Source organism: Sciurus vulgaris, assembly GCF_902686455.1.
Source record: "Sciurus vulgaris genome assembly, chromosome: 3".
Lineage (NCBI taxonomy): Eukaryota > Metazoa > Chordata > Mammalia > Rodentia > Sciuridae > Sciurus > Sciurus vulgaris.
In genome coordinates this window covers 104,374,291-104,446,379 of record NC_136463.1, presented here as the reverse complement: position 1 = coordinate 104,446,379, position 72,089 = coordinate 104,374,291, and the positions used below count along the sequence as shown (strand labels likewise).

Genomic DNA, 72,089 nt, shown 5'->3' with positions numbered 1-72,089 from the left:
TATATATATATATACCACAGTTTCTTTATCCATTCATCAATTGAAGGACATCTAGGTTGGTTCCACAGTCTGGCTATTGTGAATTGAGCAGCTATGAACAATGATGTGGCTGTATCTCTGTAGTATGCTGATTTTAAGTCCTTTGGGTATAGGCCAAGGAGTGGGATAGCTGGGTCAAATGGAGGGTCCATTCCAAGTTTTCTAAGGAATCTCCACACTGCTTTCCAGAGTGGCTGCACTAATTTGCAGCCCCACCAGCAATGTATGAGTGTACCTTTCTCCCCACATCCTTGCCAACACCTGTTGTTGCTCGTATTCTTGATAATCGCCATTCTAATTGGGGTGAGATGGAATCTTAGGGTGGTTTTGATTTGCATTTCTCTTATTACTAAAGATGGTGAACATTTTTCCATGTGTTTGTTGATTGCTTGTAGATCTTCTTCTGTGAAGTGTCTATTCATTTCCTTAGCCCATTTGTTGACTGGATTATTTGTATTCTTGGAGTAGAGTTTTTTGAGTTCTTTATAGATTCTGGAGATTAGTGCTCTATCTGAAGTATGATTGGCAAAGATATTCTCCCATTCTGTAGGCTCTTTCTTTGCATTGCTGATAGTTTCCTTTGCTGAGAGAAAGCTTTTTAGTTTGAATCTATCCCAGTTATTGATTCTTGCTTTTATTTCTTGTGCTATGGGAGTCCTGTTGAGGAAGTCTGGTCCTAAGCCGACATGTTGAAGTTCTGGACCTACTTTTTCTTCTATAATCTGCAGGATCTCTGGTCTGATTCCGAGGTCCTTAATCCATTTTGAGTTTAGTTTCGTGCATGGTGAGAGATATGGGTTATTTTCATTCTGTTGCATATGGATTTCCAATTCTCCCAGCACCATTTGTTGAAGAGGCTATCTTTTCTCCATTGCATATTTTTGGCCCCTTTGTCTAGTATGAGAAAATTGTATTTATTTGGGTTTGTGTCCGTGTCCTCTATTCTGTACCATTGATCTACCTTTCCATATCTATTTATATTTATATTTCTGCATTTGCATTTTTTGTGACTTTCATTTCTTTGTATAAATCCTTGTTTCCATAGACTTTCATTTTTCTCAGCCTGAAGCATCTAGCTTTTCTTTTCTTTTCCTTCTTTCCTTTTCTTTTTGGTATATACTTTTTCATTGGCATATATTAATTGTAAATAGTTATAGGGTACAGTGTGACATTTCATTCCATGTCTAAGTGTGTAAAATCAGATTGGGATAACCAGTATATCCATCACTTCAGACATTTATCATTTCTTTGTGTCTTAAACATTCAAAATTCTTTTCAGCTAGTTATTTTGAAACATGCAGTTAATTGTTGTCACTCATAGTTAACCGACTGTGCTATAGAACAGTAGAAATTATTCCGCCAGCCTATAGTGCCCTGTACCAATTAACCATCCATACTCTCTCCATCTCCCTTCCTTCCCAACCCTTCTAAGCCTCTGTAACCACTATTCTATGCTCAACTGCTACGAGATCAACTTCTTAGGAATCTTTTAGCTTTTCTTTTGGTACAGTTTGTTGGCTACAAATTCTCACGTTTAATTAATCTGAAAATATCTTTATTCAACCTGCACTTTTCACTTTAAAATATTTACTTAAAAACATAGCAGCATTGAAATAGATAACTCCTTGCTTTGTAATTGCTTTTCTTTCAGGTTATGTGACATAATTCCCAACTATTTCCCAACTATTTCTCTGCCAGCTCCCTCACACTATGCTTTGAAAATTTCTCCACATTATCAAGACCCCAAACACATGATCATTTCTAGCCACACCTATATATAGAAAACTTAGTAGAGAAGTTTGATATCTCCTCTCTCTCTCTCTCTCTCTCTCTCTCTCTCTCTCTCTCTCTCTCTCTCTCTCTCTCTCTCTCTCTCTCTCTCTCTCTCTCTCTCTCCCTTTCTCTCTCCCTCTCTGTTCCCTGCCCACTGTCCTGATGTTGTTGCATTGTTTTTTGAGCTCTATTTTTTTGGTGTCCAGCCATTTGTATCATTCTCTATGAAATGTCTTGTTTTCTCTGGCTGCTTCCAAGATGATCCCTTAATCCTTGGACTTCAACAGACTGACACCAATGTGCAGGGTTGTGGTTTTCTTTGTGTATTTTCTGCTTGGAGACACTGTGTTTCTTGAATGCCTAAGTTGATGTGACATGCAAAATTTTTTTCTGCCACATGCTCTGTCCTCCTTTTGGGACTCTATTTTCATACACATTGGACCATTTGGTATTTTATATAGGTCTCCAAAGCTCTGTTCATCTTCTTCTACCTTTGATCCCTGTGTTCTCTCCAAATTGAATATCTTTTATTGATCTCTCTTCAATTTCACCAACTCTCTAGTTTGTCATCCCTCATCTGCAATTAAATGCACCCAGTGAATTATTCATTCCAGTTAATGTGCTTTTTAGTTCTAGAGTTTCAAAATTTTTGTAGTATAGAAAGGGAGATGGAAAGTGCAGAAGAGAAGAGAAATGGAATCTAATGAAAACAGGAGAGATTTAGGCTTGGTAAATCTATAATGAAAGAAGAAAAGAAGATGGGTACAGATGTAGATCTATATTTAGATTCTATTGTGGGAGATTTCAGAACTCTGCTCCATAGTATATGATTTCTCTGTGAAATATGAAACATGTTTTCAACTGAAGCTAAGTATGGAAAATAAAGGGAAAATATAAGGAGACAGAAGATGCTAATGAATTGCTATTTTCAAAATAGAGAATTTCTTTATTAGAGAAACGAACGGATATTGTTTGATGTGCTTGTATGAAGTCTATTATCATGATTTTTCTCACAATAGGGTGACATGAACGGAGATAATTGGGAGCTTTTTCAAACAGGTGTGGTGAGGAAGTGGCAGAGCATTTGAGTGAAATTGATATCCAATACATAATGAACTAAAAGACAGGTATGAAGGAAAGTGAAGTCACAAAGGAGGTGACCACCGTGAGGAAGAGTTGGGCTCACTGACACAAAGGTCTTGATGAGTTTGAAGACGTGTGCCAGTGAGGGTAGATGCACCAGTGAGCCTCGTATAGAACTGGGAATCACCTAAGGATATGAGGTTAAAAACTGAGAGTTAAATTTGACAAATTTTCTAGTGAATAAACTAAGATATAAATATGGGAGGACTTGTGGTTGAAATGGTAAAGGAACTGAGATGTTACGGTGTAAATGGATAACAGGACTCAAATGTCTTTGAGTTAAAAGTTAAACAGGATACAGAGGAAGGTCTTGAGAGGAAAGAGGGAAATTAAAAGATATACCAACCAGTATGTAGAAAAGAGTCCAGGTAATTATTAATACCTGCAAAAGGGAGTGGGACTTGAGGAAGAATCTGAAATGAACAATAATGAAACATGATGGAACAAGTTTTGAAGGTCTCCTAGAGGGTGAGAATTCAGTACTAGAGTTATGGACCTGAATATTTAGCTCCTTTCAGCTCAAAGCTTTCTGCCAGGAAAATGATTTGTGAAAACCATGTGCAATTCTTCTGAAGGTCTCTGACATAGGCTTGGGTAGGTGGATGATAAACTCCATCTCAATGGCAATATCTAATTTGCCAAAATATTTTTTTGTGAAACTCAGGTCATATATCTATCCGGGTTTGAGGTTCTCCAACTGTCCCTAAACCAGGTCAACATAATAACTTTAATAAATATAAGGGGGGAGAATTTTTTCTAAAGGAAAAATTAATCTTAGAACTATTTTTGCAATCAGCATGCATTTGAATTTATTCATGAACAAAGCAGAAGTGTGTACCAGGTGTCCTTCTGCAATGGATCATGGCTCCCAAGTGAGGTTCACAAATGTCATATGCATAAACTTTCTGAACTCATCACATTTCGTACCAAATAAAGTCATCTTGAAGAGGGACATATATGTTTGAACTTGAACTCTTTATATCCATCAGAGCTCCTTAAGTAAACATCTCAACCTCCTTCATGTTTGCAAGCTACATGAGCAAACCGTAGCATGATTTTTAAAGAAAAATATCTTCATTATACAAAGGTAACACAGTAAGGTAATTATCTTATATACATTTGCCCATTTGTAGGTGAAGTCAGTCACTCTTATAATATGGTAGGCTCCCTTTCCATGGACTCTAATTTTTTAACAAATATGTATTTCAATATCTATATGCATTTTGGTCTTCCTTGCTTCTCTTATAGTAGGATATGTGGATACAAAGATCAATAAAACATTGTTTATGCCCCTAGTAACAGATGCTCATGAAGGATGTATTGAGTGAATTGATGCAGACAGGTAAAAGAGGACAACCAATGTAGTCTGGCAAAGTACAGAAAGCTGTAACTCCTTGAATCCAGGATCTATATGACAGAATTATAGTTCATCTTTTCCATTCTATTTCTCATAAAAAAGGAAGAGTTAATATAGTGCCACAAGCAATAAAATGGTCAGACTCTTTTTAAACAGAGTTTGGAATAGCACTGCCCTAAAAAAGAGTTTTAATGGTTCCAGGACTGAGAAAATATAGTGAACTCATTGACTGTCAGAATAAGCCAAAGTGTTGACTAGATCAAAAGATTGTAAAAGTTCTCCAAGCACAACAAGAGTGCTTGGAGAAATCCAGGAAGGAGAACATCAGAAAGGGAAGAACATTTTTTTGTGGTGGAGTGGAACTGCATGACATTCGATGTGAATGTGGAAAGTAATGAGTTGTTGCCAGCACTCCTAGAAACATGGAGACATTTGAGAGATGGGCTCTAAGGACACTAACTGAGCATAGTGTGTCAACATATTGCAGAGATTCACTCAACAGCAACAAATGAAACAGGGTTGTCACAGCTGACACTGGCTGCACCATCAGGAGTTTCTGGTCCAGTGTCCTCCTAGCCATTATTTTGCATGGCTGCATATACTCTTCTAGTTACTTCAATTGGGAAAAAAGAAGTAATGGACTCTCTCGGTTTAAGGAGAAGGGGATAATTGGTATGTTTTAGTCAGCTTTCTCATTGCTGTGACTAAAATGCCTGACAAGAACAATTAGAGAAGGATAATTTTATTTTGGTGCTCATGGTTTCAGAGGTCTCAGTCCATAGACAGCTGACTCCATTGCTCTGGGCTTAAGGTGAGGCAGAACATTATGGCAGACGAATATAGTGGAGGAAGGCATCTCAGGACATGACAATCAGAAAACAGAGAGAGACTTTGCTCACCAGGGACAAAACATGCCCCAAAACTGTCCCCTAATGATCTACCTCCTCCAGTCATACCCTACCTACCTACGGTTACCACCCAGTTATTCCATTCAAGTGGATTAATTGACTTATTATATCTAGCTCTTATAACTCAATCACATCACTTCTAAACTTTCTTGCATTGCCTCACATATAAGTTTTTTTTTGGGATACCTCATATCTAACCCACAACGGTATATAAAGATAAACTTTAAAAAGAATAAAAGTTGTGAATTACAATATAATCAATATATAGAAATCACTGTGACATAAATCTTAAAGAGAATCATTTATATTTTGACTCCATAATCGTATTGTTAGTTTGCCAAAATAGTAGCAATGATAAAACACTTTTCTTTGCCCTATCACACCTATGACAACTGGTGGTCCCTGCAGGCTCTCTACAGTCATAAAACTGAGCTTCTCTATGAATTACCTTTGTAGATATTACGATTTTTTTTCACATATATGTGTTCTATTTCTCTCATCATAGTAAAGATTTACAAAAGGATATGATTTCTCCCTTCCTTCTTTATTCTTTCTATGTCTCTGCCTTCCCTTCTGTCTCTCCAGTTTTTGCTCCACTTTTCCCCTTTTAGTCTCTCAAGGGGTTGTCTCAATTCATGTCTCTGTCTTTATTTACTACCACATCCCCTACCTGGAACCCTTGGACTGTCTCATAGTCTTAGAACTTTATTGGGTACAGGGAAAAGCATTCCATACCCAAGGAGCAGTAAGAACTAGTCTTGGAGGGTGGCGAAGTTGGCTTTTGCTTCTCTCTTTTCCAGTGCATCTCTGTGAGACACACAGCCCTGTGGGGAGATGAAGGTTTACCTTGGAAGTGATGCCATTTACCCAGGGCAGGAAAAGAATGGCAGTCCTGGAGACCACGGAGTCAGGGTCTATATCTGTTCTCAGAGGTAGGAGGAGAACTCATTGTACATGAACTAGGCAGCCAAGACTAGATCCACCCTCCGAGCCATGAATCTGCCATAGCAGCAGAGGAAATGCCTTAGGAAAGGTATATGCTTCAGACCTTAAAGAGCTGTAAGCTGTAGGATCCCAACTCTGGGAAGGCTTTGAATGATTTTAAATGAGCAAAATAATTTGAAGATATAAATATTCACATCTGATCCAGGACCACTGATATGGTCAGTGACCCTAGATCACCAAAACTCCCTTCTTTAATGGGTATCTCTCACGCTCCAGCTTCAAGATTACAGGATGTAGTACTATGCACATCCAGCATCACTGCTGAGCTTCCAGCCAAGGGCTGGCGTGGCACCCAGTGGCCTGGTATCAATGTTTCTAAAATGAAGGCAAAAGATATATTAAAAAAAAAAAAAAAAAAAAGACTAGGTTTCCTGGGACTTCTGTCAGTAGAAAATAACCAAATTAGACCTACATCCTACATCCTACTATGGAGCAAACACAACAAGAGTTCTTAGAGAAATTCAGAAAGGAGAACATCAGAAAGGGAAGAACATTTTTTTTGTGATGGAGTGGGACTGCACGACATTTGATGTGAATGTGGAAAGTAATGAGTTGTTGCCACACGTCCAGAGCTAAAGGGATCACTGCCTGGCCTCCAGCCCCTGACCAGCCCAGAAGTCACACACAGAAAATTCCTATGTACACTAAGCTTCCAGTGGCTCTATCTGGAAGGAGTCATGGTGGCATGTCCAGACAGGTGACAAGCAGCCCAGAAGGATCAGGGGTGAACATCTCTGGAGTGGCCCCCAGTCAGTGAGGGTGGGAATTGGTGGATAAGTGTCTCAACTCCCCTGCTCCTTGAGGAGACAATTCTGAAGTATGATTCTCAGTTTCTCAGAAGGTCCCAGGTGGACAGAGCTACACCTGCCCATAGCAAGTAATCTACAATTACTACCTCCCCTCCCTTCTCTGTCTTGCTTCCCACTCCCTAATGACACTTCCTGGGACTAGACTTCTCCTAATAGAGAGGTGGGGGGGAACTACCAACTTGAATCAAAATCCTTGCCTAAGGGTCTTAATTGGGAGAATAAAACTAAAACCAACCTGAGCTGTGAAGAAGTATGCATCTGTTTAATCCCTTGCAAATCTGACTTCCCGCTAGACTCAGCTTTCCAGGGTAAGGGTCTCTGTGGTTATGTACCTACTATATCCTATACTGATCAGTCTTTAAATGTCTGCTGAATATGTGAATGAAGTACCTGAATATGTCCATTTAAGTTTTCATATTTTCCATCTTCTAAGCAACATGGTTGGGTTATTGGATAAAAGCAAACTGGTGAGAATTATTGTGGTTAATGAAAAGTGATACTTCTTCAAGATGTCCATTTAGCTTTTAGCATAATGAGAAGCAAAGATGATCTCACAGTCTAGGTCTACCAAGAGCTCAACTGAGCCAACACACACACATGAACACACACACCCAACTTCTCCCAGTGCTACACAAGGTGACACTGATACTACACACACAGTGAAGGAACACCACACAGCACAGGCAGATTGCCTATTCATTCCACAAAGAAACATTCAGCAAAACCCTCCAGACTGGTTAAACACCCTTAGGGAGAAATGTGACTAGCTTCTGCCCAAGTGGAAAAATGTCTGAGACCCAATGTTGAAAGACAATAATTCTAATCATTTCTATCTCTTATTTCTCCCTCTCATTTTTGTATCTTCCTATCTTTTTCTAACACTCGCCCACATTAACTATATCTCTAATAAGTTAAAGAATGGTTCAATATCACTAATTCTAGTTCAGTGAGTTGGAATTCTAATTCTAATCACTAAGTCAGCCTTACACAATACTAGTTTTCTATAATAATTTTTGAGATAAGGGGAATAAATGTATCATCAGAGTAAGAGGTGGAGCTCCTGAGTGCTGGAGATATTCCCATGCAGTCGTTCTGAGGAGAGGCAGCTTCTGGGATGAGATAAGAGGCCTGGGAAGCAGGCTATACACCAAACAAGGATAAAAGCTTATTACTTTCTCTGTGCCAGGTACAGAGGGATACTCACTTAAAGCATTGGGTTGCATAGTAGACTCCTGGTGGTTGGGGGTATTGGGGTAAAGAATGGGTCAAGGCAATGGGTAAGTCTGTGTAGCACTGGAGTTGGCACAGGGAGGCAGACCAGGGGGTGGCCGGCCCTGTAGAGTGATGCTGTGCAGCCTCTACAAGTATCAGTGGTCACTTCCTCTGTGCTCTACTTCCTCTCCAGGATGACCTAACCTTCAGTGAATTTTCTTTCAAACTTCACCATGTAGTCTTAGCTAGCAGGGATGAACAGAGAGGACTAATGTAGAGCACATCATTCCCTGATCTCCAAGTCCTGAGTCATGTTAAGGGGACAAGCAGAAGAGTCTTATTGAGGTGGAGTGGGGACACAGGGACCAGTTCTTACAGAAAATAGCACATCAGGAAGATTTTTAGAAATAAAATCTTCCCTCTGATCATTGGTTCCCAGGTCCCCTCATTTTATGGATACTTCATAAAACACCTTAATTCCATGCAATGGGGACCTGTTCTGTGGGATGATGAGGCACCATCAGATTCCCTGAAAGGATCCCCAGGAGCAGGCTAGTGAGAACTGTCCTCTCCCTCTCCTCAGTATCCAATGTGAATATTGTCCCATCATTTGTCATGTACCAACTACTTGGCAGGAAGGAACAAATACTGTTTATTGATTATGGTGCTGGCTCATTGCTTTGATGGAGGTTAATAATTTGTTCATTTTAACTACCATGATGTGTTTACATTCATCAGTATGGTCCAGGAGCAAATGTTAAGGAATTTGAATTTTCAAACATTTACTTGAATTCCTTCTGGATCTTAGCATGTGAAAATATAATTCCTCAATCTGCAAATTCTTTTCTACCATTTGGATACCATATTGTTGGGCTTCGTGTTTTAAGATAAATCCGTTAGGCTTAATCAGTGTGTGTTAGTTTCTAAGTCTTCTCCACATTGATTTTTGGAGCCCCCCTCTCCACACCAGCCAACATAACCTGCACATATTATCAAAATGCATCAAAAATGGAATATTGAACAACACTGTTCATGAAATTTTGATCTTGGGGCAGTTTTCTGAAAAAGCTCTTGTATACTGATAGTCCAGGTATCTTGACCTTCAGGGAACATGAGAGACACCCCTGCAGCCAGCCCTTGACCTAATTCAGTTGAATCCCAGAACTGACATTATTTATGGAAAGGTAAGCGGTTGGTTGGACGAATGCCCAGGGGCCTTGGCATTGTAGGTACTTAAATAAATCAAATGATCCAGAAAACTAGCATTATGTGAGACCTCCACTTGAGCTGCCACCTCCCCCATGCCCACTGGCGAATCCAAAGGGGAGGGAAGACCCTCATTCATTACAAGGAGGATCAGGGCCAGGGAGAAGGAGTGAGCCCAGCCAGGCATGCCTGGTGTTCAGTGACATGGGGACCTTGGAATATCACAATGGATGACAGAAAAAGACAATGCACCCCAGAATGAGAAATTCAGCTTAGATCATTTCTAGTGCAAACTTAGCTTCTAGAATCCAAGCTGCTCCTCAGGACATTGCCCTGAAGCTTTATGGAAGCAAACTTACATTCTTAATCAGATTTTGGTTTTACTGTTTCTATCATTTTATTAAACAGCTTTATCCCTGTGGCTTGGTTTTCAAAAATTCGGTTATCCTGCAGTCTCAAACACTTCTCAGAAATTTGCCCTCAGGAAAAATAAATTCTACTTCAACATATCGAAGAAATGCAACCCAGGCATCTAAAAAGTTAGGATAAAGACAAAAAGACCTCACTGAATATTGACTAAATTAAAGCTATCTTTTTATTTCTTACTTGAACATTGTTTCTTAGAGCAAGTTTAAGCAGTTTAGCCACTGTTCCATTAGATTGCCAGCAAGATCAGCAGGAAGTTGGAAATGCTGCATTAGGATATTTGGATCATAAGTCTCCAAAACTAGAACCACATCTGTCTGATGGTTCAATATGAATACTTGGAGAGACCAGTGAATATTATATCAATTATCACAACAGCTGAAGATGTAGAGAGTTACAACTAAAATACATCAGGATGGATTCCACTTCCTCAGGAGTCAATTAGATGCTATACATATTAAAAAAACTCACCCCTTCTAAATCCCTCTTCCGGTCAGGGCAACCCTGGACCTGTAACCTCTCGCTCTGCTTCAGGACCAAATATTGATTGGAAAACTAACAATATGGTGAACATACAGGAAGAGCAAGCCTTCTGGGCTGCCACCTCTCTAACATTTTTGTGTCTGTGTAGATTATGTCCTTGAATGAGTGTAGCCTTCACTGTGCAGAACATCAGAACAAAGAATGTTTCCCACCATACTTTCTTTCACAGTTTCAAGCCACTGAGAACCTGACAGCTGCCATTCATGGCCTTGATGGTTGAAATTTAAATGCTGCTGAAATGAATCTGATGCCAGATAGCTTGAGGTATGAAAGTGAGAAGAGGGACCAGGAAAGAAAAATGTCCCCATCTTGCCACATTTACCAACCAATCACACTACTTAGCCCATTCATGCACACTTTTAAGGGAAAGTTCCCTGCCTAGCTTCTATGTAAAGGGGGAGCACCTGGGACCCATCATGTTCCCTTAGCCATGAACCATGCAACCACCCACCGTGGAACCAGGATTCCCTGGAGCTAGATAGCCAATCTCAAGGCAGCACAGGGACCCAAGGGAGTGAAAATAACTTCCAACAAGAAAGCTCTGAGCGAATCAAATTGTGCAGTAGGAGCGAAAGCAGAATGTTGTAAGATAAAGAAGTGACAGGGCCCAGAGAGGCAGAGTCATGAGGGATTCAAACATCTCAGTAAGCAGAAATTACACCAGGGAGAGAAAGCAACTGGGAGACAGTTCCTAGGAGGAGGGATAAAATAAGAAGATACACACACAAAAATTGAAAACTCATACTGAAGACATTGCAAGCTCTCCCACCTTTAAGGGTTTTGAATCCCAGTGGGTTTTTAGTTCCGGTCTCAGAACTGGCTCCCACTCTGCTGAGAACTCAGCTTGTGGCTGAAAGACATGCTTTCTTTTTCCCACATCCAAAACTCAGATAAGCTGGGTTAATGCTTTTCTGGTGGGCATATTACAGTCTCCTTGTGTGACAAGCATCAAGGACAGTGTAGGAACACTTGAGATGAATTTACTTTTAACTGTCGAGTGTGATAGAACTGGTACCCATCAGCAGCTGAGATGCAGGCAAAAGAAGGATAATTAGACCCAGCCTTTCAAATAAGCGGTGTTGCAAAGGTTGCAGAACTCTGCAGTGTTGCCCAACTTGGTGAAATCAATTTCCATTTTGTTGCAGTGTGTGTCATGCAGAGATTGCTGAAACCAACAAAATGAAAAGCATTAATAATTGGTATTAATAGCTTGTATAAATTAATTTGCTTATTTGCCTAAAAGAAAATTAGCTAAACAATTCATTAAATGGAAGCCCTGTACATCAGATGATATAAAGCAGATCCTATTGTTTTAAAAAATGAGGCATTCAAAGTTAAACAAATCCAACCAGTTAAGGCAAACTAAGTGAGAATCTCCTGGCTAAGAAAATAAGCCAGTTTAGTGAGGTACAGTAGGGGCATCTTAGTGACTTTAAATAACACAGGAAATAGAAAAGGTAGTGCAACAAACATAACCGATTGACTAAAAATAAAATGGGTACAATACAAGTTCATATTTGTTTGCCACACTTGCTGACTACTGAATACTTGAGTCATTGTGTGAGGCTCCCACAAATTCTGAAGAGGCAAAAGAGGAATAAAAACTGAACACACATAGGAAATGCAAGAGCAGTGAGGTCAAGAGTTTTGCATAAAGTATTTCATGAATTCAATTCAACAGGTATTCACTGTTGGGCAAAGCCCTGGTTTTCCTGCTTTTGGTCCTATAGTATGGAAGAGCACAGTGCATGGTGGGAGGCAGAAGGGCCAGGAAGTTAAAGACCCTCTGTGCCCAGTTATGAGTTTATAATCCAGTGTTGTCATATGCCCAAGCCATGTTCAGTTCTTCAAAGACTATGTCACAAATTTGAGAACCATTAGACTCTAGGCTGCATCTTCTATTCTTCATCTCCTCTGCCTGTTCTGTTTTACTAACTAGCTGCTCCCCACAGAGGACAAATGTATCCAAAGTCAGATACAATAATGCAGTCTTAGAGATTTTTCATAAAAAGACAGGCCTCTGGCATTTACATGGGGTCAAAACAGGGAGTGGGGAAGAACCCAATGGGATCATATATGAGGTTACAAAGCCATTTCCTAATGCCACTTTATAAATAATTTACCTTCACACCAACTGCCTACCACAAAGATCTGCGAATGCTCCATTCAACAGAACCACAAGTAGTAAAGGCTGTTCCCACCCACCAACCTGGTCCCCAGAGCCTACTCTGGGCCAAGTGTTTGGTATGTTAAGACATAAGTTATTCAAACCCTGGCTTTTAAAAATCTCAGGACAAAGTTGAACACCTAAAGCTTGCCAGGGTTAACCCATTATGCTCTAACCTTGACACCCCACTTCCACCCCATATTTAGGGTGCTGCTGAACCAGCAGAGATTCCAAGAGAACAAGCATCAGGAAGTCCCTTTCAGCCTGTAGTTTTCCCACCAGGCTGTGCCAATCTCAGATTACACTTCCTCTAATGGCACAGCAGGCTTCTCTGGGTAAAGGAAGTCTAAATGCTTATTAGAATTCTGTTGGTGTGTCCTGGGAACTGCATCCTACATACCATGGTTCTGTCCTTACATCGTTAGCACAAACACTTATCCACATCTGACAAGGGACATCAAACCACTTCAGGTAATTGCATTTCCAGAGCGGTTGATAATGAAACAGGGAAGATTTGGCCTTGCCCCTTACCTTGCTCAAAAAATAGATAAGAAGCGTTATTACTTTTTTCCTTCCCAATAATCAGTCAAGAAAGTTTTGTCTCAACTGATTTTCTCCCTATGAACTCTAAGTATTGACCATGTTCCTTTGCAGGCAGCATGTATGTACTTTGTTATCTTATTTATCACGGATTATCTTTCCACTTAATTAAACTCACTTTTAGCTTTGAAACTTTGCATGAAAAAGAAATATACAGATGTCATGTAGAATTATTCCGCTAATCTATTTTATCAGTCAAATGATTGTTCTCCACCTCCAGGTTGTTAAAGATGAGACATTGTCACAAATATAATAAAATCTTTTTCTTATCTTTCTTCAAATTCCTGAATTTTTGAAGCCAGGTAAGTATAAAAGTACAAGATCTTGCTAAGAAAAGGACTTCCAAAAGCAACGGTAGACACTTGTATTTATAATTAATTACAAGGAAAGAGCCACTGAAGTAATACAGTTATATCGAAATTAGGCAAAATACTGCATTGTTCTGTAGTTTACTTTTCCACTTAGTTATTTCTTCATTTTCCTTTTTGTCTAAGATAAGAAACCCCATCCCTTTGAGGATCTGTCCAGAGCCCTAAGGCATCCTCAGTCCCTTAAATGAATTCTGGTCTAAATTCATAGTTAAAATGAGGATGAATATCTAACAATCAGGACCCATCTCTGGCTCCAGATTAATTTCATATTAAATCTAGAAATATTTAGGGATAACAGATACCAGACTACTTCAGAGGATAGATGGAAGGAGAGGAAACAAGAAAAAATGATCTGGAAGAGAGTACCTTCTTGATTGGTTTACAATGGAGTCCTAAGGAGTGGTGGGCATGAGTTGGATTAAAACAGGGACACTCAATAGTCAACAAACAGAAGAAGGAACTAACAAGGAAAAACCGTTTGAAGCCCCCTACAACTCCTCCCTTTTTTTTTTTCTCTCTCTTCCTATAGTCCTGGAGTTAAACCCAGATCCGAGTGACTAGCTGTACCACCACTGAGTAACCTCCCCAGTCCAAAGCTTTACCCTTTTAAGGCGTTTTCTCCATTTTCTGTCACCCTCCCATGAGAATGACAGCAAGAGGTCTGTGCAGGACAGAGCCTCGGGCCTCAGAGCAGTGTTTCTGAAGATTTAAGGTTCATTCACTCAGCATGTATTTATTAAGTACCTAGACACACGGTGTGTTTCAGGAGTATCTTACCACTTGTTTCAGTGGATCTGAAATACATTTATTTTTGCAGGTTTCTCTTCATATCTCTTAACATTTGTAAGGCAGTGTTGGCTACAGGTATGTTCTGTGGAACCCAGATTCTCCATGGACAGAATGTTCCTTCATGGAATAATTTGGGAGGGGTTGCATACTCTGTCCATCCCTTGAGGATTTACGATGCACATTAATCGAAGGATTGCAGAGTGGAATTGCAGGCAGGGGAACGTCCCTGTTGGGCTCTGCTTCCAGCTGGCTGTGTGCTTAGAGGGCAAGTCTGTACAGCTCTGGAAGGCTCAGCTCTCTTTATCTCTGCTATGACAGTATTGCCTCAGTCACCTTAACAGCTGCCTCCTCACCCAGATTCACACTGGGGAAATATGAAGCTGACATTTCTAACTGCCCACCCAGATCCGTTTTTTCCTGCCTCCTTTCTGATTTCCTGTTTTGTTCCAGTATCTACCCTCCATCATAGACCACACACCCCCTAGGGGACGTTGAGTTACCTTTGCCTGTAGTAAGACAAGGGTGACCACGACATCCTTATTTGCAATTTGCTGGGACCTGGGTGAAGACCTTTTATTCTTGGACAATGCCCAGCAACAGTTCTCCATTTCTCTGGATACTGGGTGGGCAGTGTGGCACAGCTGTGGCCATCTTGCTACCAAAGGACAGGAGGAAGGCAAGAGGCCAAAAAAACAGGCAGAAGCTAGAAGCACTGATTAAGGCCATCTTGAAGCCCAGTCTTCCTCCAGACTTCCTGTTATGTGAGCCAAGAAATTCCTTTACACCAATTTGATTGGGATTCTGTTACTTAAGAGTGAAAGTCATCGGATGGATACAGTATTCAATAAAAGACTGGGGACCCTCAGAAACCTTATCAAAACCTGCCCCCAGGAACTGTGTGCCCCACGTTGCCTAGCCTCTTTTGAAAAATGTTAGTGCTGGCTCTGGTTTTGAAACTGTGCTTGGCCTCCGTGGGCTGGCTCACTTGATAATTTGCTCTGCTTTGCTTCTCACTGCCTCCCTCAGGATGACCTGTGGGGACGTCAACCAATAGTCAAAACCTCAGATGTCCAGCTTGCCTGGGAGGAGCCCCACCTCCCTTCTCAGAGGTCCCACTTGTCCCAGGACTCTCAGAATAATTCCCAGCATGGCACCCTGCCAAGCCACAGTGTCCTCCCATCTCTTCTCAGCCACTTAGCTGGGACTGATTTCCATGAACCAAGAAAGTCCTTGTATAGAAGTGAAGGAGATGACGCTTTTAGCAGAGAACCCATAGTCTATACTGAAGGCCTGGGTTATTGTTTCTAAAAATGATGCCCGAGGCCTACAGGATCAGAATCACTGATCTCAGAATCAGATGCTTGTTTAAAAAATGCAGGTTCCCAGACCTGTTACATAGCATCCCTGGCACTGAACTGTGGAAGCTCTATTTTTCATAGTCCAAACCATGGTTTTCTCATACTCTGGATCACCCCAAAGTCAACTCAGCTTTTAGCCTCAGCATCTGATGAAACAGAAACCAAGGCCATGAGGGAGAGGGTGGAAAGGGGCCAGAATTATGAAGAGGGAGAGAGAGGGGAAGTATGAGAGAAAGATGCTAGACTATTGCAGATGGACAGCAGAGGAACTGTGCCTAAAGGCAGACTCGTTTTATGACCGCCATTTGTTTTGCAGTTCATTTGACACTCACCTTTGTGCATCTACTAGCCTTCTTCTTCTGGGCATGATTTGTATCCAGACAACCAGCACGACAATGTAACCTTCTGCAAATCATACGGTCAACAACAAAGAATGAGGAAAAAACTGCCCAAGATCCGAAGGTCAGAGCCAACTTTTGTTAGCTGGAAATCTACATGCCAGAAGAATGTTGCCTAAGGGTTATTTCACGAATGTGAAATATGTTTCCTAATTCCTTGCCACTCCACAATTGCTCATTTCATGATTTTTAAGTTCTTTCCCACCTTCTTCCCTTTTCTTATGAAATATATTTATCCAATGATAGACATGATAGAATGCAGATTGAAAAGAAATAATGCCTGTAATTTCTGACTCCTAACTTTACTCAGAATTGAATTTAGGAAGAGTTTAGGCATTGCTGGGGGAGAAATAATTATTAGGTAACATTTTTTTCTTTTTCAAAAAATGATTGATGGATTGGAATTCAAAGCTTATTCTATAATGTAGATCTGTTCAAAATGGACCTTCAACAGGCTGTCCTTAGTAACACTCCTTATATTCATAGCCTCTAGCAGAAAATCTATATGTTCCTCTTCTTTCCTGTCCCACCACTCCAACTGTCATTAGACATTTGACAGCAAATTATTTCATTTTTTTGCTCATGAGAGACAAATTTAGTCAGTGTTCTTGGCTACTTGGCCATTCCATGTCCCTGTGCAAAAACAAAACAAAACAAAACAAAACAAAATCCGTGAAATGAACTGCAATGATTAAATTTATTTTTGGGGGTTCTAGTTTTGAAATCACATTGCAGAGACCACCAAGTCAGTTTAATATGTACAGAGATCAGAGGTGGGACCCTGGGCCTTCTGGTAGCCAACATCACCTCCATCTTTTATTCTTTTGTTTGGGAGCTTCCACAGTAGCTGCGTATCAGAATTAGCTGAGAAGTCTTAAAATTACCGATTTGCTAACTCTGCCGGGAAATAAAGAATCTGATTTTCTGGGGTTGGGGCCCAGAAGGGAGCTTTCTTTCTTTCCCTTTCCTCCTTCCTTTCTTTCTTTCCTTCCTCTTTTTTCCCCCTCCTTTCTCTCCTTCTTTCTATCCCTCTTTTTCTCTTTCCTTCCTTTCCTCCTTTTTTTCCCTTTCTATAGGCTCCCAACAGACTCTCATGCAGCCTCCAAAGACCCATTCCCTGAAGGTATCTGGGAAGCATTTTGTCTGGTTTGGTGGTCCATGAACTTGTGCATGTATCAGAAGCACTTGCAGGTCTTAATAATGCAGACTTAACCCTTGGAGTTTCTGATCAATGGGTCCAGAATGAAGCTTGTGAATCTGAAGTCCTAATAAGTTTTCAGATGATGCTGATGATGCTGGTCTCCCCACACTGTGAGGAGTATGCCTCTAACCCAGACTGCTTATGCATAGACTTATCATTCACTAGCATTTCTATTATGTGGCCAAGGACTGTGCTTCTGAAGAAGGAATATTCTCTCAGGTCAGAGATACACATCTGGCTGAGCAATATAATCACTTGGAGTTTTTCTATTTTTTTAATTTATATTCAATTATTGAGGTTAAGCTTGGGCTTCATCTCAGATCTGCTGAATCAACAATTCCAGGATTCCCTGGGAGGTATTTTTTGTTTTGAAGTTACCCAGAAGATTCTGATTTATTGCAAGGTTTGAAGCCATTTCCTCGGATGAGCCAAACTTGTGAGTTCATGAATAACTTATAAGAAAAACTTATTTGTTGTTTATCAGAAACTCAAATTTAATGGGGTCTCCCATATTTTTATTTGTAAATCTGGCACTCCTTGCTCACTCAGCTGTCTTTACCAGGAGTTTCTTTCCTCTGTGTATTCTCTCCTTTCCTCACATACCCCTCTTTTAAATGCTTAAGGGAGTAGAGATGAGTGAAACCCATACAAATATGATATATGGGTGAAGAAGATAAAATTAAGATGTTTCCTCAGGAAAGAAAACACACACACACACACACACACACACACACACACACACACACACACAAATTCATTAATCTAGACAGAAGAAACGAAAACAGAAAAAAAAAAATTTACAGTCTGCTAATGGTTTTTTACCAGACAATTCGTCAATTACACAGTCAAAAGAAACCCTGGGGAACAAAAAGACACCAAAGATACTATTAAAATGTTCCAAGAGAAGCCGTATGTAATTAATTTCAAACAAGTATAAGCTATGAAAACACAAATACTTCAAGGTGCTGAGTGAAAAATGGGATAAATCTAAATCAGCCTCAAAACTGATGCTTCCAGTCTAAGCTTGGGCCATCGACAGAGAGAGAATGTCATCTGCCCCCTCCCTTTTTTATGGGAAGCTGAAAAGTCTCCCAGTATACCAAGGACAAGAAAAGACAGATAAAGACCATCCCTCACATCAGCACTAACTACCAACAGACAGAACTGAATAAATGAAACATCAATCAAAACAGAAAAAAATGCATTCATGCAGAAGACACAGAAAACAAAGGGAGATCTAGTAATTGCCCAGGCTGATTAACCACCTTAGTGCCAGTGTCTCCGCAAAGAAAGCGATTTTCTTCTTAAGTGATCTTAACTTCTCATAGATTAGAGGTAAACAAGCGTTTCCTGAAAAGGGCTACATGGTAAGGCCTTTAGACCCTCCAGACCACACAGTCTCTGCTCTACCTATGCAATGCAATGCTGCTGTTGTAACATGAAAGCAGATACAGATGACACATTAAAAAATGGGTGTGGTTGTGTTCTAATAAAACTTTATTACAAAAAAATAGGTGGTGGGATGGATTTGGCTTATGGGCCACAGTTTGCCAACCTGTGTCACAGGTGAGTCCAAGGATACCATTAATATTGCATTCTACAGAGCATCCAGTATTCAAATGGTGCATGTTTAGTGAGGGACCATAAAACATTCCATTAACTCATCATTACACAGACAAGGGAAGAGTGTTTAAAGGTCACCCCCAAGTGTGACAGTAGGAAATCTGGATATAAAAACAGTGAGAAGATATTCATATGAAATTCTAGGACTGTGTTGTGAAAGGAAAAGGCAATGAGACCAAACATTTCAGCCCATGTTTAGAAGGCTCTATTGCTGGACCTGATATTCTGAGAAGAGGAGGTGATTGAACAGGGGAGAGATCCCTCCTGCCATTCCCTCTGACTAGGACTCTTTAAGCTGCCTCTGCTGAGGGTGAATCCTATATGATAACGTGTCATCTCCCTTGATTAGGATGGTTTTCTGACCATATCAATTCAAAGTTTACATTAATTTCCACAGAAAGAGTCTGAAAAAGAAAAAGAAACTGAGCCACTTTGGCATAGAATTTTATTCTCTAAGCCAGTATATATCACCCATGGTGCATGGAAACACAACTTCAGTGACACTAGTAAGTGTGTTTCATCAGAGGCCTCCAAGTCAGTCAAGAAACACACAGCATGCAATTACATGGTTAAAATTGAACAGCTTTATTCCCCCCTCCCACTTCACAATTGCCAAATGGGTTTCAAATTATTTCAAATGGAGATTTCCTTCCTACAGTTGCCTTTCGCATTGACAACTACTGTTGGTGGCTCCTATAGATTGGATCTTGAGTGTCCTCCGAGGGCCCAAGTGTTAAAGACTTGGTCCCCAGCCTGTGGTGCTATTGGGAGGTGATGTAGCCTTTAGGATGTGGGGCCTATTGGATTAGGCCATTTGGGGTATGTCCTCAAAGAAAACTTTGGGACCCTTGTGTTTACCTCTGTCTTTCATGCCCCACCATGAGGCAAGTGGCTTTTTGCTTTGTCACACACTCCCACCATGATGTGCTGCCTCACCACAAGCCCAAAAGCGACAGGTCCAATCGGCCATGCACCTGAAACCTCCAAAACTGTGAACAAAAATAAACCTTTCCTCTTTATAAGTAGATTATCTCAGGCATTTGTTACAGTACCAGAAAACTGACCAACATGGTAGGAAAACTGCTTTCTTGATAGAAGGGTTAGATTTCATGGAGACACTTAGAGCACTTAGAGCTAATGACAGACACCGGAGGGTCTGACCCAGCAGCCTCTGAGGGTGTCAATGAGGTCAGGAAGACCTTTTAGCTGAAGTCCTGGTCAAACAAACTGGCCAGGCTACCGTAACCCATCAAAGATACTGGCAGGCTCATCCCTGCAGAATTTATAACACACAGCCCCCTTTGACTAGGAAGCCTGAAAGTTATATAGTCTTCTTGGTCCCTAACAAATCCCCATCCTCAGTGCTTGAACCTCATGCAGGAGCATTTTAGCAAAGCAATCCACTGGCTTCTGCTTTGGGCTTCCAGTATGCCCTCTTCACCAGGTATGAGGGTCTTCACTTCAAAGTTCACAGTTCACACTGTTCTTGCCTTGTGATTTAGAAGGCTGGTCTCTGCCTCTCTGAACAATGGTGGCATCATAGCAACGGAAGCACAAAGACCCAAGCGAGTGCTGGAAGGTAGGGTGTGGGGGCACTGCTGCCAGATGTTCTCTGAGCATGCATTACAGCAAAGACTGCATTGGTGTGGTTGGTGGGCAATTCCACATTGCAAATCATTCCTTCACAGCAAGACCTACACTCCTGTTACAAATGAACAAGAAATGGAAAATTGTGAATAATTGGAATGGGGAACATAGAAACATAGAAAAACAAAGCCTTCTTCAGCTCCATCAAAGAGGACCATTAGTTGGTTATTCAGTCTATGCATCACCAAGTCTTTGGGTTCCCTGCCTCTTCGATGGATGAGCAGGGAAGTACCATCTTGAGAATCTTTTCATCTTAACTATGATTTATTTTTAGCAAACCTAATCATAATCAAGGCAAAGAAGTGGAAGGGAAATTGAATAAGATTGCTTGATTGAGTCACCAAATCTAAAGGTTTTAAGAGGAAACACTGAAGCAAAAGTAAAAGCTAGGAACCTTTTGGATTAGTCATTGATTTCCTTTCTCAGTGTTACACCCTTTTCTATGCTCGCATCTGATTCCTATCATTATTGTGGCTCCTGAGTGGTTAAAAAACAAAGGGCTGGTCCCCTAAGAGCACAAGATATTTTCAGGGGATGTAATCTGTCATGATAACAGAGCATGGTTGGCACATGCCTTGACGTGAGATGCCCAGTCATTCATGGAGGCTTCTGCGACAGCAAGGCAACACAAAGGCATAAAGTCTAAGCATTTTGTATTGGTGGTTCTCAACACGGGCTGCACATCAGATTCACTTTGGGGAAATTTTAAAAATATCTGGCATTGGCTCACGACCTCTACCTAAGGTTCTACTTCAATTGGTCTGGGGGTGCTCCCTTACTACCCCACCACAAATCTTGCAGAAGACACCCAGGTGATCTTGGTATAGCCAAAGCCAACAGTCACTGATGTTGGAGCTATTTTCTGTCTTATAGGCTAAATCAAATTCTAAAACCTCATGAAATTAATACATGTTCAAATAATCTTTTCTCAAAGATTTCAGGATTCCAGGAATATAAAAGAGTAAAATGCTCATTTAGAAGAGAAAATTAAAGAAATTAATTAATCCACCATGTGTCTATAGTTCATGGCATTAAACCTCTCAGACTCTCACCTTCTCCTCTGAGCAGAGGCAGTGGGTGAGACAAGATTTCCTGGGTAAAAGGTGTCACTATTTTCTTATTTCTGCCTTCCACTTTCCCTGTGCAACATTCTTGGTGATTCCTAGCCATGAACAAAACAGGTGAGCTGGTCCAGAGCTGGCTTTGGACCATTCACCCAAAGTCTGAGGCCCAGAATTTGGGAATCATCATTCATTGCTAAAGTAACATTATTTCTCATTGGAGGACAAAGTCTTTTGACTTCTCTTTGGCCTCTATTTCATGCTGTAAGAGAGTCTTTCCTCAAAGTATGAACACGTTCAGTACGTTGTTCATCCTTCGTAACCTACCATCACTAGCATGAAATATCAAATTCACACGCCCGCCTGTGCACACATGATCTTACCGTATGTTCAGAATCGTGGCTGTGATGACAGCCAACAAAATGACATTCGTTCTTGGAGGCACACTTTTTGGTGATGGAGGTACTTCTTCCATGGCTAGTGAAGTGATGGACTGTCAAACAATACTGTGTATCTAGGTAAAAGAAAATTAAAAAGCAATGAAAACAAGGCAACTTCATTCTCCACATTGCAAAAGAGACCTCTCAAAAATTACTCCAGAAATGACTAACATTCATGATAAGCCTTAAGTTTTTGGCAAGAAATTTAATAGCAGTGAGCACTATTTTTTTTTTTTTTTTTTTGCAATAACATCAGCTTCTGAAACACGTTGTGTATTTAAAATGAATATAGTCATCCATCCTTTAGTATGAACTAAAGTTGAGAACAAATGTGCAAACTTTTCATCAAAATCAGGGGTCTGCTCATTGAATATACAACTGTTTATGTCTGTGGCCCACCCCACTGCTTCTGAAGCATGTGCTCTAGAACTCTAAGATGAAAATTGCAAGTGTAAAGCGACAAGTCAGAATACTTGTTCTTGCATCGTTCAACATTTGTTTCTTATAGGTGATATGGTGAATGAAAGTTAAAAGATGGGGCTCCTGGGCTAGGGAAGTAGCACTTGCCTCATAAGCATGAGGCCTTGGGTTCAATCCCCAGAACATAAAGGGGGGAAAAAATGGTGTTTCCAATCACATGTTAAGATCATCCTCTCTTCTCATCTAATTCTTATTCAAGTCCTTTTTCTTCCAACGTTTCCTCATCAATGAATTTCCATTTTCTCCTTTTATTTTTTAATTTATTCTAATTAGTTATACATGACAGTAGAATGCATTTTGACACGTTGTACACAAATGGAGCACGGCTTCTCATTCTTCTGGCTGTACATGGTGCTGAGTCACACCAGTAGTATAGTCATACATGTATAAAGGCTAATAATGTCCACCTCATTCCACTGTCCTTCCTACCCCTGAGGCACCTCCCCTCCCCTCACTCCCCTCGGCCCAATCCAAAGGTCCTTCATTCTTCCCAACCCCACCTCCCATTATGGATCAGCATCCGCTTATCAGAGAAACATTTGGCCTTTTGTTTTGGGGGGTTTAGCTTATTTCACTTAGCATGATATTCTCCAGTTCCATCCATTTACCTGCAAATGCCATTATTTCATTTTTCTTTAAGGCTGAGTAATAGTCCATTGTGTATATGTACCACATTTTCTTTATCCATTCCATCTGTTGAAGGGCACCTAGGTTGTTTCCATAATTTAGCTATTGTGAAGAGCTGCTATAAACACTGATGTGGCTGGGTCACTGTAATACGCTGCTTTTAAGTACTTTTGGTATGAGCCAAGGAGTGGGATAGCTGGGTCAAATGGTAGTTCCATTCCAAGTTTTCTGGGGAATCTCCACACTGCTTTCCATAGTGGTTGCACAAATTGCAATCCCACCAGCAATGTTTGAGTGTATCTTTTCCCCTTATCCTTACATCTCTTCCTTTTCAATTAACTCTTCCTTTCTGCTTCCTACTTCTGCAGAACGATTCTGCATAGCATTATCCTTACAGTTTTAACCACAAACATTTTATTATTTAAGGTTCTTCTAAGAAAATGATTTCATTCACTATCCCAAGACATTTTGCTCTGATTCTGTGTCTCTTCTATAGCTACCTCAGGCCAAGGAAACTCTTCTTAGTTTATTGATCAAGGACCACAACAGCAACATCACTGAATCCGGGGGGGGCGGGGGTTGTGCTGGACTGGAGTTGAGAAGACTGGGTTTATGGAATGGCTACTTTAGATCCTTTGAGCTCATTTTCTTTTTAGAGAAACGATGATAGCTAAGTGCACTAGCATTCTGATAGGCTTGTTGCAAGCTTTAAATAACATTAACAATAGTAAACACATACTGGGTGTGAACCATCAGCCAGGTATCCTTCTAATTTGTATTCACGTATCAGTGCTCACCACAAGCCTGGAGGTAAGCCCACTTAACAGCCTCATTTTACAGATGAAGAAAATCAGGCACAGTTTCTTGCCCAAAGTAACACAGGTAGAAAAGTCACATAGATGGAAAGCCACATTGGTAGAAAGGTCACATACATGGAAGGTCACATAAGCGGAAAATTCACACAGGTGGAAGGTCACACAAATGGAGGGTAGGCTTCTAATGCAGCAGTGTCCTAGGATGTGCGCTCTTAATATTAAGCTAGATGCTGCTGCAAACTAGAGCTACCTGCAGAGTGCCCTGCAACTGTGGCTGACTTCTGGATTCAGAAAGAAGAGGAGAACTAAGTGTTTTAGAGAAGGAATTTCAATTTATAGTCCAAACAAGGTGGAATTGAAAACTGGTAGCTGCATACATTCATACAGAAAATCGAACATGCAAAAGCAGCCCGACAAGTCAGCACTGAAACCAGGGCAAATAAACTAGAAATGCCATTCTTGTTGAATCCTGTTACATAGGAAACCTTCTAACGGCAACGAAAGACTACAGAAGTGAGGCTGCAAGGAAAAAAAGAAACGTGAGATGACAAAGAGCAATAGCTGCAGGCCAGCTGGCTCCCCAAAATGGTTGACTATCACTCCTGTAAATAGTGGCAAAGTAAAAAGTAAGGAACTGTGCTCTCTGTTATAATTCCAAGTGGTTACTATCTCTGGGACTTGACTGACATACCATCAAGAGTGAGCGGCCATGCCATGCTGGAATGGAGGATCACTCCATGCTGATCTCCAGGAGCCAGCTTCTGGACATGGCGGAACCAACTCTTCCACTCTCCCCTTTTCTGAATTGTCTTGGTGGTCTCTGCAGCTTCCTGCTTTTTGTTTGTCCATGTTTCAACAGAGATGAAATTCTAAAACCTAGAAACAGTCACACGTGTTCCTGGCTTGTATGCTAAAATGGCTTCAGTGAATGAATAACAAATAGGATATGGCCAGACCTAGGAGGACAGAGTTTGGGGTACAAATCAAAAGAATAGCACAGTCCATGAAGAGAAGGCCTGAGAGGCGTGGCACCAAGGCCCTCATGGACAACTACTCTAACCCTTCTACTTGGCTTTCAAGGAGATGAAAAGCAAATTGTTAAAGAATGATACCCACTCTCTGAAAGAAGGTAGGAGATATATCAGTCAATCTTTAAGAGTTTAAAATAACTAAGGAATTTCCATCGAAATGTAGACACAAAGGCACACAATCACACTCATGCACTCACAAGTATGTGAGTTAAGGGCACTCACTCCACAGAAATGTCAAAGAACCTCAAGAAAAAATGTTCATGATTAATTATTCTTGAAAAGGAATAATGATGGAACCAACCCAGATGCCCTTCAACAAATGAAAGGATAAAGAAATGTGGTATGTATGCACAATGGAATATTACTCAGCCTTAAAGAAGAACAAAATTATGGCATTTGCAGGTAAATGGATGGAACTAGAAAAGATCATACTAAGTGAAATAAGCCAATCTCAAATAACCAAAGGCCAAATGTTTTCTCTGATAAGTGGATGCTGATCCACGGTGGGGAGTGAGTAGGGAAGAATGAAGGACCTTTGGATTGTACAGAGGGGAGTGAGGGGAAGAGAGGGGCGGGGTGGGTGGAGATGGGAAGGATGGTAGATTGAGTCAAACATTATTTCTATATATATATGTGTGTGTATATATATATATATATATATGTGAAAAAAAATTTTAAATGTCTATTACTGTCAAAAAAGTCAATACAATTTTTTTTTTTAAAAAAGAAATAATGAAACATATAGTCATATAGATGTCACAGTTACGTGTATTAATTTATATCATAAGATGCTCAGACCCTGTAGAGGTCTCCAGGGTATAATATTTGTTGGTTCTAGACATTATCTTTATCCAGGAGAGGAAAAGCTATTCCATTGCTATAAATAATAATGGTATAGAAATGCCATATATAGAAATTCCCAAAGATTTAAGGTAATAGTAGACCCAAGCTAGTAAACTCCAATTCTAGAAAAGTTTGGTTTCTAGTACACCCTAAAGTCTGAATCACCTGATATCCTTACAGCTCTCCATAGAGGTTTTTAAATTCCGTATCTTCCACCAGACATTCTATTTGGTTTATTTTCAAGTTTGCGTGTTTTAAATCACTCAACTCCCCACCTCCTCTATTCCTACCAACCTGGTCCAAGCCCCCATTTTCTGCCTGAAGACAACCATAGTCCCCACTTGGTGTCCCCTTCTACTCTGGTTCCCAACCATTCATTCCCAACCACACAGCAGCCAGAGCAATATTTTAAATACAACCAGTATCATTACACCCTAGCTTAAGACTCTACTGTCTACCTATCCTTGTCACAATGAAGCCCATATTCTAGCAGAGAAAGAAGAACCTGCATGTCCCTGTCTGTGTCTCCTTTTCAGGTCCTTTCTCTATTTTCTACTACAACACACTGGCCAGTCTCCTTTCTATTCATTGAAGAGGCTTCCTGGAAGCCTTTGGATTGCCATTCCCTTTTCATGACATGCTCTTCCAACAGACTGTATCTGTCTGATTTGGTTCCATCATTCAGGTCTTAGTTCTAATGCACACTCATTCATGTATTCTGTCCACAGATATTACTGAGTGCCTAATATGAGTCAGGCACTGGATTAGGCACTGCGGCTGCATCAGTGAACTAAATAAACTAAAAGGATAACAAAATATTTGTTAAATAAATGAACACAGTTTCCCAAGCATCCATGTATCTCAGGAGTACAGAAACTTTCCTTTCAGTTAAGTATGGCTTTTCTAGGGTATCATCAAGCATTTCTGAAATTGTTAGAATGCCTCAGTCAGCCCTGTGGTCTATTCTCCCTGGTAAATACTATTTATGAAATTCTTCCTCAAGGTAGACACAACTGCAAATTGAGGCTATGCTGCCCCTTTCCGAGTTCTCTCAGGATACTCTGGTGTCTGTGTAAGCCGTTAGAGGAAATCTCTGACTCCTATAGAACATCACCAGCCTGTTGCTGTGCTGCTCCATCACACAGGACATCTCTGCTCCAGGCAAGTGGGAAGAGACCTAAAGGAAGTAACATCACAAGAGGGTCTTACAAACTCAGTGCACTTACTTTGTGGACACCATTTGTCTTCTGCCCATCGATTGCAGTTATAATTATCCCCTGCATTTTCACAGGTAAAACACTTGAAGCTATTTGGAAATGGTGTCGCTTTAAAAGAAAAAAATGCAAAGTGAAACAATACGGTTAAAAATGGCAAAATTTCAAACATCAAATATGATACAAAAATCAGCAACTTTTATTGGATGAAACAAAATTTATACAATGTCATCTTTACAATTTCTATTTCTAGAGAGTTGGATTTACCCATCAGGCTTTGGACCATTTTTTAAATTTCTTTTTGAAAAATACTTCCATGAATTTCCATTAGTAATGAATATGATTCCACAAGTCACTTGGAAAGATCCATATCATTCTATTATGATGTATAATTTGGGATAAGTAGGAATTGAGAGAATGGTGAGGGCTGTAGTAGTATTGGAACCAATAATGTGATCCACTTATATCATCCCTGAAAAGAACTAGAGTCCAGATTAACCTGAGTTTGAATTCTGTCCTTCCACCTAATTAGTGTATGATTTTTAACTTCTAAGGCATGATATTATTTACAATAATAAAAATAAAGATCCCCATGACTTGCAGAGGTATAGGGAGAATTAAGTGGAACATTGCAAGGAAAATCCCTTGTGGGGTCCCTGGCACATGAAATTTTGCTAGTTTCCATTCGTATGCATTTCATTACAGTTACAGTTAACCTTGACCAAGTCATCTCATTTAACGTATGTCAACTGTCACCGCATTAGACCTTGAGCAGGAAAGTAATATTTAATGTAAGAGTGATAGTCGTTCTTAAACCCTTACACTCAGGCCAAGGCATTGTGGAAAGGGGACAGACTGAGTTGCTGACAGTGTAAACTGAGCAAAATTAGTATGTTCCTTTGCTTTTAAAGCCTTTTTTAAAAGTTTGTCTTTTATCTTATTTTAATAGCAAAGGGAAGATAAAATAATTCAACATTTCTGCATAGACCAGGGCATAGGGTCTGTGTACAATTTTAATTCTCCTAGTTTTGCAGAATGAAGCAAACAAAAGTAAAGGTGAACCCCAAACCACACTCGTAATATAACCAGAAGTCAGGGTGGAAAGTAGAAACAGCGAGTACTTCAGGTACAGGGGAGGATGTGCATTGCTGTGTAAAACACAAACAAAATATCAAAGTTTCAGAAGACATGAAATTAAATACTGCCGATACATTTCTGTTTGGCCTATGTAAAAGTATGTTATGTAGGTATATAAAAATAATGACAACCATTTTCACCTGCATGGTTTTAAAAATATTGATATTCAATCTAGCCCATGAATGATTAAAGTATAAATTGGCACGACCCTTTATATTTAGTAATTCTAATTCTGATAAAATCTATTCTGTCATAAGCAAATTGAAAAATGCATTTAAAAATATCTTCAATGGAAATTTCAATGAATTTAACTTGCTTGTCATATTTTATGACAAGGGAAATGGTTAAATAAAGTACAGATACTGAAAGAAAATATTTCAAAATGTAAAGAAGAGCTCTTTTGAATTGTGGAATCATGAATAAATTTACTTTCTTCTGTATGTTTCCTGTCTCTTTGGGATTTTCTATAATGAACATATATTTTTCTAAATTTTTTTCTCATCAAAAAATTATACCAGAATTTAAAATTTGGAAACATGTAGATAATCTAAAGTTAGAAAAACCATGTGTCATGTATTTCATCTATTAATAAACAGGGATTAACAATTCAGGGATGTATAATGAATGATACTTCAAGATGTATGAATAGTACACGAGTATGTATATATTCGTGTAGCATATATGTGTATACAGAGAGAAAGATAGCAAGATGACTGAATGTCCTAAAATAATAAAGAAAACACAGAGTAAAGAACAGTAATGATATAGATGTCACTTAGGAGCAGTATAAAGATAGTGGTTCTCACAGCTGACTGTGTAGCAACAGTACCAGGAGAGCTTTTCAAAAGAGAAAAGAAAAAAAATTCCACATCTCACCCTTTTGCCTATCAAATCTCTTGAGAAGTGACCTGGAGATAGATGATTTCAAACCTTCCATCAAGATTCTGATTGTCCTCCAAGTGGGGAAACTATGAACATTTACATGTATACAAATAATGTTTTATAAATATTTCTCTCTAATAAAATCTGTATCAGAGAAGTTTTATTTGTCTGAAGAGAAAAAGAGGGGGTGATGGTATATACTCATACAGACACATATACACGTGTATAAAAAATATATTAACATAAATTATCCTATAGATGATATGTACTATTTGCCTATTTTAAAACTCTTAGTGGAAAAGTTGAGTTTTATGTAATTCTTGCTAACAGTGATTATGCATAATGAAAATCCAGGTTATGTCTTCAAGTTTCAAATATTCCAATCTTTTTAAAATTGTTAGTGACCATTTGAAAGAATAAATATATCATTTATGCAGAAACTTCCTGCAGCCAATATACTTCCCCAATGAAGAGATCAACAAAGAACCCTGAATTTCCTTTGCTAAGCCATGATTAGGGACAATATTCAAAAGTTTTTTAAACAAGAAGGCTTTTAAGACTTTAATAGGAAGCCAATCCATTTTAAAGAAATGAAGAATATTTCTGTTACCATACCCTTACCCACAGAGGTGATGACACCTTTCTGTTTTATGCTAGGCATGAATCAAGCATTCCAGAAAAAGGTCAAGGGGACAGTAGATGGAAATGGGGCTTCAAAGGACATTTGATTCCCTCCCCAGTCATGAACTAGGATGCAACCACTACTTACGGTCAAGGGGAGGCCTCACATTGTAGAAGTTGATGTTCTTGGCAGATACCCAGTTTCCTGAGAAGATAAAGATGTGGACAACAGCCACTGCTACAGCATGACAGAGGAGCAGCATCCTGACCTCAGGGGCTGAACAGGCCAGACTCATAAGTCTATGATGAAAAGACAGATGGGTTCAGTTTATTTATATTTTACACATTAAAAGAGCATGTTTGCTTCTGTTTGAGAAACCCAATTATTCAATATATTTGAATATAATAATTTCAACTTGAATTCGAACATAATTCAACCATCTATGTATTGTGTCGGGCCAACTAAACATTATTCTTTTGATCAGATGAGAGGTAAGTTATTACTGCCTTCTACTGGTCAGGCCTCTGCACTCGCCAGTTGCACTTCAGCAGGATGCCCAGTGGCCTTTCAGATTTAGGAAGACCAAGCAGCCTCTACTGATCAGGCTATACCTATTTCATCACCTGAGGCTAGCTTGTCACCTTTGTCAACCATGGTTCCAGGCATGTTTCAACGACTGGATTATCTGTCAAATCCTTCCCTGAGTAATCACTTATGCTTGATAAATTCTGCAACCTTTAGAAACCATAAAAGTGGCAGCAGTGAGAAGGATAGTGAGTAGAGGGACAATCAGTCTGCAAAATAAAAGCCCTGCTGGATCCCAGAGCACACATATGTGGAGAACAATAAGGGTCACTGTGAAATATCAGCCCCACCTGCTTCTGTCACATGGAGTGCAAACGGAAGCAGCCAGGAGGTTCTTGAGGAAACAGAATAAAAGTTGTCTGAAATGCTGAAGATCATTAGTTCTGGTCCACAGATACAACTCACTGTTTCCATAGGCTTTAAGTAGGCAGGGCTGAAATCCGATGTAATGACAGATGTGCACATAGCCTGAATAAAAGACAAGGCATCCTAGGCTCTGGGGGGCTCTAACTCCAGAAAAGACGTAGTAGTAAGAAAATCTTCAATATCACCACTGAGAGGTTCTCTTTAACAAGGAAGATGTGTAGGCAGCAGGAAAAGATATAACTTGGAGTCCAAACACTTTGATTGGTTGACTCTGCTGTTTATTAACAGCCTGACCTTAGACAAGCTCTTTACACTCTATTAACCTCAATTTCCTCATCTGTAAAGTGGCTTAATAATACCTGCACTGCCCACACATTTGGGTAATTGTCAGCATCAAATACAGGTTCAGATAGGATCATATGGAATTGTGAAAATAAAAGCTCTCATAATAAGAGTTCTGTGAAAATGTTGAAATATTAGAGTTCAATAATATTGGTTGAAATCCCTTTCTTCTTGCAGAATCAACTATTCTCAGTGGATTTAGGGAAATTTTCAAAGAAAAAAGGTTTAATCTCTGCCTATATGTGTACAATTCTTCACAAGAACATTATGTTTGAAGTTAGGAATAATAATGCCTGGATTCTAAGGATTTTACTTCCCCCTCTTGTGAATCTATTGGTTTTGCACATGATCAACAATGCATAACCATGGAGATGGAATTGAATATTAGACAAAATGTAAACACAACACCGTATTATCCCTATAGATGATTTTTGCTGTGATAGAACTGAGTCACTAAGGATGAATTCAATATTGAAAAAAGAAAAAAAGAAAGGAGAAAATAACCCTGGTGAGTAAATTTCAAAAAATAATACAATACTGCTAAACTTCATACACTGCATTTCAGATCAGTACATAATCAGATCTAGATATATAAAAATGTATACAATTTTTCTAGTTCATTTTAAAATCCAAGCCCGACCTTTCATAGTTATTAGATTTCTAAATTCTATTCTTATGTTCTTTCTGAAGAATTAGACATTGGACCAACTATATTATCCCCACAGTCAAGTGGTTACACTGATCCAAATTCTACTTCACCTGTATATTTCTCTGAGTTGGTCTGCTCTGTAGTCATCTGAATCTGTAGCTGAGTAATGGATACATGCCCCTTCTTTACACCAGTGGAGACCTTTGGGGGTGGGGGGAGACTGATCTGTCTTTCACAAACCTCAGGAAGACTGTGCTCCAACAGCAATCCACACGTGTTCTTGTCACATGGAGAGGGGACTAAGATCATGGATTTCAGAGTCATGTCTCACACTCAACTCCCTGTTTCAGCAATAAGCAGCTATGGGACCTGAGACTAGTTTCTGAAGCTTTCCAAGCCTGTTTCCCCATCTGCAGGACAAACATAAGAACAGTACTTATCTCTTAGTCTTGAAATATGGGCTGAATGTCCCAATACATAGGAAGCACTCAGCAAGTGCTGAGCACATGTTTAGAGTTGCCCTTACTTAAGCACTTTCTATTCAGTAGTAAAGCACTGGCTCAGATACCTGCTTGCCACACACTATTTGAAGCCTGGTACAAGTTCTTTAATGTCCCCGATACCACAATCTTTGTATCTATAAAATGGGAGTAATACTAGTACATAAAATTCTGGAGAATTTTAGGAATTAAAGTAGTTAAAGCATAAGTTTGAATTATCTAATTAGCTCTGTGTCTACAATTTTGCTAATTCTTAGGTAAGCATTTACTATTATGAACACATTCCCAATTTGGAATCCTAAGTCAAAATCCCTGGTTTGCCTCATGTAATCTGTGTGAAATGAAAGCCCTTCATTCATTCATTGAACGTGTCATTGTTGATAATGGTATGCAACATTGTTGTCACCAAACCCCTAATAAGGCCTTTCCCTCATGCAAACTACATTTTAGAGGGAGAAAACAGGAAAGACACATGGGAAAACCTAGTTTCAGATAGTCATAAATTTCCTGAAGGCAACACAATAAGATGATATGTTAGTAAATAGGAGAGTTGCTTTACATATATGGTGGTCCCAGAACATTTCTCCAGTAGGTGGCATCTGAGCAGGGAGGAAGTGATGAGACGGAATCAGCCAAGCAAAGAATCAAGAGAGCAACCCTGTCCTCAGTGTTTGTCCTGTGAGGGTAACATTAAAACCAGATGGTAAGGCTGGAACCAGCTGAGAGGGAAGAATAGGCAAAGTCAGGGAGTCAATGAGGCCTGATCACAGGGCACTTACTGCAAGGATTTTGGATCTAGAAAAAGCAGGTGATTGTTTAATTTTAGATTACCTAATTTAGAAAAAACACCAAGAACGCTGTGTCTCTGTGGAATAATTGGTCCTAAACCCCTAACCTTATTTCTAACTCCTTGAATAAAAGAATACAAATAATAGTGAATGTAGAGGAAGATGGGAATCAGATACACCAAAGCTTTCTCTGGCTGAATTTTTAAAAACTTTAAAACAACTGAATGGACAATAAGTCCAAGAATGAAACCATATTTTTTTTATCACTCAAAACAGCACCACAAGGACAGAGTATTATGACCACTGCACAATTGAGGAAATGTAGTTTAGGGGCAGAGGATGTAAAGTTCCTAGCATCCTGCCTGCAACATGGGATCCCTCAAAAAACCTTCCCAATTGCTCATCCAGGCTAAGAATCTTGAAAGCCAGTGAGAAGTAAACCAAAGGAGTATTGCTTCGGGTGGACAAAATGTTTTTGGTTCCACTTTAAACTGAAAAGCAAATAGCCTTATTCTATCAAAATTATCCAAAACTGCAAGGTCTTACCTGTCAAATGAGAAAAGCACTAAATGAAAGTGTCTCAGATTTCCAGAGCAGGTTGTATAATCTATTACCACACTGCTTCTCCCCACACTCCTCATCTATCTCCATCGATGCTTCAGTGTACAGGTTTGTGGGAACACACTGTTTTATTTTTCACAACCAAAAGACATTAGAATAATGAAAAAGTAAATGACTAAATATAGTATCTGAGGGTTGTTTTACATTCAGAATCATTTCACAGAGACTCCGAGATAAAAATTGTCTGCCGAGACTGCTGAGTAGGCTGCTCCCACTGCAGTCTTTGTTGCAGAACAAGGTTACAGGAGAGCTTGGATTTGCTCGAGAGGGAAGAAAATCTTTAATACAAGTTAAACTAAAGCATTCAGGTTATTTTCTCTGAGGCCATCACCCAAGAGCAGTGTTACTTCTTCGCGAGGGGGGTTGGGTGATCTGTGAACTTCCTAAGGTAATTTGCAAAATGGTGTGTCTAGACACATTTCCCCCCTGGGTGGAGTAGCTCAATGGAATCTGAGAGCCACACAATGCCTAAGAACACCTGCTTGCTGTTTCCCAACACGGCTGCCCCAGGTGAGCTCCCTGTGACTTAGACATTTTCATACTGTGACATTAAGACAAAAAGTTCCTCATATGCCTTAGATATCTGACCCACACTCCTCAAACTCAAAGACAGCTCAAAACATCCCCTGACCCTAAGCAAAGCTCATCACCTTTACCCATCTTTCCCAGACAATAAGCCTAGGCAAAACCCCTCACCTATGGTGCTGCTCTTCCCTGTGGTTTATGAGTCCCCTGTTTGAAAGAAGAATAAATCCACTCCAGAATGCAGAGTGCTTCTTTGCCAGAAGAAGGAAGACATTTCTGTAAAACGTATTTGTAGGGATTCAGCAGGGATGGGCAATTCCCAGGCATTCTAGTGAATGGCAGGTAGCCAGATTTGGAAATTAAGAAAACCCCTCCTGAGACTTTGGACCATTACTGCCCAGAAAAAGGGACTTTTTTCATGGTACTTGATGCAGAAGCATGACAAGTTCCCAAGCTTAGGCCCTGGCAATCATCTCATCCTCCACACGGCATTTTATACTTTCAAGGGCAATATGTAAACTGATGGGGCCTTGAGACGTCACAAACTTTTGAAGTAGGAAGTGAAAAAGCATTATTTTTTCACATTTCACAGAACCATGTTCAGTGCATGGTGGATATTGAGTGAACACTTTTTGGAATAGAACCAACATCATTAGCTATGACCTCTGAGGAGTCCCTTTCTTAGTGAATAACACAAAAGGTGTGGGCACTAAGGGATTGGTATGGTGTCCAAAAATGACAAAGAAATAATGGACTCAAACAGAGATTTGAAAAGAAGACACCAAACCAATGTCATAAAAACTGGCATTTCTTATGCAATTGCTAAAAATGAGTCAGCATGCACAAAACCAACTCCAACTGCCAGTGAAACAAATGAAAGAGATAATTTAAGGGAAACAGCTCTGCAAAGTCCAGCAGCCTATCCGCACTCAATCCACACCTTCCTGCAAGCACCACTTATCCCACAGTCAGACACTTTAATGACAGTCCTTAATAGGCCTGGATTCCCTTGTAAAAAGGAATAGAAGGCAAGGTGAAAATTCAGAACAAGTGCTGAAATTTACTCAGAGAGAATGGAATAGATGAAAACACTCCTCTCAAAATGGGAAATTCACCAGAAAACTTTATCATCCACAACAAGAGTTGCACTACTTGCTTCTGGCTGTTAAGTCAGGTTGGCAAATGGAGATATTCTAGTTCCTATTACATTTGGGAAGCATGTTTGTGGGATTTATGTCAAAACTGGATTCTAATTCCCTCCCTGGAAGGGCAACTGAGGGTTCAGTTTCTCACCTCCCCAGGACTCTGAGGGCTGGTTCAAAGAGTTCAATTTTTACCTTCTCTGTTGGGTTTCACTCTCCATTTGTGGTACATGGAGGGTTTCATCTTGTCCAAACCTTGAAAGTAGCATGATTATAAGTCATGCATTTGTACCAAATATTGAATTGAACACTTAATATATAACAAGGAATAAGAAAGACCCTATTGCTGCACTCTCATTAATTATTTGGGCCAAAAAGTCAAAAGAGACACTACCAAGATCTAATAAAATCATCTTTGAGAGGAGGAAAAACAATGGGCTTTAGACTTGGAAAGACCTAGAATAAAATTCTGGTTCTATGTTTACTAATTTGGTGACTATAGAGTTAAGAGTTATTATGGCTATTTGCAGTAAGAAAAAGGAGCTTAGATAACTTAAGTTGTTGTGGGGACTGAGTGCAATTATATAAGTAAAACATCTTTTATTTAGATGGCATTTAAGAAATCTTCAGTATCCAATTTCTCCTCTTCTCTGTCCCTTCTCCCTTCTTCAGATATCATTCACAGAAGAAGAGAGATCAGATCAAGGGATAACATTGTGCAACTTTATTTTGTATTAGCTAGAACGAATCTAGTAAACAGTAGATTCATTTCTAAAAAAGACTCAGAAATTGTCCATATTGCAACCAAATGGGAAGTTGAAATAAATGTCAATGTTCCTTCCATTTCTAACAGTCTTTGATTTTTATGGAAAGAGATTAAGGAAGAATTCCAGTTATGCCATAAAGGGTCCTAAATGTGATACAGTATTTCCATAATAATGCAGATTCTGATTACAGTGCTTTAAAGAATTACAAACAACAAAAAAAATCTCATCAAGCCAAGGATGAAAAACTCATAGAAATGAGTATCTCATTTCTAAGCATAAAGCTGAACATTTTGCAATGTCAAAGACATACTTTTTTTTCTATTACATGCAACTTGATCAAAGATAATGTCTAAAGCAGCACTGATGTTAAAATAATTTCATTATGCAAATCAATTTTAAATCTAATCATGAATTAATAATGGGTGATGAGTATAATATGAGTACAGAAATGGTCTAATCAATTTTAAGATCATCTTTCTAAATATGATACAAATTTTAAGATAAAGCTAAAAGATGATTCCAAAGTAATAGCTTTTCAGATGTATTTTTGTCAAAGATACAATTTTACATCTTTCTTGGGAAGGTTTTCATGATAATGGAGGGCTAAGATGGTAAGAACTCCACATGGACAAAATTGAGGAGCTTAGATGTTTAAAAATTAGAAACTGAGTTGCATTTTTAAAGAATCCAGATTGGTTTTTCATGTTTTATTTAACTATTGAACAAATGTAGGAACCTATGTTAGTTGACTTTCTGTCACTATAACTGAGATAGCTAACTTGAAAAGAGAAAAAGTTTATTTCACAATTTGAAGGTTTCAGTCCATGGTCAATCAGTTGCATTGTTTCTGGGCTTATAGCAAGGCAGCACAATGGCAAAGAGGCACGGCAGAGCCAAGCTGCACAGCTCACCACAAGGAAACAAGAATGAGGAAAAGCAAGAGGTCAAGATCCCACTATCTCCTTGAAGACATGCCCCCAAAGACCTAAAGACCTCCCATTAAGCCTCACCTGTTAAAGGTTCTAGCATCTCCCAATAGCACCAACCTGGAGAATGAAGCCTTTAGGAGATCCAACCTATAGCAGACCTAATAAAAAATAAAATAAACCTATAGCATACCTAATAAAGGTATGAATGATCTTTCAGAGGCTTATGCCAAGTAACTTATGCATTAAGCCTCTTAAGATACTGAGTAAAACCTATTTTGGATGAGAGAATGGTGAAGATTCTAATTCCTTCCATGAATGGCGCCCTGTGCTGTGAATTACCTTTGATCTGAACTTCTCAGAAGCCAAGAAAAACATGGTAGAATGCATTAATTCTCACTCTGTCAGAAAATGGAGTTCTTTCTGATACTTAATTCTCAAACTAATGAATCCTTTGACTCATCCTATAGAGGGCACCAATTGACATGGATCATGCCTGAAATTTGTTTTTTGAAGAGTTCCAGATGCATCTGTCATTTGGTCATTTCTTTAAAAAAAAAAAAATACACACACACACACACACACACACACAAAATAAAAACAAGCCAGGGGCATACTATTAAAAGATATTTTAATAGAAATACTTACGTTATCAGGTAAGTAAATGGGAGATTTTTTTTTCTTTTCTGTGAGATAGGTGTGTTTAAACTTGAGAACAGTTTAAACTTGAACAACAGTTCTGCTAGAGAGTTGCAGGCACACAGGCATTGGTACTAATAATGAGTGACTCCTCTGTAGAGCCACATGGATATAAATTGAGTGGCAACACTGGTTGCGCACAGAAGGCATTGCTTTTATATTCCATATCCTTGCTTGCTTTACTGAACTCATTTCTTTTAATAACCAATCAAAGCTCTCATAATAGAATTCAAGGCTGAAATGTCCAACAGCTGGCTAAGGATCCATTATTCTACATTCATTGAGTGAAGGAGTGTATGGTGCCAAGGATGCACTCGCTAATTCATGGACTTCAGAACTCAACTGAAGACATTCATCATTGGGGTCACTCTGTGTGTAAGGTGATGGCTAGCATTTTTTGTTTTGTTTCCTCTCAGCTGACACAGAAAAATGACCATAAAAATAAAGTGTTCATATGGATATGTGTCCCATTTTAACCTCTCTGAATATATTCTGATATGATAGAATGCACCAAAGCATAAACAGGTGATAAGTTCATTTGAATACATATGTGTGTATGTATATATGTATACCTGCACCATATATGTGTACATCTACATACACACAAATATATATATATAGATAGATAGATAGATAGATACACACACACACACACACACATACTTTATTATATGAAGTAATTACTTAAATGTTAGCCTAAACCAGGTTGTAAAATCATCCCAGGTCTCTTTCGAAGAGACTGGATTGCCAATCATCTCAGCTGCTTTCATCACCCACACAGTTATCTGTCAACTGGGAGATCTTTAGGAGTAAAATTGTTACCCTGCATTTGTCCTGTCTTCTTTGCTCTGTCCTAGAGTTTTATGTCACTGACCATTATTTACAGAGCCCCCACTAGCTCAATTTTATTCTTGCTTCTCCTTCTAAAAATATATTACACAAGTAGAGAACATGCTTGTAGATATCATTTTGAAACAGGAGGGCATTTAAAAACCAACAATAAACTGCATGCTATGGCAAAAGAATATTGTGCTGACTTTTGCATAGTCACAAAACCCAGAACAGATTATTCAAAGAACTCTCTGGAAGCTGACAAGCTTATAAAAGCAGTCCTAAGGAAAAAAATTTCTGCATCCTGCATATATAACAAAGTTACAGTGTGTCACTTGCTCTATAAATTGTCACTATTACCACTTGGAGCAGAAGGAAACATACATATATAAAGATATATATGTGCATAATTTCATATTCCCAGAGGAAACTGAAAAATTATGTGCATTAACTAGTGTTTTAATTGCAACATGAAAATAGACATTTAATGGCTCATGATGTAGTTCACAGTCCCACCAGGGTGAAGTCAAGTGAAAGTGCTGCCTTGTGTAATGGGGAAAAATTGGCCTTTGGAGGCGCCCAGGCATAGGAACAAATTCTGACTCTGTCACTTCCTGGATTATTGCCACTACCTGATTACCCAATTGCTCTAAGACTCAGTTTCCCTATCAGTAAAAAAAAGAGATATTACATATTTATTTTGCAGAGTTATAGGAATTAAAGGAAAATAAATGATAAGTTTCTACCTGTCGCCACTTTTGTCAAAATATCAAATCAATTAGAAACCTAAATGTACAGGTCTATTGTTCCTCTATGGTTTACTATACTGGCCAATGTCATTAAGGTCTTTGAATATCTGACAACTTTTAAGACCAAAATTCAATATGCATTATTTTCAGTTCTCAAATTTTATGGTTATCTGAGCATATACGAAAACAGGATGTAAAATTCCTCTGAAGACCAATTTTCAGAAAACTACTCTTAAGAATATATGTGAGAACAATATTTAGGCCTCACTAGAGCATTTCCATTTACTGATTTTCTGATAAATCTCTGTTTTTTGCCCACACTCAGAAATAACATGCAGTAGTTTGTATAGCATCTGCTTTAAGAAGCAACATGCTCTGTGCTTTCATATGTATCATTATTTCACTGCTTCAAGATGCGTCACACTTCCCATTTTGTTTGGAAGGCCCAGTTCGAGTATTTCTTACTCACAAAACTTTTCATGTCTACTCCAGGTTCTGGGTTGTACAGCTTAAGAAAAGCTTGGAACTTGTTTGTGGACACAAGACTGTCCTTCCTTGCTTAGCACTGGGCTGAGCCAAGAAAGTTCCAGTCCATGCATAGAAACAGGCTAAAGGTCTCTCTCTAAGAGATCAGAGACCTTTTAGACATTGTCAATTAAAAAAAAAAAATGTTTGTTGTTGTTTCCTACCAGCAGAATTTCCATTTCCATTTTGATTGTTATTTAAGTGAGAGCAATCTTTTAACAGTTTTCTATCACTCTGCTAAGTTACTCACATGGAGACTCAGATTGTCTTTATCAACCCACTGGAAGCCCAACAAGGGCCTTGTGCATTCACGGGTGGTCCTACACACTCTGTGCTGGGCCTTAAACACACCATCTCCATGGGCTGTCCCAGTTCAAAGGAAGTGACTTTGTCAGGCTCTTTCTTTTGCATCCCAGGCCCATCCTTCATGCTGGGAAGGTGGCTATCACATTCATTCACAAAGTTCCCTTTCTAATGGCTTCCAGTTTGTTTTGGCCAATAGTGGGTGCTCACAGATGGCACATGGGAAGACAGTGAGAATGGGTATTTTTACTCCTGTGGAGCTCCATGTCAGGTTGTCAACATGGCAAGTGACACACCACAGCAGCCACATCCTGGATGCTGGTAACCATTCTCATCCTTTAGGCACAGGTTATGGCTCTTCTGCTGCTAACTCCAGAGTCTAGTACTATCTGTTGTTGATTTCCTTAAATCTAGCCCATGCATTGTAATCAACATGGGCTACATGCTTGTTTGATTATGCCATCTGGTTCTTGCCAAAGCCCCAACTGAGCTTCGAATCCAGTCTCTAAACATCAGGAAAAGAGCCACCCTGGACCAGGGCGTCATGGCTTGTTGTTATAGCAGAGCCATTACAGGAACAGCTGCAGTGAATAAAGAGTAACCTCTTTACTAGTGAAGTGTAAGAGTCACATTTACAACCTCGTAGGTGATAGAAAACCCACAACAAACTGATGCAACAAATCAATCAGAGAAGAAGGAAGATGACAGTAAGGAAACGAGGATACTATTGAGCACTGTATCCGAAGATAAACCTGGTGAATATTTCATAATCTCCTGCAGATATCACATCCTCCCAAAAGCTAGGTGTTTCTCCTGCCATCACTGAAGCGCATCATTAAATAAGCAGAGAGAGAGATGGGAAAGATTCTTGAACTTCAATAAAAGAACTGAGAAAAATGAACACATATTACTACAAACATAGCTCTGAAACTCATGAAGCCCTAGTATATTCAGGGCAGTACTGTCTTATGGTACTAGAGTGCCTATAAATATATCTGCACAGAGATGTAGGTTGATTTGAATATAATATAAATTCAGTGAATATTGATATCTACTATTAATGTAATGGTGCTTTGCGCTACAGTTTCCTTCCTGAGATCTTGCCTGTCAAGGAACACCACTATATTTTCACTTGGCAGTGGACTTCTCACTTAAATTAAGAAACTTCTCTTAAAATACTGTGTGGTTATTTTTCTGGTGACCACTCATTTCCTCTAGGGCAATTTTCTCAGGTGTTTCATTCGCCCAGGGAAGCCCTTTACTTTACCTTCCAAATTTACTCATACTCACCTTTCTTAATCACGTTTCTTCCTTCCTCTGCTTCCTCCTCTTCTACTCTCTGCTTCTCTCATTCAAGACACCTCAAAAGAAAAAAATTTAAAAAAGAAAAAAAATTTCAGCTTAAAATGCACATTGACGTCTCATCCCTATTTTGTACCAATTTCCGGATCATAAAATTCGTTATTGGCAAAGGGTTCTTTAATAATGCCTAAAATAGTCCCTTTTACCTTGTGCTTAAAACAAAGCACACCTTGAAGATACTTTTAAAAATAGTGGCATGTAACTACAGAGAACAAAAAAATGGATTCTTCTCCTTTTATTCTGTGTGTGTGTGTGTGTGTGTGTGTGTGTGTGTGTGTGTGTGTGAATAGATGCAAAGATTCTTCTCACTATCAAGGGGTCATAGAAAATTTAAACAGATCCATTTCAAGCAATGAAATTGAAGATGCCATCAGAAGCCTACCAACAAAGAAAAGCCCAGGACCAGATGGATCCTCAGTTGAGTTCTACAAGACCTCAAAGAAGAACTTACACCAATACTCCTTTAATTAGTCCATGAAATTGAAAGGGAGGGAACCCTTCCAAACTCATTCTGTAAAGCTAGTATCTCCCTGATACCAAAACCAGACAAAGATTCATCAAGGAAAGAAAACTTCAGACCAATATCTCTAATGAGCAACTGACACAAAAATTCTCAATAAAATACTGGCAAATTGCAAACAAAAACATATTAAAAAAGATAGTGCACCATGACCAAGTGGGGTTAATCTCAGGGATGCCAGTTTGGTTTAACATACAGAAATCAACAAGCGTAATTCACCACATCAAAATAGACAAGACAAGAATCACATGATTATCTTGATAGACGCAGAAAAAACATTTGACAAAATTCAGCATCCATTTATGCTCAAAACACTGGAAAAACTAGGAACATACCTCAACATTGTAAAAGCCATATACACTAAACCCAAGGCTAACATCATTCTAAATGCAGAAAAACTCAAAGCATTCCCTCTAAAAACTGGAACAAGACAGGGATATCTTCTTTCACCACTTCTATTCAACATAGTCCCTGAAACACTAGCCAGAGCAATTAGACAAAAGAAAGAAATTAAAAGAATATGAATAGGAAAAGAAGAACTCAAACTGTCCTTATTTGCTGAGGACATGGTTCTATATTTAGAAGACCCACAAAACTCTACTAGAAAACTCCTAGAACTCATAAATGAATTTGGCAAAACAGCAGGGTTTAAAATCAATACCAATAAATCAACTGCATTTCTATATACCAATGATATATCAGCTGAAAGACAAATCAGGAAAACTATCCCCTTTATAGTAGCCTCAAAAAAATAAAACATTTGGGAATCAACCTGACAAATAGATAAAAGACCTCTATAATGAAAACTATAGAACACTAAAGAAAGAAATTGAAGAAGACTTCAGAAAATGGAAAGATCTCCCATGTTCCTGGATAGGCAGAATCAATATTATCAAAAGGCCACACTACCAAAAACACTATACAGATTTAATGCAATTCCTATAAAGACCCTAATGATGTTCTTCACAGAAAGAGAGAAAACAATCATGAAATTCATTTGGAAAATCAAGAGGTCCAGAATAGCCAAAGCAATCCTTTTCGTGAAAAGTGATAGAGGAGGCATCACAATACCAGACCTTCAATTATACTATAGAGCTATAGTAACAAAAACAGCATGCCATTGGCACCAAAACAGACACGAAGACCAGTGGAACAGAATAGAAGACACAGAGACACACCCACATGAATACAGTTATGTCATCCTAGACAAAGGTGCCACAAACATACACTGGAGAAAAGATAGCCTCTTCAACAAATGGTGCTGGGAAAACTGGAAATCCATATATAATAGAATATCTCACCTATATCTCACCCTGTACAAAACTCAACTCTAAGTGGATCAAAGACCTAGGCATTAGACCAGAGGCCCTGCACTTACTAGAAGAAAAACTAGGCCCAACTCTCCAACATGTCATCTTGGGAAACAAATTCCTCAACAAGACTACAAAAGTGCAAGAAGTAAAATTGAGAATCAATGAATGGGATGGTATTAAACTGAAAAGCTTCTTCGTAGCAAAGGAAACAATCAAAAATGTGTATAGAGATCCTACATATTGGGAGAAAATATTCACCTCAGATAAAGCATTAATTTCCAGAATGTAAAAAGAACTCAAAAAACTTAACACCAGAAAAACAAATAACCCATTCAATAAATGGGCAGGGAAATTGAACAAACACTTCACAGAAGAAATACAAATGATCAAAAAATATACGAAAAAATGTTCAACATCTCTAGCAATTACAGAAATGCAAATCAAAACTATACTGAGATTTCATCTCACTCCAGTCAGAACAACAGTTTTAAAGAATACAAGTAACAATAAATATTGGTGAGGATGTAGGGAGAAAGGTACTGTCATACATTGCTGGTGGGACTGCAAATTGGTGTAACCACTATGGAAAGCAGTATGGAGATTTCTTAGAAAACTTGGAATGGAACCATCATTTGACCCAGTTATCCCACTCCTCCCTTAATACCCAAAGTACTTAAAATCAGTATATTACAGTGATGCAGTCACATTAGTGTTTATAGAAGCTCTTCACAATAGCTAAATTATGGAAACAACCTAGTTGGCCTTCAACAGATTAATGAATAAAGAAAATGTGGTATATATACACAAGGGATTAGTACTCAGCCATAAAGAATGAAATTATGTCATTTTCTGGTAAATGGGTGGAACTGGAGAATATCATGCCAAGTGAAATAAGCCAATCCCCAAAAACCAAAGGCTGAATGTTCTTTCTAATTTGTGGAATATAACCCAAAATAAGAGAGGTTGGGGAGGGGGAGGGGAATAGGAAAGACAGTAGAATTAATTGTTCATAACTTTCATTAACCTTGTATTTGTACATACCACCAGGGTAACGCCACAGCATGCACAACCACAAGAGTAGGAGCCTAATAGAGTAAGTTACACTTTATGTATGTATATTGTGCCAAATACATTCTACTATCATGTATAACTAAAAATAAATAAATAAATAAAAGGGAAAAAAAGAAAGAAAAATGATTCTCCTCACTGAAAGTTCCCTAAAAGGAAGACTGGAAACACAATGACAACCCTACAGGGTTTCCATAGAGTGCCAGGTATAGAGGCCACTGCAATCAATGTGAGCCCATAGCCATTGGTGGCAAAGTGAGCACTGTTCACTCCTGCAAGAGCCCAGGGCCTGCACTGCAGGGTTTAACCCCTCAGCCCGCCACACCCCACAGCTGCCTGCTGCAGTTAGTAGAGGACTGGTACTCGCTAAGCCACAGTTGAAGAAAGGCTTGAATAAGATTGACTTCACCCTTCTATTCAGGCTGTGAAGTCCACTCCCCTGGCTCTGAAGCAGACCAAATTTCCATTTACCCCTTAGTGCTGAGGTTTGGGCAACAGGCAGTTATCCCAGCTCCGGGACTGTGAAGCCTTGAATTAGCACATCCACTGTACCATATGATTCATCTTCAAAGAACTTTCCCATCCAAAACTAATTAACCCTCCCGCATGGCTGTGAGGTAAGTGCACTGTGATCACCTCCAGGGTGTAAGGAGGAAATTGGGGATGGGGAGGTTACAGGCTGTTTTGAAGGTGATTAAGGGTGTCTGCAGGGGAATGATGTCATCTTACAGCAATTCCAGGTTCAGTTTTTCCTCCCACTCTGCATGCAGACCCATTCGCTATGTGTTGTCCTTTGCCATTCCACAGGCTTTGGGGAGGGTGTAGACAGAGTTTAGCAGGCAGGAGCATTTCAAAGAAAAAGCCAGTATTAGAATTTGCCCCAGCTGGATGCATTAGATGTCTTTTCCACAATAACTCAGCATCAGAAGTCAGCTCTCCCAGATCTTTTCTAGTAAAGAGATTACTAGGTAGATCTTACACTGCCTCCTAAGAAGAATGCTGGGAATAACACACCTTCATCCCTCTTCTTGGGAAGTAGGCATGAGGTATCCTCTTGAGTCAGGCAGGAGCTGGTGCACGTGTTCAGGATCACTACTGTCCAGACCCACGAACTGCTCAGTGCAAAATGATGGCACAGCCTCCTTCACACATGACCAGGCCCTGGAGGTGCTGTAGCTCTTCATATCTCTGATCAGCTCCCCACAGTAGGCATAAAGCAACTGTATCCATCTTCTCTGCTACAGGCCTTCCTCCTTCCTTTGCCGGAGGAGAACTAGGACTGTTACTTCCTAAGGAAGAAGCAAGCTTCAACCACTGAGACCAGGTACTCTTCCCTTTGTTGGTTCCTCTCCTTCCTGCACCTGCCCTGGTTTCAGGCTCTTACGTTATTACTGTTTACTTGCTATACTCTGCTACACAGTGAGCCTTTACCAGAACCTTCCTTAGGAAACACATTCACTCTCACATCCAACTCCCATTCCCACACTGCCTATTTCTAAATCACTAGGCCATTCCCTGAACTAAGGAAGCTGGATTGTAAATTATGGTTCCCTGCCATTTTTATAAAGCATGAGTTGAGCAGATGACTTACTATTTCATTTAGTCCTAATAGATATTAAAATACTCTTAATACTCCAATAATTAAAACAGTGTTGTAGTAACCTTTGAATAGACAAATAAATGGAACAGAATGAAGAGTCCAGGAATGGATTCAAATTTATATGGGATTTTGTTATATAGCAAAGGTGTCTTCCTCCCACGCCTATACCATAAGGATACCTATACCTATACTTTAAGAAGTTGGGTTTGGACAACTGGGTGACCAGGGAAATTTTACACACAGAATTACACACACACACACGCGCGCGTGTGCACACAGACCTATAAAAATTCCAGAAGAAAAAATTTCAACACAAAATGGTATTCAATAATTTTAAGGACTTATTGATATAATCATGATATGGAATGCATATTCCAAAAACTCCTTACATGCTATTGATATATATTGATGTACTTATTAAGAAAATAACATGATGTCTGGAATTTCCTTTAAATACCCTCTAAATGAGTAGAGCAACAGATAAGACTGGCAAAATATATCTAATTGTCAAAATTGGATGTTGGGGAGAAGCAAGATGGTGGACTAGAGGGTGACTGCATTTGATGTCGCTCCCTGACTCAGGATTCAAGAAGAAATATTGAGAGAGCCGGGGCCAGTGCAGAACCGCAGGGTGAGACTTCCCCGCTGAGGAGGTGTCCCAGACAGCTGGGACCAGACCAGCTGGGCCCCAGCCCACAGTCTAGTGCCCCCTGAGGTTGACCATCTGTCAACATGTGGAGGTGCCTCTGCCCACTAGCAGGGAATATATGCCACCTGGAAGCCACCATCCCTAGATGGGCAGCATCCTTTTTGGGTCACTACATTATCAAGTTCCTCCAAGACTTCAAGCTACTGAAGACTACAAAGTGAGCTACAGGAAACCTGCAGGGACACTATAAGTCTATAGGGGGAAAACTGCATATACCTCAGATTTGCACTCCTAGAGGGGAAGATACATGAGTAATATGAGGAATCAAGGAAAGAAAGTGTCCCAAACAAACCCAGAGGCTACATCAATAAAAATCCAATGACGGCATGGCAGAAAAAATGTCTGAAAGGGAGTTCAGAATGTACATAATTAAAATAATCAGAGAAGCAAACGATGAGATAAGAGAGCAAATGCAGGCATTGGATGATCACGCCAATCAACAGTTAAAAGAACAAATGCAAGAAGTAAAGGATCATTTCAATAAAGAGAGAGAGATTCTGAAAGAAGAAAAAAAAAAAAAACAGAAGTTCTTGAAATGAAGGAAACAATAAACCAAATTAAAAACTCCATGGAAAGTATAACCAATAGAATAGAACACCCAGAAGACAGAACCTCAGACATAGAAAACAAAATATTTAATCTTGAAAACAAAGTTGACCAAACAGAGAAGATGGTAAGAAATCATGAACGGAATCTCCAAGAATTATTGGATATCATGAAGAAACCAATTTAAGAATTATTGGGATTGAGGAAGGCACAGAGAAACAAACCAAAGGAATGAACAATCTACTCAATGAAATAATATCAGAAAATTTCACAAATCTGAAAAATGAAATGGAAAATCAAATATAAGAGGCTTACAGGACACCAAATGTACAAAATTACAACAGACCTATACCAAGGCACATTATAATAAGAATACCTAACATACAAAATAAAGATAGAATTTTAAAGGCTGCGAGAGAAAAGCATCAGATTACAAATAAGGAGAAACCAATACGGTTATCAGCAAATTTTTCAACCCAGACCCTAAAAGCTAGAAGGGTCTGAAACAACATATTTCAAGTTCTGAAAGAAAATGGATGCCAACCAAGAATCTTATACCCAGCAAACTTACCTTCAGATTTGACAATGAAATAAAATCCTTCCATGATAAACAAAAGCTAAAAGCATTTACAAATAGAAAGCCATCACTACAAAACATTCTCAGCAAAACATTCCATGAGGAAGAAATGAAAAACAACAATGTTAGTCAGCAAAGGGAGGAACTACCCCAAAGGAATAGCCAAATAAAGAAGAAACCAAGTTAAGTTAAAAAACAAAAATAAGCCAAAATGACCATGAATACAAATCATATCTCAATAATAATCCTAATTATTAATGGCCTGAACTCATCAATCAAAAGACACAGACTGGCAGATTGAATTAAAAAGAAAGACCCAACAAAATACTGCCTTCAAGACACTCGTCTCATAGAAAAAGACAGTCACAGACTAAAGGTGAAAGGATACTAAAAAACATACCATGCATATGGACTCAGCGAAAAAGCAGGAGTATCCATCCTCATATCAGATAAAGCAGACTTCAAGCCAAAGTTAATCAGAAGGAATAAAGAAGGTCATTTCATACTACTTTAGGGAAGCATAAATCAGCAAGACATAACAATCATAAACATTTATTCCCCTAACAATGGCTCATCCATGTACGTCAAACAAATCCTTCTCAATTCCAGAAAGCAAATAGACCACAACACAATAATACTAGGTGACTTTAACACACCTCTCTCAACACTGGACAGATCTTGCAACAAAAATTGAACAAAGAAACCATAGATCTCAATAACACAATCGATAATTTAGACTTAACAGACGTATATATAATATTCCATCCATCAATGAGCAAATACACTTTCTTCTCAGCAGCACAAGGGTCCTTCTCTAAAACAGACCATATATTATGCCACAAAGCTACTCTTAGCAAATACAAAAAGATAGAGATACCACCTTGTATTCTATCAGATCATAATGGAATGAAATTAGAAATCAACGACAAAATGAAAAACAGAAACTATTCCAACACCTGAAGATTAAATAATATGCTATTGAATGATGCATGGATAATAGAAGACATCAGAGGGGAAATAAAAAAATTCTTAGAGGTAAATGAGAACAAAGATACAACATATCAAAATCTCTGGGACATTATGATAGCAGTACTAGAGGAAAATTCATGTCATGGAGTACATTCAATAAAAGAAGAAAAAGTCAACAAATAAAAAACCTAACACTACAGCTCAAAGCCCTAGAAAAAGAAAAACAGATCAACACCAAAAGTAGTAGAAGACAGGAAAAAATTAAAATCAGAGCTGAAATCAATGAAATTGAAGCAAAAGAAACAATAGAAAAAATTAACAAAATAAAAAGTTGGTTCTTTGAAAAAATAAACAAAATTGATAAACCCTTAGCCACACTAACAAAGAGAAGGAAAAAGAAAACTCAAATTACTAATTCAGGATGAAAAAGGAACTATCACGACAGACACAATTGAAATACAAAACATAATTAGAAACTATTTTGAAAATCTATACTCCAATAAAATAGAAAATCTCAAAGACATCAGTAAGTTTCTAGAGACATATGATCCACCCAAACTGAATCAGGAGGACATATGCAATTTAAATAGATCAATTTCAAGCAATGAAATTGAAGAAGTCATCAAAAGCCTACTAACAAAGAGACCAAATGGATTCTCAGCCAAATTCTACAAGACCTTCAAAGAAGAGTGTTGGGGGCTATGCCATACAGACTACACCAAGATGGCTCCTGGCAGCCAGCCAGAAGTTGTTTTAATCACATCGTTGGTGAGGAAGTCGGTTAGCATAAGCACACCCAGGTGTTTTGTCATTGGCCGTATTCAATTAAGTCCACGCACACAACACATGCACAGGTGTTCCCAGAGTGCTCCTGCTTGGGCCTGCTCGTTTTGACCTTGCGGTGATTGGGCAGCTGGCTCTTCCCCTGATCTTCGCTTAACTGGTGCGGCCCTGCCCTCCGCCTCCTGGAGGGAATATAAGCGGGCGGAAGGCAAGAAGAAGCAGCAGCAAGCAGAAAGCAGCAGCAGTAAGCAGCAAGCAGGAGGCAGCAGGCAGGAGGCAGCAGGAAGAAGGCAGATGGCAGATCGCAGGGCGGAGAACTGAGAACACACCTCTACGTTGCAGATCACAGATTGCAGTACCCGGGACGCATCACTAAGAAGCACCTCAGATAGACAGCACCTTTAGCACGCACCTCTAGTATGCACCTTTAGTTCACAGGATGCAGGACGCACCTCTAAGAAGAAGCAACAGAACTCTAAGAAGAAACAGATCTCTGATAAGCATAGAAGCCTGTCTTTCTCTAAAACTTCCTCTATATGCAAAGCCTATCTTCCTCTCAAAGCCTCTCTTCCTCTAAAATCAAGTAAGCCTCTTTTCCTCTATAAGCTAGAGAATAAGCAAGCAAGGAAGCAGCACAGGAATAGAAGTAGTTTATTTCCAGTCCACCTCTGATAAATACCCGCGCAATTATTGCTGCAGGCAGTAACAAATATCCGCGGGATTGTTGCTGCGGGCAGTGACAGAAGAGCTCATTCCAATACTCCTCAAAGTATTCCAGGAAATAGAAGAGGAGGGAACACTTCCAAACTCATTCTATGAAACTAATATCACCCTGATAACAAAACCAGAGAAAGAAAATTTCAGACCAACATCCCTAATGAACATAGATACAAAAATTCTTAACAATATTTTAGCAAATCACATACAAAAACATATGAAAAAGATAGGGCACCACGATCAAGTGGGTTTTATCCCAGGGAGGCAAGGCTGGTTCAACATCCAGAAATCAATAAATGTAATTCACCATATCAACAGACTTAAAGTTAAGAATCAATTGATTATTTCAGTAGATGCAGAAAAAGCATTTGATAAAATACAGCACCCTTTCATGCTCAAAACATGAGAAAAAATAGGAATAGTAGGAGCATTCCTCAATATTGTAAAGGCTGTCTATTCTAAGCCTATGGGCAATATCATTCTAAATGGAGAAAAACTGAAAGCATTCCCCCTAAAAACTGGAACAAGGCAGGGATACTCTTTCACCACTTCTATTCAACATCATCCTTGAAACTGTAGCCAGAGCAATTAGACAGACCAAAGAAATTAAAGGGATATGAATAGGAAAAGAAGAACTCAAAATATCCCTATTTGTCGATGACAAGATTCTATATTTAGAGGAACCAAAATATTCCACCAGAAAATTTCTAGAACTCATAAATGAATTCAGTTAAGTAGCAGGATATAAAATTAATGCTCATAAATCTAATGCATTTTATTCATAAGTGATGAATCCTCTGAAAGAGAATTTAGGAAAACTACCCTATTCACAATAGCCTCAAAAAAAAAAAAAATACTTGGGAATCAATCTAACAAAAGAGGTGAATAACCTCTACAATGAGAACTACAGAACACTAAAGAAAGAAATTAAAGAAAACCTTAGAAGATGGAAAGATCTCCCATGTTCTTGGATAGGCAGAATTAATATTGTCAAAAGGGCCATACTACCAAAAGTGCTATACAAATTCAATGCAATTCTGATTAAAATCCCAATGATGTACCTCATAGAAATAGTTCAAGCAATCATGAAATTCATTTGGAAAAATAAGAGACCCAGAATAGCTAAAGCAATCCTTAGTAGGAAGAGTGAAGCAGGGGGTATCACAATACCATAACTCCAACTATACTACAGAGCAATAGTAACAAAAACTGCATGGTATTGGTACCAAAATAGGCAGGTAGATCAATGGTACAGAATAGAGGACACAGAGATAAACCCAAATAAATATAGTTTTTTCATACTAGACAATGGTGCCAAAAACATACAATGGAGAAAAGATAGCCTGTTCAACAAATGGTGCTGGCAAAACTGGAAATTCATTTGCAGCAGAATGAAACTAAATCCCTATCTCTCACCCTGCACAAAAATCAACTCAAAATGGATCAAGGACCTTGGAATCAGATCAGAGACACTGCACCTTAAGAAGAAAAAGTAGGTCCAAATCTTCATCATGTCAGCTTAGGATCAGACTTCTTTAACATGACTCCCAAGGTACAAGAAATAAAAGCAGGAATCAATAATTGGGATAGATTCAAACTAAAAAGCTTTTTCTCAGCAAAGGAAACTATCAGCAATGTAAAGAGAGAGCCTACAGAGTGGGAGAAAATCTTTGCCACACATGCTTCAGATAGAGCACTAATCTCCGGAATCTATAAAGAACTCAAAAAACTTTACACCAAGAATACAAATAACCCAATCAACAAATGGGCTAAGGAATGAACAGACACTTCACAGAAGAAGATCTACAAGCAATCAACAGATATATGAAAAAATGTTCAGCATCTCTAGTAATAAGAGAAATGCAAATCAAAACTACCCTAAGACTTCATTTCACCCCAATTAGAATGGAGATTATCAAAAATACAGGCAACAATAGGTGTTGGTGTGGATGTTGGGGACAAGGTACACTTATACATTACTGGTGGGGCTGCAAATTAGTGCAGCCACTCTGGAAAGCAGTGTGGAGATTCCTTAGAAAACTTGGAATGGAACCACCATTTGACCCAGCTATCCCACTCCTTGGCCTATACCCAAAAGACTTGGAATCAGCTTACTAAAGCCACATCAATAATCATAGCTGCTCAACTCACAATAGCTAGACTGTGGAACCAACCTAGATGCCCTTCAATTGATGAATGGATAAAGAAACTGTGGAATATTACTCAGCCATAAAGAATAATAATGGAATATTATTGAATGGAACACAATGGAATATTACTCAGCCATAAAGAATAATAAAATCATAGCATTTGCAGGCAAATGGATGAAGTTGGAGAATATCATGCCAATGAGATAAGCCAATCTCAAAAAACCAAAGGACAGACAATGATCTCTCTGATAAGCGGATGATGATACATAATGGGGGTGGGAGGGAGTCAAGAATGGAGGAAGGATGGATTGTATAGAGGAAAGAGGGATGGGAGGGGTGGGGAGAAGGAAAAATAACAGAATGAGACAAACATCATTACCCTATGTACATGTATGATTACACAAATAGTATGACTCTTTTTCACATACAACCAGAGAAATAAGTTTTACCCCGTTTGTTTACAATGAATCAAAATAAATAAATTATTTTAATAAATTGGATGTTGGTTACCTGAGTTCCATTATACTATTTTCTCTAATTTTTGTATGCTCAAACTTTTCCATAATTTTTTAAATACCAGAAAAGTGAGTTGTTTAAAGGAGGGAAAGGCATTTCCAACTATGTTTCAAAACCTAGGAAATATAAAATTAAAGTTTGATAAATTCAACTACATTAAACAACTTTTACATTACAAACAATAAAATACCATAAGCAAAGTCAAGAAACAAATAACAAAAACAGAACTGGAGACTATTAAGATACTAAAGTCATCAAAAGATATCCCAAAGTAAAGATTAATGTGTCCAATGTTAATATGAAACAGAGAATGTAGTTATCTCAACAGAGACCTTGAACCTATTAGATACAGAATAGGAACTTATAGTCCACTGGAGAGCAAGTTAGAAAGTCACAGGTAGCTTGAGGCACAGAGAGAAAAAGGTTCCCAAACAGGGAAAAGCGTGCGGGGGGACGGTGCAGAACAGAGCACTGTCTGCATTCCTGCATAACATCCTCATGACCAGCCACCGGGATGACTTGGGCTGGCCCATGAATGGTGGCCCCTCCGTCTTGGCATCCCACTTCTTCAGTTACATACCATTAACAACAGCCAGAAAAGGGAAAAAGAAAAATTCCCAAAATAAAAACTTCTGCAGGTCCCCGCTGCACAGTGTGCTAGTACCAGAGGAAACCCCACACCACCCTGCTCCCTGGGGCTGAGGCCTCTGTGCAGAGTCCCCACGCAGCACTGCACACCCCAAGGGCACTTGGCAGCCCCTCAGTTACCGGGTCAGTCGAGGCGGGTCACAGTGTGTGACAAGTGGCCTTCCACAGTATGGTGGCCCTGGGTCACAGAGCCGTGGCCGTCACCTCTTCTCACCAGACGTGCGCATGGCTGCGCATGGTCACTGGGAGGAGGAGCACACTGTGAAGCACTTCTGATTTTTCCCAGAACTGGGGACTGAATCCAGGGGCGCTCTACCACTGAGCCGCACGCCTAGCCCTTCCTACTTTTTCATTTGAGACAGGGTCTCACCAAGTTGCCCAGGCTGGCCTTGAAATTCCATGTTCCTGCCTCAGCCTCTAGAGTGTCTGGAGTGTAATAAAACATTTGAGAGAGAGAGAGAGAAAAAAGAAAAGAAACAAATAACAATCCTGGTAATATATTTTCGGTTCATATCACAGAAAAAAAAATTGATAATCTCACTAGTATTGAAAAAGCTACTACAAATCAGTAAGCAAACTATTCATAACCCAGTGGAAAATTTGGCAAGAAATAGATATTTCAAAGAAAATAAATGAAATGACCCTTAAGCATCATGAGAAAGGTTGCGCATCTTTTCAAATAGGAGAAATATAATTTCTGAAAGTTGGCCAATCTGATAGGTGAAAATGTTTTCTAGTGCTCTCTTTTAAGGAGCCCACAAAAATGAAAATTTTTCATATCTTGCCTATGGGAACACAACCCCTAAGGATCAATTTGTGAACATTATTAAAATTTCAAATACATTTATCCTTGACACCCAGCCTCAAACCCTATTGGAATTTTTTTTCTATAAGTAGAGCTGCACACATGCACAATGATATATTCTCATGACATTCATTATAGCACCATTTGTTTTCAACAAATGACTGAAAACAACCCATATGCCCATTAAAACAAATATATACATGTGTGTGCCCACACATGAATATGCCATATGTCACCTTTTGTGCTTGAGAGGAAATGGAATAAAAAATACTATATGTATTTACTTGTGTATGCATGAATATAACCAGTAAGGACATTCAGTAAATTAAAGGGATGGTCTGTAGGTCAAGGGACAGGGGAAAAAATATGGTACAAGAAAACAGCAGTGAGTATACCTCATTTCACTGGTTTGATTTTTAATCCATGCAAATACATGACTTATTCAAAAATTCGATGAAAACAAAACAATTCAATTGGTGTTACAGTTTATGGTTACACACCTACTATATGGTTATAACTATATACTGGTACATGTCTGGTTCCTATGCTACACTAGCTACACATTAGTATATGTATAGTATGTATATCGTATCTATACCATTAAGTTACAGCTCAAACAGTTCTCCCTAAAGGCTTGATGGCTTAGAAAATCCAAACAGCAGATAATACAAAATACGATTTTTGTTTGGCTTTGTAATGCATTATTGGGTGGTGGATGTGGGGGTACCTAACAGTTCACCACTCTGATTATGTTTTGCAAATTTTGTTGGTAAAATTCAAGATCTTAGGTTGGTGAATCCTAAGATCTTGATAAGAACCATTCACAGGTGTGTAAAGTAAGAGAAGATAAGGAAGATCATCACAAGAAAGCATTATCTTCTTTCAGAATGGAAGGTCTACATCCATACCAGCTTCCTGGGATCTCTTCACTATTAGCAGCACTTCTCTCTTATACTACAGACCAATGGATGCTAATTTTCTCATTCCCAAGATCCATTTCTATCTTGTCTGTACTCTAAATCCCAGATTTCTTGTTAACAAGGATATATTTAAACTGTATATAAAAGTCAATAATCATCCATTTATAAGATTTAAAATGCATAATTGTCATAAAAAGCCATCAGATTCACACAAGATAACTGCATTATTACATTAACACAATATACATAATTTTGGACAAATATAAAAAACATATTGTTTTTATTTATTTATTTGTGGTGCCGGGGATTGAATCCAGGGCCTTATGCTCAGGAGGCAAGCACTCTACCAACTGAGCTATCTCCTACCCCTGTTTTTATACTCTTATTGGCTCGTATTATTTTAATGCCCCTAAATGAACAATTTATTTTAGATTTTTTGAAATATTAGAAATAGCTCAGCATCTTCTGTGACTACATTGGAAGTTCTGAGGTCCCAGATTTTAGGCTGTTGAGGAATCAAGAGGAGGAAGTCTGAGATGCCTCACCCTGGGGTCCCTAGCATAAAGACTTTATGGGGCTGAAACACATTCTCAAAGTCAAGGAGGGAATGATTCCTTGTGTACCTACCTTAGAGGTGAAAATTCTGGTTATTCAGCTTAGTGAATATTATGGTGTGAATACAAGGGGTCACCCCCAAAGCTCCTGTGTTAATGCAGGAGGTGAAACAATTAGATTACCAGAGCTGTAACCTAATCAGTGGATTAATCCATTTGTTAGATTAATAATTTGAAAGAACTAAGTGGGTGGTAACCATAGGAAGGTGGGATATGGCTGGAGGAGGTGGATCTAGGGGTGTGTCCTTGGGGATTTTATCTTGTCCCCCTATGCTTCCTGGTCACCATGAGCTAAGTACCTTTCTTCCACCAGGCTCATCTGCCATGATGCTCCACCTCAATTCAAGCCCAGAGCAATGGATTCTGAAGGGAGTCCACCAGCCACAGACTGAACTTCAACTTCTGAAACCATGAGCCAAATAAACTTCTTCCTCTAAGTTATTCAGGTATTTTGACCATAGTTATAAAAACCTTATTAACACAGTGAACAAGTTAATTTTTTTTCCATACCTGGGCTATTTCTCAGCATTTCAGCTTCCTCACATCTAGAATCAGTTTTTGAAAGTCAATACAGAACATTGGATAAGTCACCGAACCGCCCCATGCCTCAGTTTCCTCCTTATAAATAGGATATAATAATAAAAAATGACTTTAGTTGACTAAGTTAATGTGTCTCAAGCACTCAAGAGTCTGGCCTGGGAAGCAGGAAGAGCTCAATACACAGTAGCGAACTGCATGGAGCATCTTTCAAATGAACATTTAAAACTCTCTGGAGCCTAACTTCTAGGACTACCTCCTGAGAAGTTAGAGAATACATCTACTGTCACCATTTTCCTTGGGCTAATTATCTGTGGAACAAATGGAGATTACTTTCATAACCTGAACTTTGCTAATGTTGAGTGATTTACACAATCCTCTAGCTAGGAGGTCCCAGAACAGCATTCCTTTCTTTGGCAAATTTGAGCAACTCCCTCCAAAGGCAATATTTGCTCATCGCATCTTGTCTGGGTAATGACCTTCGGCTGGGGCTAGACAGGGACTGTCAATCCCTTTCCTCAGTGGCAGCACAAGGACTTGGAACATGGAGACCAGAGAAGACAAGGCACAGAGTCAAAGACAGAACCAACCGGCCCCCAGCCTGAGAGTTTAGAAGAGATCCAGGACAGGGTCTTTAACGAACGGGAAAACAGTGACTCCAGTTAGGCTCCAGAGTCTGCTACCTCTGAGTCTTTTTTTCTGTCCTGAGGGGTGATATTAAACTCATGATCCAGAAAGTCCATGAGAGAACACAGTGATTGTAGTCAGTAGTCTCCATGTGCACTTGCCTCCCATGCCTGTTTCACCCCATACCAGCAGAAGAACAAAAGGAACTGGCAGTGCTGTGCCCAGGAAGAGACCTTTCAGAACACTCCAAAACCACTTCCCTCAATCATCTGACCTCAGGGAAGAAAACAGAACCAAGCCCTGTGTTCCCGATGGGAAATGAGAGGTTGCCACACTCACAACCTTCACTCATTATTTCTTCCCTTATGCTTTCCTCATTTGAAATGCACATTTGTATTAATGTCATAAAATAACCCAACTCACACACTCAAAGTGCTTAGACACATTTATTCAGTTAGTCAACCAGTATTTAGGGACACCTACCACAGAGGTACCAGGCATTGTTCTGTTTACTGCTCCAGTTTCACTTCCAAAGCAAAGCGCCTGGCTCTGCGAATCTTACTCTCCAGTATTTTGACAATGACTTCCTCCAGGCACCCGCAGGAAGCTAGCATCTGTTGAGGGTTTAGTATCAGTGACCCAACACCATTAACTCATTTAATTCTCACAACACCTCGGTGAGGTGGGAACTACTATCATCCTCGCCTTAGAGATGAGGAATTTGAAGTTCAAAGACAGGAAAAGTGATTTACCCAAGCTTACAAAACTGGTGAGTCGAGGGAAGAATTTAAATTCAGATCCAACTGCAAACCCTTCCGTTTTAATTGCTACACTATACTGCTTTCAAAACTTCTTACAGTTTGCTACGAGGAATGTATTTGGATTGTAACAGCCTCTTCTGCCTTTTCTTTGGGTTTCTGTGATTCTCATCTTGTGTACAATGCCTTCCTAGCATCTAGACAATGATAATTTAAAAACAATCGCCTCACAATGGGACCACAGCACAGCAGGCTAAGAAATGACAGCCATTTGTACGTAAATATTTAAATATATGCAATACACTCCATTTAGTGCATTATTCAGATTCTGGGCTTATATAAAAAGGTTTCCGGAACTTACCAGCTGCTTCCTTGTGTAATCTCAATGATTCTCACCCAAATGAGCCTCAAAGGACCTATTTTCCAAATCAACTTTCTTATACTTACACCTGGTCACTGCTGCCATTTGCCTGCTTTCCTGCCAGCCCAAAGTGATGAGGGAGGAGAATCTTCCTGAATCACTTTCCCTATGGCTTCCTTTTTTTTCCCCAAACCTTGCATTTTTGTTCCCCCTAAAACCTCCTAAACTGAAACCACAGTTCAGCAAAGTGAGTGTGACTACGCAAGTTCTGAACCGGCTGAGGGAGCCACTCTAATGGCTCTAATCAGAGATATGTTCCCAGCTTACGAGAGGTCCAGCCAGCCTAGAACTCTCACTCTAGAACTATGGGCAGTGTGTCAGCAGGTGGCAACCAGGGCTGCTGCCTTACCAAGTTAATGTGAGCTTGTTCCAGTTTGGGGTTTCAGACTTTCATTAGTCTCCTTGACGATTTCTTCAATGGGTCTACTGAAAAAACCTTGCATTTAATTCCAGAATGCCCCAGAAGCTCATGCAGCAGTTTCAGGGCATGGCACCAGATTCTTCAGTGGGAAGACATAGGCAGAGGAGATGCCTGCCTGCTGCCTCACCCTATTCAAGACCCTTGTGCCAGAAGTCTATCATCACCAGCCATACGCCTGGCACAGAAAAGTCCAGACACTTGTTGAATAGTGTGCAAGGAAGAAAGGGAATGAAAGCAAAGTCACATTTTCTTTTAAGGAGCACTTTATGGGACAGTGGGTTTAATAAGAAAAAAATGCTTGCCGAGGGGACAAGTATAGAACTTACTAAACTTACAGGGACCTATGACAGTTCTGAGCACAAGGCCAGTGCTCTGCACACATTTTACAATCATCTGGCTTCTCACCATTAACTCAAAATAGTTAGATGCTGAAAGTCTGCGTGAGACTGAGAAAGAAAAAAATAGAGGTTGAAGTTCCCAAACCAACATCAAATCAGAGGGAAAAAAAAGAAAAAGAAAAAGAAAAAAAAAGGCAGCCACAGCCACGGCAGCAACATCCAACATCCTACAACTCGATTTGGTCATGAAATCCCTCAAGGAAAATTCCAGACTCTCAGGAATTTAATACCTTAATGAGGCCGACTAGGCAGCTGTATATAAAATATTGCTGCTTCTGCTTCTGCTTTTATTTAACTTTCTACACCCTTCGGCAATGATAGAACATGAAGGAAAGCCGGGAGCTGTTTCAGGAGTTCCTCAATGAGCCTGGGTTTGCTGGGCCCTGCAGAAGGACAGATCTGAGAAACGGGGCAAAGTCCTGCAGCTGCTCCCTGGCCACACATTGACGAATGTATTGCACATAATTGGCTTTCTTTTGTGTGAGTAATTATGTTGAGCATTGGCTGAAAAGTGTCATGTCTTGGCATCATCAATCCAAATTTATCTTTCTTCTTAGTGGAAAAAGCATTAATCAAACTTTTAAGATTGAAAATATGTGTACATACATATATGTATACATATACACACAAAAATATTTGTACATATATATTTCCCCTCTTTTATTCATTAAATTAACATTCCTGAGCATCTACTATGTAAGGAATTATAAATAAAAATCTAAGTAAGACAAGGCCCATGCCTTAAAGTGATTTGAATAAAGTGATGAAGGTCAGGTACAAATGGCGAACATGGGACAGTAGCTATAGGGACGAGGGTCATGCAGTATTACTAACTCTCTTACGTTGACTCTCCTAAAATCCTCATGATTCCACAGCTTGTAGTAGGTAGGGATACATGTTCCACGTGTCAAACTCATGTACAAATGTTCCGGCAATGAGCAAATCGGCAAAGAACAAATCTACACACATTATAGATTGTCCCAGTAGAGGAAATGTATAGGGAAAATATTTTTTTCTTTGAAAAACAAAAGAAACAATCCTGTTGGCTGAGAGTATAATAATCAATGAATAAGTGCAGATGAGAGCTTAGACTGGCAACAAAGAATATATTTTGTTTAGGTTCACTCTGCAAATTTTAAACTTGGAATTGGACAACCTCACACTCTTAAGAATTTTTAGCTAACTCCATTCTTGGTTCATAAATTTCACTCTTACAACAAAATTAAATTCTTTCAGAAGCATAAGGTACACTACAGATGTCAAGCTTGGTGGGGGAACAATCAAATTTTACTGATCACCAGTTTATTCTTTGCAAATCAAATCTCCTTTGTGTTAGGTGGTCCCCAGCATGCCCTGATTCCCTAATAAGACTTTATCACAACATGCTTACCTTATTTTCCTGAAGGCATTCTCGTTATCTTTTTAAAATGGTATATTTCTTTATAATCCAAAATGAAATAACTTTTACTCCCAAGAAGTATTTGCCAACCACTTACTAAAGTACTAAGAGCATTCACTTTTACAATGGACATGACTTAATACAAGGACTTTTTACAGGAAACATAGTTGACTAGGAAAAAGGTGAATGTGACGTCATGTGTGTTAAAATACCCAACCCCTTGAAGCCATCAAAGTGCTACTTTGCTATTTCTGAAGCAGCAGCTCCCTCAGTGAAGAACACAATAGTTCTGACAGTCCAGCCAACGTCTTTACTCAAAGGGACTTTCTTCCTGTGGGTTGAGTATCCACAGAGCTCTAGAGAGGCTGGCATGACTCGAGGGACTGACTGTGAGACTCATTCTAGCTAGACCTAAATTGGAGCTCTACCTTGAAATAATTTCAAGAGAGTATCTTCCCAAGCAGCTTCTTTACCCTGCAACCTAAGGTTTTCTTTAGCCTTAGAATTTCCATCTTGCTTTGGGAGGATACCAGAATTTCAAGTATCCTTCCGATGATTAGATGACCTCTGTGCCAGCACGCCAAAAACAATAGGTACATGGAGGACATCAGAGATAAAATTTCTGTTAAATGCATATGAAGCACCTACTGTGTGTTCAACACTGTGATAACTGCCATGGAGTTTTAGAGTAAAAGGCCTAAATAGCTGATGACGCAGGAAATGACTGGAGTAAGTTTAGGGCAGAGTATGGTTAAGAATGAAGCCAAGTGCAGAGGGTGTAACCAGGGATAATGATAAAACCTCATGATCGCATCTTATTTAAGTACGAAACCTTCAGAACGTAGACTGCTCAAAACAGATAAAGTGCACTCACAAACGGTAACCCTCTTGATTGTTACAATCACACCGTGAAGTGACAAGGGAGAGGCTGGGTTATGAATCCCATTTCACAGATGAGAAAAAAGGTCAAGAGAGTTAGCCAAGGGTACCTTGTGGAAAAGTGGCAGGATTTAGAACTGCGGTCTCAGAGTTGTCTCCCTGCTCTGTTTGTTTTTTTTTGTTGTTGTTGTTGTTGTTTTTGTTTGTTTGTTTGTTTGTTTGTTTTTTGGTACCAGGGATTGAACCCAGGGGCACTTATAACCACTGAGCCACATCCCCATCCTTTAAAAAAAAAAAAATTTTTATTAGAGACAGGGTCTCACTGAGTTGCTTGGGGTCTCCCTAAGTTGCTGAGGCTGGCTTTGAACTCACAATCCTCCTGCCTCAGCCTTCTGAGTTGCTGGGATTACAGGCATGGGCAACTGAGTCTAGCCCTGCTCTGTAATTTTGTGACCCACCATGCTGCCTCTTTGCTAAGTACCATGGGAGAGAGAAGAGGAGACACAGCCAGACTAGGAGAGTGAGCTATGAATGATACTGGTGAGTGACAAAAAGGATGCAAAGTCTTCATGGAGAAAGGTAGATAGTAAAAATGGGAAAAGAAACACTATTCATAATAGCAAAAATAAAAACTGAAACCAGGAGTCCATCAATAGATGGATGAAGAAAATGTGGTATATATAAACAATGGAATATTATTCAGTCATGAAAAATGAAGTCCTGTCATTTGTGGCGACATGGGTGAAACTGGAGGACAGTTAAGTGAAATGTGTCAGGCAAAAAAGACAAATACTATACTTTCTTGTTTATATGTGGAAGCTGAAAAAGGTTGGTCTTTAGGGAAGAGAGGGGAAAGGTTGGTCCATGTATACTAAGTTATAGATAAGAGAAATAAGTTCTGGTGTACTATTGCATAGTAGGGTGACAATTGATAATGATCGTATACTTTATATTAAAAAAATCGGAAGAAAGTATTTTGAATGTTTTCACCACAAATAAATGATAAATGTTTGAAGAGAGAAATATGTTCACTCTGATTTGGGCATTAAACAATGTATACATGTATTGAAATTCACATGGTACCACATGTACAATTTTTACATGTCAATTTTAAAACTTTGAAAAAAATGTGATCTCATAGAAGTAGATAGTAGAACAGTGGTTACAGAGTCTGGACAGGATTGAGGGAGGGGGCTGGAGACAGGGTGTCTAACCAGAGCAGGGGTGGAGTGGGATAGGACAAACTTCTAATGTTCTATAGAGTGATTACAGTTGACAACCATTAACTATATATTTCAAATTAGCTAGTAGAGAGAATTTTGGATAATCCCAACACAAAGAAATAATAAATGTTCGAGGTGATGTATATGCCAATTACCCTTATCTGATCATTACATGTTGTATACATATATTGAAATTGAACCCTCTATGCCATGAATATGTACAGTTATTTTGTATCAATTAAGAAAGATTTATTTATTTAAAGATGGGCACAGATTGTGACCAGAGGCTTAGAGTCAGGAATTGAATTTTTAGTCTTTTAAGCAACAAGACTCTTGTAAGGAGATTGCCATGATCATACAGAGTCAGAGAAAGTTGATGGGCTCCTATGGTAGGAAGGTAGTAGGGGGCAAGGAGTCTGGGGTTCTGGAATCCAGGAGTGGGTGGCTGAGGGGCCTGATGAGGTTCTGAAATGCTGAGGTAGAGATTCTAGGCAGAATTGACCTGGGCTCATTTGCTCATCTGACATCACTGAATCGCAACAAAGCTCAGAGACTCTGGTTACAGACACAGAGGTTCTAAAAGAGAAGGATGAGCAACGTTTACAAACTTCAGATGAATCAAGATATTTTGTGCTGATGTAACTACCAGCTGTCCTCACCAAAGAGAACCTCACCATAACTGTAATACATAAGCGTCTCCAGAGACCCCCATCATAATTAAGCTCCTGGACAGCAAGGTTTACAAAGTGTCAACAGGACTTCTGCAGAGGGCTCAATGTGATTTGAAGTTTCTTCTTTCTTGTATCCACCAGGTTTGCAAGCAAAAGGTATGGCAGACTCTGTCTCAAGAGAGTTTGTTGTACAGAAAGTTACTATCTAAGTTTTCCTTGGTAAAAACTTAAGAAACCTCTGTCTATCCTAGGAATGGGACAAAGAGTAACTTATGTACCCACTCACTGTCATATAAGCACCCAAATGAGTAGAAATCTAAAAGAATTTCCAGATCTGGGGTCCAGAGTGCTTAGGCATTAGCCCCCTGGACAGATGCAGCTTCAATAAACCTGCTTCCTGAAAATCCCTTGGGTGTTCCGCCTCATCCGTCCGACATCAAATTGTGTGGACTTAAAACTGCTAAGAAACGCTGCAGGACTGAGAACAACAGTAAAAGGACCTGCATTAGCAGGACTCGGCTGAGCATGGCTCCTGCACCTGCCCAGCCTCACAGGCTGGTGGCTCTACAGGTCTGCTGGGGACGAAGAGACTGGGAACATGGTCTGGGGACTCTGAGTTCCTTTCCTCCATTTCAATGAGAACGAAAATCGCTCCTTTTTAGCATATTTCATTTTTCACTTGGGTAAAGTGTTCCACAGCTCAGAACATATGAAAAGCCACAGCTGTAGTCCAGGCCGGTCAGGGATAGACAAGGAGGCAGGACCTGAGAGGGACAGAGCCTTTGCAAGGTTACAGAGCAGATGGAGTCGGCTGAGGGGCGTTTCCCACTGCGTTACATTAGGCAACTGAGAACTCAGAAAACAATAATCATTTCATGAACTTTGAAGTTCTGAGGCTAGGATTTCCTCCAGGAATCCCTTTCTGTGCCTATGGGAGAGTCAGTTTCCAGGCACCCCACACAAACCAGCACAGTGGCCAGGCCCAAAAGTGGAGTCACAGCTCCTGCACTCAGCCAGGTGAGCCTCAGAGTATCAGGAGGGCTGCAGACGAGAGCCTGGGTCAGGGTTGAGCCCCCTGCCAGTGAATAAAAGTCAGGTTGCTTCCAACAAGAGAAAGGTCTCGTTAACACTTTCTCTGACTCATTCTCATTTCACTACTTGCCTACTTTTCTCCTCCACCACTCTAGTCTTCTTGTGGACTTAAGACCAGGGCTAAAACAAAATACACCAACAAGAAACACCTTAAGTAAAGAACTGCACGTGCCTGGGGAAGCAGCAGGGTGGCAGGAATGGAGTTCTCACTGTTACCAAAGAATTATGACCCCAAAGTGGGGAATCATTCAATGGGGCCGGTTTCACTTGTGTAACAGCATATAACACTGTACCAGCTACGGCACTGGGCGCTGAATCAGGAAGCTTAGGGAGGAAAAAACCCAGCAAAGCCCCTAGGAAATCTGTCTTTTTGTATTCCAATCATAAAAAGTGTTCCTCTCACTTTTCCACCAAGGGCCTACCATCACCTTAACTGTGTTTATCAAGACAGACAGCATCTTCACAGAAGCATGAGCACTTCTCTTCTTTGACAGCGAACACTGATTAAATCTTCTGGAGAAAAGTTAGGCAAAGCAGAACCCACCTTCTTGCCAGTTCCAAAAAGACAGACTCTCCAATTCCACTATTTCCTTTCTTTATCTCATTGTCAGGAAAAATAAATAAAAGTGACAAGAGTTTTGTAGAAAGTTTCTACTGAAGATGTAGCTGTTTGTGTTTTAACTTAAGTGGAAAGATTCTCTACTGGTTTTTTGAATTATCTCATCTACCTCGAAGACTTCCCAAACCCGTTCAGTTAGGACAACTGGAGAGAATACCGATGACCTTGCACCAACAGTTTGAGATGAGCGCCACCCAGGCAGGATGGTACGGCGCCATTTCAGTGTGGAAGATGCTAAGGGGACTGTGACTTTGCTAGCAATACCACTGGTGGCAAGAGACTCTGCGTTATGAATCAGTAGCTCTCTGTGAATCGACTGACTCCTGGATATCCAGGATGCCTGGTTTAAAACATTACAAATCAAAATGACCTTTCGGGTATTCACCTACACTGCTAACAGAAATATATCCCACTTAGAAATCCGGAGGAAAAATCACATCAGTGGCACTTGTGCTGATCTGAGCAATAGAGCCTGTCTTTTTAATCGCCCCTGTTAGGAATACAAAATCTCCTTAATAAATCACACAGCTCTCTATACTTCATGAGTAATTCACCGACGTGAAAGATCCAGATTTTACGATAGTTTTTGGCACTGCCAGCTAGCTGCTGAGAGTTATTGAGATGGATGGACTTGGTTTGAGAGGTAAATATCTTGTGTTGCCTCTAAAAGTCATCTGCATAATTGCAGAGCTTTCTAATTCCCATCAAACACCCATAATTGTGCTAGGAGAATATGAGGCTCTTAGATCCCCAGCTGATAACTGGATGCACAAACTTCCCTCCTGGTTCTTCCTGAACGGCAGGCACTCAGCACAGGCCTCCCAGAATGCACCGTCTCCTGCCTGCCACCAGTGACTCTGACATCACCATGGGCAGCCAGAACTTCCTTTCCCAAACTTAGGAAGCCACTAATTAGCTCATGAAGAAACAATAAGTCATCTCCTAACCACTGTAGAAGTCAGACAAGAATGAGGCTAATAGATGTATACTTTTGTTCTTGAGGGGCTTTCATCCTGTTGGGGAAGGCGGAAAGCATGCTTTGTACAGACTGGCCTGGCCTTTGATGGAGTTATTGAGGAGACCTACTGTCTGGAGTAAATATGGAGATGCATCACGGTAGAGAAAGGGAAGAACATACACCACCAACAGGCTTCCAGGAGCTCATAAAACAGCCTCCGAGTTAGCAGCTCATGTTGACAATGTAACAGTGCTAGAAAGCAAGCCATTCAAGGCATTTAAGTTAAAGGGAAAATAACATTTCAAAAGCAAGGTGAGGTAGCTCCAGTGTCTGAAACTGCTGGGGAATGGAGTTCTTCATCTTTGACGGACTCTGCTCTGTGAACAGGGGCTATACTGCAGAGCCTCGGTCACTTCCGTTGTTTCTTAGGGGTTAAAAGGACAGACTTCCAGGTAGCACTGTCCAGTCTCCTGGTCAGGGAGGAAGGAGTAAAATAATAGAAAACTGACTTTCAGTTTTCTATTATTTTTAATTTTATTAATTGTGCACCGAGCTCTAGATCACATTGGTAACAGGTGTTGTCCCTATAATAGCATAGATTTTTCAAAAGACAAAAAAATATATATCAAAGTTCACATGTTATGGGATGGCAACAGAGGAAGGGGCAATGAACCACTGTATGATGCGTTTCACATTAAAAGGTTGTGCAGGAAGCCTGTTTCTCAGTCTCTTGCCCTGATGGAACACAGTCTGTAATTCTTGAGGCTTCGTGTATCCTGGATTTAAATGGAATCAGGGATACCTTGTTCTGATCCTGAACATAGAATCTGATCATGACTTAGGGACTGTTAGAAGCTAAGCTTATTTTCCTACAGTCTCCATTTCCTCTTCCATAAACCAGGACAATAATACTTAAATATAAGGACTGTGTTCAGAAGCAAATAACAGGAAACAGTGAGGATTAAATAAATTAGTGATAAAGCATGTTTTACACAACTTGGTATATAGTAAGTGCTTAATAAATGTTAGTTCCCTGACAGGCTTTTTTCGCTTTCAATTGTAGAAAAGAAACTCTGGCTCAAAGAGACGGGGCCAGGTTGTGCAAGAAGATGACACAGTTTGAGCTTTCTGGATCTTTGGGAGGCAGATTTAGCTGAACCACCCTCAGTCCAAAGAAAAGGTTCCGTATAGAGCCTGCTAAAGCTGCTTGTCACAGGGATGGATAATCAAGTGCCCGGCAGGCATGAGATTTGCTCACAGAGCATTAGCTATCTCTTCCCATCCCTTGCAGATCCCACAGCAAAGCATCCTGCTGTTGACTCCCAAAACATCTGCCCTCAGCCAAAAAGCAATGCATGAGTGGTTTCATTGCCCTTGGTAATTTACATCTGTTTTCTTTACAAAAAGCAACATTCCTACCTCCGAAGAAACAAAGTGAATGGGGAATAAGAGACAGGAGGGAATGGCCAGATGGAGGAAGAGCTAGGGTAACCAAATATAATAAACATCTCTCTTTACTGCCAGGACACTAAAGACAGAGTCCTAGTCCGCTTCATGAGTCAACACCTCAGCCAACTGGCTACATATCTGATAGAAATAGAGATCCAATAATGAAAAACTAAAAGCATTTTCCCACCAAATGGGAAGTAGTTGGAAATGCACTTGAAGAAAAATGGCAATGGGGTGTTCCAGGTTCATTCTCTCTGCATGACACTGATCAAATTTACTCAGCTTCCATGCCTTGGGAACCATTTCTCTAGCTTCCAATGCTGCCAATTCCACCTGCAATCTGAAAAACCAGGCTGCACAATTGATTCCTCTTCTCTCCACACATAATAACTGAAACACCGTTTTTCATGCTCTACGAAATGCAAACGCAGCTGAATTGGTACATATCAAATCTACACAAACAATTCAACTGAGGACGAAAGCAGATGAGACATTTCAAAGTAAAGATGAGTGGATGCCTTGGGGCAAAGGGTGAGTGGGTCGGTGTGTGTAAGGGGAAGGTCTGTTTTAAGTAGAGTTATTACTTATTTAAAACATAAGTGCTACTCTAATTTTAGTTTGTCAGTTATGCATTCTTTACGGCATGTGAACTCTTTAAAGCCTTCCTACTACTGCTTTCTATAGGATCTTGAGTGGCTGTCATGCTAGGTTGTAGGTGACCACCAGAAAGATTCTGTGAACTACCCAAAGACCCTGAATGATCACCAAAGTAAAAAATTAGACATAGTTTAGAAATCTGAAAGTCAGATAGTTAAGGACAGGATAAGAAAGTCAGACGATAACATGATCAAGCACAAGCCATAGGTCCAGGGGTCAGGAGTGGTGGTGTCCAGGTCTAGAGTTCAGCTCCAGGCAGCTGACAGACAGAGGCTTCCCCTTTTCCTCAAATGTTCTTCTACATTTTCTAAAACTAATGATCAACTCCTTATTTTGTGAGGCCCAGCTCCAATATTACTTTTCTTATCCTTGAACTTGCCAGGCAACTATTCTTTGGGACACATACTTATAATACTACTTTTACTATATGTCACAGTTTGGATATGTGGTGTCCTCCGTGAGTTCATGTGCGAGACAATGCGAGAACATTCAGAGGTGAAATGATTATGAGAGGTGTGATCTAATCAATGTTTTAATCCATGATATGGATTAACTGGGCAGTAATAGTGAACAGTTAGGGTATGGCTGGAGGAGGTAGGTCACAAATGTATATGCCTTTGGGATATACATTTTGTCCATGGTGATCAGAGCCCTTTCTGCTTCCTGTTTGCCATGTCCTGAGCTGCCTTCCTCCATCATGCCCTCTTGCCATAATGTTCTGCCTCACCTTGGGCTCAGAGCTATGGAATTGGCCATCTAGGGACTGAGACCTCTGGAAACTGAGTCAAAATAAACTTTTCCTCCTCTATATTGTTCTTGTCAGGACTTTTGGTCACAGCAAAAAAAAAAAAAAAAAAAAAAAAAAAAAAGCTGACTAAAACACAATATTTTGTTTATATAAAACTCCTTCTTTATTTTACAAGTAAACCAAACATAAATTTATGTATGATATCAATAGTATATTATAATTATCTATCTTTTTTTGCTTCTCTTGATAATAAACGTTTTGAAGGCAGGAACTATGTCTTGTGTACTAAGTGTCATAGCACACACTGAAGATTCACAAATCAACTTTGAATTACCAAATGAAGGTGCAGATAAATAAGCAATTTGAACAAGTAGAAAATAAACAAGAGATTAGTTAGATCTAGGGTGGGAAAACTAATGTAAAATACTGCCTAACAAATCATCTTTCCATTGTAACATAGTTCCAGGCTATTATATTAGTGGAATTCCCCACATGACCTGGATTTTCGTAAGGCAATATATAACATTTTCATCCTTGGGGAAATAGTGACAAATTATGAGTTGCCAAATTATGTTGTTTTTTTTTAATAGACAAGCCTCAACACTAAAGGTTCTGGTAGTGTTTTCTAGAACTCTGTCTTTGTTTATTCTGCTTAACATTTTTATCAACTACTTGAATGAAGATAAGAAGACTTTATATCAAACCTAAGGATGGCATAAAGACAGGAAAGGCAGCCACTGTGTTTCATAATCAAATCAAGATCTTAAAAAAAAAAATTACGTGTTAGACTAAGGCATAAAGCTGAATTCAACACCAGGTAAAACATAAGGTTATGCATTTTTGGTTCAAATGATCAACACACTGAATAACCACAGAATAACCAAGACTTCACTAAATAGAAATTAGTTTATGTGACTTTCATAAGTAATTAAAAAATATGATGTTGCTGCTTAAAGAAACTGATGCATAAATAAGCCTCATCTTAAGACTACAATTCTGGATCAAGCTAAACTCTTCTTCAGGTATATATTAGGGTTCTCTAGAGAAACAGAACCGATAGTACACACACAAACACACACACACATGCAGCTTTTGTACATATGTTTTAAGAGGTCAATTATAAGGAATTGGCTCAAGCAGCTATAAAAGCTGATCAGCCATCTCTAAGCTGGAGATCCTTCTTGAAATAGTCACCCATTAATGGACTCTATTGATGAGGACAGAGGCTCTGTGACCCACCTCTTCCTAAAAGTCCCACCTCTGAACACGGTTGCATTGAAGACCTTGTCATTGACACCAGCCTTCGGAGGACACTCAGATCCAACCTGTAACACACCCTCACAGACACATCTAGAAATAATGTTTAACCAGCTACCTGGGAACCCCAGACCATCACAATGAGATGAGTCTGATTATCTTTGAAATATTAATCCAGATCTGATTAAAAGGCCCACAGGATCAGATCCAGACTGTACTGCTCAACTTGACATAGTTACATGCTACATCAACCCAATCTTGAAACTGCCTACAGGAAAAGAGTTTTGCCCTTACAGATCCACATGTGGTTGAGTAGCTTTTGCAGCTCATAACTAGTCTGAGGGAAGATCATGCTGTTGACACCTTAATGAAAGGAGACATATGGAAAATGAGCCAGAAATGAGCCCAAAGGGCAAAGGGCAGAAATAATTAGCCTAGGAGCCATAAAGCAGAGAGTTGAGTGGGAGACATACAACTCAGAATGGAAAAGGCCAATCGTAATGCCGTGGGCTCTCACACAGATTGCTGACTTATTGTAGATCCTGGGAAAGAAACCACAGAGCAAATTTCAGTAGTACAGTATTTTCTTCTTAAACCAACACAACTAATTCTTCAGCACCAATAACTCCAAAAATAAGAAAGTAAATTTCTTGTATCTCTGAATAGCATGAAATAACACTGAAAAAGTAATTTTTAAAAAAAAAATGCAAAACCTTTCCTATTATCCAAGTGTTACTGCAAACATGTGGCCCTTTATGACTCCTTTTCATATCCCTTCTCTCCCTTTTCCCCAACACACACATCACCACCACCACCAACACCACCAACAACAACAATTTTAAAAAGCTGGGGATTCAGGAACAAAAAGAAAAAAAAAAAAAAAATCAGACTTAAGAAAAAAAAAAACCCTTCTCATAAGGAATGAGACAACGATTCCTGTCTCTGAGTTATAAAAACCAAGAGGTAAGGGGAATTTTATAGACCCAGAAAGTGATGAAGAGGAAAGACATCAAATCTACCCAAAAGGTGATAAAATATTTTATTTGTTTTTTGGTTGTGAAAAAGAAAATAAATCATTAAAATGACTGTCAGAATGCCTCAAGGATAAGGGCATTGAATAGGACTTGGCTATAAATGTTGTAGAGAGTAATAAAAAGAGTTGGTTTTGTTTCCTTAGCATTTGTCTGGCTGAGCCTTCCTATTTCAACACAAGAATCATGGGCAATGGTAAAAGTCAACCCGCTCCAGGGCACACATTACTGCCTTCCGTGCAGGCCCTGTCCAGGAATCCCAGGGCAGCTGCTTCCGTCGGGAACCAGGTTTCCACCTGACTCTGACCCTTCGGGACGTGCTGTCAAACTGCCAGGCTTCCCGATCGCCATTTGTTTTACTTTCACAGCTACTAATTATTTTATACACAGCTACTAATAAAACATTTACGTTCCTTCATCCTAGGAACTGAAGATGAAAAAGACAGGGCCCAGGCCCCAAGGAGCTTGGTCTATAGTCTAAAAGGCCTTGGATTAATTCTGTTGCTATTAATGATGTATTTCAAGTACCTGAAAATAGAGGAGGGTGACAGAGTAGCTGTTATAGTAGTGACTGTTGCTTTTATTTAAACCCAGAAAGGATTAGTTAAGAATTTGTAGAAGAGGTAGGATTTTCTACTAACCCACAAACTCAGACAGCATTCCACCTTGAATATTTTCTCTATATTTTCTGCATGTCAAGCTCGCCCACACAAACATAAGACAGACTCGACTCAATCTCAAAATGCAGCTCCTGCTCAAAATGAAAATTCTTATTTGTAATGAATTTGAACATTAAGAATTTCAAAGTGAACTGAACTTTGAAATGAACTGAACACACATGCCAATCAATATCAATCCCTATAACTATCCAGACATTCAAATTTGATCCAGGACAATTCAGTATCATATTTGTCATCCGAATCAAACACAAGGAGACGTAAGAATAGCAGAGATTGACAGGACAGAAGACAGGTGGCATTTGTAACAGGGAAATGGCTCCAGCTGCCTCTCAGTAGTGCTCCTCTATGAAGACTCATGTCAAGCAGAAAGGCCCTCTTTCCCCGCCCCCACCCCCAGTGCTG

The 72,089-nt window shown here is 39.5% G+C and overlaps 1 protein-coding gene and 1 long non-coding RNA gene across 7 annotated transcripts; both read right to left on the bottom strand.

Annotated features, from left to right (window-relative positions):
- Positions 1 to 19,580: 19,580 nt before the first annotated feature.
- On the bottom strand, positions 19,581 to 41,420 carry LYPD6B (LY6/PLAUR domain containing 6B). Of its 6 annotated transcripts, XM_079135339.1 has the most exons (7): positions 36,818 to 37,079; positions 35,441 to 35,500; positions 32,729 to 32,845; positions 29,875 to 30,026; positions 27,099 to 27,197; positions 22,020 to 22,150; positions 19,581 to 20,630 (listed from the first exon to the last, which is right to left on the bottom strand). In XM_079135339.1, the coding sequence occupies exons 2-7, from the start codon at positions 35,464 to 35,466 to the stop codon at positions 20,466 to 20,468; spliced, it is 690 nt and encodes a 229-aa protein (XP_078991465.1). In that variant the 5' UTR covers positions 35,467 to 35,500; positions 36,818 to 37,079; the 3' UTR covers positions 19,581 to 20,465. The 6 variants fall into 6 exon arrangements, with proteins under 6 accessions (XP_078991465.1, XP_078991464.1, XP_078991466.1 ...); XM_079135338.1 differs by having other exon boundaries at positions 35,441 to 37,079; XM_079135340.1 differs by lacking the exon at positions 32,729 to 32,845.
- Positions 41,421 to 53,166: 11,746 nt separating this feature from the next.
- Positions 53,167 to 59,105, bottom strand: LOC306656896. The gene is made up of 3 exons (XR_013762659.1): positions 55,876 to 59,105; positions 53,894 to 53,949; positions 53,167 to 53,765 (listed from the first exon to the last, which is right to left on the bottom strand). It is a non-coding gene; the product is annotated as an uncharacterized lncRNA (long non-coding RNA).
- Positions 59,106 to 72,089: the final 12,984 nt, after the last annotated feature.

Excerpts from the sequence above, each read along its gene's own strand:
- LYPD6B (XM_079135338.1), bottom strand. The coding sequence starts at position 35,514 with ATGCTACTTTCAAGGTTTGGACAAGATGAAACCCTCCATGTACCACAA. Across the intron at positions 32,846-35,440 it reads AGTGAAACCCAACAGAGAAG|GACAAACACTGAGGACAGGG; the intron begins GTAAAAATTGAA and ends TTACCCTCACAG. Across the intron at positions 30,027-32,728 it reads GTTCTGGGACCACCATATAT|ACTTATGAGTCTGGCCTGTT; the intron begins GTAAAGCAACTC and ends TTTTCATCATAG.